Source organism: Epinephelus fuscoguttatus, linkage group LG5 (genome assembly GCF_011397635.1).
Source record: "Epinephelus fuscoguttatus linkage group LG5, E.fuscoguttatus.final_Chr_v1".
NCBI lineage: Eukaryota > Metazoa > Chordata > Actinopteri > Perciformes > Serranidae > Epinephelus > Epinephelus fuscoguttatus.
In genome coordinates this window covers 37,678,093-37,750,181 of record NC_064756.1, presented here as the reverse complement: position 1 = coordinate 37,750,181, position 72,089 = coordinate 37,678,093, and the positions used below count along the sequence as shown (strand labels likewise).

Sequence of the window (72,089 nt, the reverse complement as noted above, 5' to 3'; positions counted from 1 at the left end):
CCTTAGAGCAGCTCCTTCACAAGCTTACGCCGGGAGGAGGGTCCCAGAGCAGACCCACCAAACCCCCGGGCTGCTGGCAGCGGATCAGTCACAGGGGAAAAAAGGACTAGAATGGACAGTTTGCAGCGAAAGGAATTCCTCAACACTCAGGATATCATACCTGTTTTCCAGTTGGAGTTCACAAGGCGGGGAAGACATCGGGCTGGACCTCTCTCGCCTTTTTCCATATACTGTGGACCATGACTCTTGGTTGAGAGAGGAGCTGTTTGCTCTGAGCCTCAGATTTGGACTGAAGGTGAATGTAGCCTTTGCACTCCTATTCACCCATTTTGGCCTGGCCCCCAGCAACAGCCACGAGTCCTCAGCAGGGAGATGTGGAGCTGGAGCTGTGGAGGCCAGCCTGGATGTACAGTAGCTGTGGCGGCTGCATCATCAGTTCAGAGCTGAGGAGCCGAGACTGTCCACTCAGCTGGGGCCAATCCGGCGGGGTTAGGATCCGCTGTAACCATGGACCTGACACCAAGCTCTGGGATGGTGGAGTCCAGATCCCCAGGGTTGCCAGGAGGACTGGCGCCTATGGCAACCACGGAGTCAAGGAGAGATTCTTCATTTCTGATCCAGTAGAAGTTGGAAATGCACCGCTCCAGCTCCGCCATCTTATGGGACTTGTGGAGGCAGCTGTCACAGTCATGTGGAGAGGTGAGTGGACCCATGGGGAGCAGATGGGGTAGCCTAGGAAACAAAAAACAAACTATGGCACCAACAGTGTAATGTGTAATGACGTAGTGTTTATATTTGCCAGGAAGCTACTTTCTCTAGCTTTTTAGCAATTGGTATGAGCTACAATAGGAAACTTACCCGCTGGGACTCCAAAAGCCGTCCGCGGTGTTGTGTTGTCACAGATCAGGGTGGGTTTGGATCCAGCAGTATCCGAGTGGTTGATCCGGTTGTAAAGCAGAGAAAAACTAGTTTGTTGCTAAAAGTTAGCAAAGCGCTAATGTAGTTTGGGGTGCGGCTGTGTCAGAGAAACCAGTGAAAGCTAAAGAGGTCTCTTTCTCTCCAAAACAAACAGACCAGGTGATTTAAACAAGTAAAATGATAAGAAATCAGTGTTTTTACAACACTCTTATTGCGGAAGGGCTGCTAACTGCGGTGGCCGATGTGAAAACATGAATGTTGCACCACCATGTTTGCTCAGCTAACCAGGTGTGTAGCTGACGCAGAACACTGAACCTTCTTTCACAGGTGCAACTACTCACAGGGATTGTTAGCGCAGCTTGAAAATCTGGCCTCAAACTTGGAAACATGTCAGGATTAAGAATTGCTTCGCCACAGTTGCTGGTCACCGTCTACTGGCTTACCTGCGGAGCCTCCTACAGGGTGACTGCAGACATCTTTGCAATGCCATTAGCCACAGTGTGCAGGATTGTCCTCAATGTCGTGGAGGAAATGATCACCATTCTCCACAGAGTTATTAATTTCCCTAAACCGGAGGAGATGGAGGAGATGGAGGAGGTGAGAGCTGGCTTTGTTCACGTTGCTGGCCATGAGGTATTCCACTGTGCTGCTGGTGCCATCGATGGGTGCCACTTAAGGATTCTTCCTCCTGCAGAACCACAGAAAAAATGTTACTTTAACAGAAAACTTTTCCCCTCTGTAATACTGCAGGGCATCTGTGATGCCAGGGCACATTTACAGATGCGTACACTGGGAATCGGGGATCTTGCTACGATTGCTACAGTGGCGGAGAAAGGTCACAACACAGGCAAACTCCACAACACCCGCAAACCCACACAACACACGAACAAGTCAGAAAACACATTCATTGATTTCGCAACACATATGCTGCAAATCCTCACAACACAAGCAAATCAGATAACGCAATGCAAATGCTCACAACACAAGCAAGAAGCTGAACGCTCCGCAAAAACGAAAACACATGCCAAATTGAAGACGACAACGGAAATGTTTCCAGGGGGACCGAAATCACTCATGGACCTGCTTTTGGCAGCCAAAAACAACTTAGATGCTCGGAGCAGAATCGATGATGTGCTTCAACAGGTAAGTGTTTATTAATGCTAACATTATAGAGGATCAAGTTATTTGCACGTACTTGTCTTCCACCTAAAACAAATGTTAAACGTCCGACCAGCGTCTTGAAGAAAGTCTGGAAATGTCAACAAGCAGTAAGTTCGTCACTGATTACAGTCTCCCTGGAAACATTTCCATTGTCGTCTTCATTTTGGTGTTTTTGCGGAGCATTCGGCTTTGGTGCTGTAGCATTGTTCCAACCTCTCATTGTTCCGACGTCCCGTTGTTCCGATATGTGATTATACCAGGCTATACTGTATTTGTGTACCATAGAGGATCAGCAACACAACAAAAGTAGGCTACTGGTCGAGATACAAGTGTCATAGAGAGGAGAGAATGAAACACCATAACCTCCTGTTATTAACTCTGGGGTCGGGGTTGTATGGGGAGCTCTCCACGGTGCTGAACGGCTCCTGGCGGGCGTATTTCTGCCTTGATGGTGCGCCGCGACCGGCTCTGGGTCAACTGGGAAAGGTTTGAGGTGAAGCAGGCTCACGGCTTATGTGTTTGCCACTTTCTTTTTCACTTTAACCCACACCATGATCTTTTCCTGACCCTAACCAAGTGGTTTTTGTGCCTAAACCTAACCAGACCTTAACCACAGGGCATCATGATGATTTCGGAACAACGGGACTTCGGAACAATGGGTTTAATATGGTCGGAACAATGGGATGTCGGACCAATGGGCTGTCGGACCAATGGGCAGACCCCTCAGCTTCTTGCCTGTGTTGTGAGCATTTGCATTGCGTTATCTCATTCGCTTGTGTTGTGAGGATTTGCAGCGTTTTCTTAATGCGCGGGTGTTGTGTAGATTTGCAGGTGTTGTGGAGTTGGCGTGTGTTGTGAACTCTTTTGGCCACCGTAGATTACTGCCTGCTGCATCCTCCACAACATTTGTAAGGAGGAAGTCTCAGGCCCAGGCAACTGCAGTGATGATTCAGGCAACACAGAAGCCAATGAGAGGGAGCTGTTGGGCAACAGAGTCTGGGGCTTGCTGCCCAGCTTTCTGCTCCTGCAGAACTGCCTGCATGTTTGGGTGAACATGACTAATTTAAATTCAACTGCATGATATGTATATATATATATATATATATATATATATATATATATGTATATATATATATATATGTGTGTGTGTGTATATAATGTGTGTGTCTGTGTGTGTCTGTGTGTGTGTAATATTACAAAAATATAGGTATTTTTTTTGTTTTGTTGTGAATATGCATTATACACCGTCGCTTTCAAGAATGAGTTGCCTGGGTTGAATTTCACACAATATTAATTTAGAATTTATTTTCTAGTTTCTCAAACAATGATATGTATCTTTCTGCTCTTTCTGTTGTTGCCCTTTCCCTCTCCTCTTCTCTCCTTATTGCCTCTCTCTCTCTTTCCTCTTCCCTCTCCTGTTCCTTCATGAATTCAAGAAGAGCCTGGCTCTCCCTGGGCCTCTTCCTGTGCTGACCCTGGCTGACCCTGGTTTCTTTTGCGGAAGGGGCAGAGGCCGGTGTGCTGACGGTTCCACCTGTAGTGGCACTCAGGTTTGCTGCAACAACCAGGGGCGGACTAATTGAGTGCTGCCCCTGGAGTGCAGCATCCATAAGACTGCACCACTGCCAGATGGCAGCAGTCACACTACCAGCCTCTACCCCTTTACCACCTGTGGGTGGGTCCCTAAGCTCCTGAAAATTAATTAGTACACCGTGAACCTGAATGTTAAAATGTATTCACAATCCCAAAGTACACTTTATTTCAAGGGCCATCACATCTTTGTTGTTAGCTTGTATTTGTCTTTAAAATTGGTCCACTTCTTTTTGGCCTGTTTGGCAATTATTGCCAGGCCAGAAGTGGTAACAAAGTCCCTGGGAAAAACAAAAACATAAACAAAGAGTGACACACTGCCACTTCAATAAGATATAAATCATTATGGATGGACACTGGACATACAGGAAATGATACAAGCACTCAAAATCAATACTCACTCCCATCCAGACTTTAGCCGTTTATCAATATGCGTTCTTGTGCGGACTTGTGACACGTCATCAGTCACAGCCCAAGTACTGTTCCAATTCAAAGTTCACATCTAGCCAAGTTCAGTCCAAATGCCCGGATGTGGTCTCGCCACGCCCCTTTTACCGGGAATGCATCGGAGCAGACTTGTGTGGACTTCAGACAGCCAGGTATCCCAGCATGCATTTCGCAACAATCATCGGATATAGCAAGTGAGGGAAAGGCGCACAATTGTTAGTCGTATCACCAATGTGTTATTGTTGTTCTGTCACAGAACGTGGTGTTTTCATGCGTAGTTTAAACCGTCCCCACTAAATGACAGCGGGGTCCGTGCTCATACGTAGATAATAAACATATGTGTGTGAGCGATCTGGCTGCTCCACCGAGAGCAGCCTCTCTCGGGTAGTCCTTTTAAAATTCATCGCTGATATCTCTGTAGTGGTTAAATATGAAATGTAATTCGTTTGGGGAATGTCTAATGGGCAATATTCAGTCTCAGTATATAAGATATATTATTATATTATTAAATGTTGTAACATTGTTAATGTAATTGCTCTTTGTATGTATCATTTTGCTTATGTATGTGTTTTTACCATTCAATAATGATTTTAAGAATTTATTGTAATTTATTTATTGTATTTAAAGATTAATTGTATTTATTGTAGTATTTATTCAACAGCATTTTAAATATTGATTATCTGATATGAATTGTATATCTGATGTCTGAAGTGTGGCTGAATGAAATTTTCCTCTTAACATCTGACTTGTTTGATCCCATTTATATTGGTGAGGACAGACTAAATGACAAACTGCCGTCAGTATAATCCAGTACAGTTCAACAGCACCACAATCACAACATTAAACAGCTTTTGTTTTTTTCTAGGTGTACCATGTAAACTGTCAAGTCTACATAAAAATGTAGACAGAAAGCATAATGATGAGACAAATGTAGTGATGGACAATAACTAAGTATATTTCAAGTAGTTACTGTACTTAAGTACAAATTTGATGTATTTTGGGTATTTCCATTTTGTGCTACTTTATACTTAGAGGGAAATACCGTACATTCTACTCAAGCTACATTTATTTGATAGCTATAGTTACTTTTTAGATAGTTTATTTTATATGTGTTGTAAGTTTCATATTTACAAGTTGATGTGCATTGTTATAGATTAGACTAGTACACCAGTGACAACATTTAAATGCTGCTTGCATATAGCCTACGTGTAAATTGATCAATTAATACTCAATATGTATTCATGTATATGGTGATTACAACACTTGAAATTGGGTCACTGTGCATAATGAGTACTTTTAACTTTTCATTTCAAGTAGACCTACATTTTGCTGACAATACCCATATACTTTTACTCAAGACAGATTTGGTATGCAATATTTTTACTTGTGACTGAGTTTTTGTTCTTTGTTGTGATATTACTTTGTCCACAACTGGACAAACATATCAAACAATAGAGACATGCAAGCATAGCACGTCTCATCCTCATCCTCCGCCTCATTCTCTGCTGTCTTTCTGGGATCTGCCTCCTCAGCTGGGCAGCCTCCTCCAGCCTGCAGGTACAGCATTCCTGCTGCAATAACTGCACCAAGACGCCTTCTCCGATCCGTTATTGATTTTTGATTTCCAACTCACCAATGCTCACGACCACAATAACCACCAACTCTCCACTTTTCCCCCTGCACCTGGCTTTTGTGTTGATTACACATAATCAGAAGCCAGGTGCGGGAATTGGATAGGCCTATAGATTAAATACAGTGGTGTAAAAAAGTTTTCGGACACCCCATGCATTTGTGAAATATTGCATTAAGAATCACTCTTAGGTCTTCAAGTGCAATTTCTTTTAGTACAGTCACAGCCAAAATACTAAATAAATGCTAAAAAAGCCATTAAAAACTTAAAATTGATTGGTTCCATAAAAATACATAAGAAATTTTGAGTATTGGGTCATTTTGGTACCAGTGATGAAGGTCGTTCTTTTTACTGAAAGACACAATTTTTGTTGCCAAGCTTCGTGTCTACATAAAGCCAGCACATTTGAAAGTTCTTCAGACACAAAAATGGCTAAAACAAGGAACCTAACGCAGGAAACACGCCTGAAGATAAAGATTCTCAGCCAGGAAGGGCACAGCTGCCGCCAGATAGCCAGGAAGTGTCGATGCAGTCCTTCAGCAGTTGGATACACTCTGCAGAAATACAGACGAACCAACAGCTTGGAAGACAAACCAAGATCTGGGCGTCCAAGGGTTTCTTCAGCAGGAAATGACCGCATCCTGATCCGCATGTGCAGGCAAAACCGCCGAATAACATCACAGGAGCTTCAGCAGCAGTGGTCAAACCAAACTGGTGTCCAGTGTTCCACCCGCACTGTACGTGGCCGACTTTTAGATCATGGCTTAAGGTCCTACAAGGCTATCAAGAAGCCCCTGATCAATGAGAGACAGAGGTTAGCCCAGCGTCGTTGGGCCCAGGCACACAAGAACTGGACAGCCAGGAACTGGAAGAAGATTTTGTGGTCAGATGAGTCCAGTTTCCAGCTTTATCTTCCTCCTACAGTACGCAGAAGGCCAGGCGAGCATTATCGCCAGCATGTACAGTACCCACTGTCAAGCATGGTGGAGGCAGTATCATGGTTTGGGGATGCATGAGTGCTGCTGGTGTTGGTCATCTCACTGTCTGTGATGGCACATTGAACTCTACCAAGTATTGTACCATTCTCAAACCCACATGCTCCCTTCTGCGTGCACTGTTTAGTCGAGGTAAAAACTGGATGTTTCAACAAGATAATGCCCCTTGCCACACATCCAAGGCGGAGTGCTGCAGGCTTAGATGACCTGGCCAGCTCAATCCCGGACATGAGCCCCACTGAAAATCTGTGGTAGATTATCAAAAGGTCTGTTTCAAAGCATAAACCAAAGAATTTAGAAGAATTAAAAGCAGTAATTCAAGAAGAATGGGACAAGATTACCCCTCAACAGTGTGAAAGGCTCGTGGGGAACATGCCAGCCAGGATTAGAGCTCTACTACGTGCCAATGGCAGGACTACTAAATATTAATTTGATGATGTGATGGTTTATTTATTTTTTGTTCAGTTTTGAACGCATTCTCTGTTATTTGTTGACTTTGATACCGACAATGTTGAGAACTGACATATTGAAACTGTCAAGAATTTAGTTTTGTTAGTTTTTCTTGTAAACAATAAACAAAAAAATATAATTTGTATTTGTTTGTATCTGTCTAATGCAGCCACACCTTTTGAAACACAAAAAAGATTTTTCCACAAATATTTCATGATAATATTTGAGATTGTGTAAAATTTTAAGGGTGTCCGAAAACTTTTTTCCACCACTGTATGTTCAAAAGCCAGCTGTGGGGAAAAGGTTTTACAAGACATTTTATGAAAATATTTTGGCTATTTATATGTTTCTGTGTGTCATTTATATATGTTGAAACGTTAAAAACATATATATATATATATATATATATTAATTTCTTACAATGACAATGAAAAGACGCAGGGCTGGGCTGTGTTTATATTGTTTTATTCTAAATGCATGTATACAAGATAGTACAACAGCCAAGGCGAGCGGAGGTGGTGACATCATTAAGTTCGCTGCTGTTCCAAAAGCAGAAATGACTGTACTCCCGTCTTCCCGTCCTCCCGTTCTTGGGAAGTCCGGACTCTCGCGTGGACTTACCAAGTCCGAACTTGCCAAGCCCACAAGTCCGAACTGCTGAACTTAAGTAAACACCTTTTGAAGAATTCCGCCAGCCAGTGAAAAGCCTCTCATTGGCTGCCCTTCACTCAATGAGGGCCCGGGTTTCCTCAATTGTCCCTTGATTACAATATTATTTATATGTTAGTCTTGGGCACACAGTGCTGCAGTCCATTGCTTCACATAAAAAAAACATAAGAGAAATTTGACTGTACATTTGACATTAGGATCAAGGCAGCTTAAAAAGAAACTACGAGTTTAAGTGCTAAAGTGCTTGTGTATAGTACAATGTTAAAGTTAAATAAATATATACGTTGAAGTTATAAACCTTAACTTTGACTGCCCTCAACCAAACCGATTTGTTGTGGAAAAAAACAACAGATTCAGACTGAGACCAAAGATTCCCCATTAAATATACCCAAAACGAGTTATATACCATATTTAACTACTACATGGACATCAGAGCCAGCGGCAAATTTCAAAATGACTTGCCGAGATAAGGCTGTTCTCGGCGGGGTACAATGAGCTCTGACCGCCCGGTCATATTGACAGCTGACACGGCGTGCTGGCTAACTTACAGCTAGCTTACATCCCTCACATATCCGAAAATGTCAGGGCTAATTTTCAAGTCGGGTCTATCTTGATAAATCGACCACAAATTTTAAGTTTAAACAAAAACCTCTCACCTAAAAATTAGGGTTGGGAACGATTAACCGATACGACTGGATATCCGGTTTGACAAGCGAGAGATACGGCTGCATCGGTAGCAGCCTCCTCAATCGATACGAATCAGCTATGAATCCTTAGATGAATTCGATTGTAGAGTCATGGATCGGGTATCATGAGACTAGCAGTCGGTTGACTGGCTTTAACAGTTTGCATCTCTAAAACAACACGAGAGCTGGTGGCATGCTCCGTAGCAGGCATTACTGACAACGATAATGGATGTAAACATCAGTGCCAGCTTGACCGGTGGATAAACCAGGGAGCAGCCAAGTCGCAGCAGAAACGAAAGGCGAATCCCGCCGGTTGTGGGTTGAACGGGGGGTCACAGACACAGACAGAAATACATATTCCTGTCAAATATGGCGGCCATAGTGCTGTGCGGCGGCAACCGAGAAGCCCGGCCCCAGGTCCAAGAAGTCTTCGTCAGTGTCACGACTGCCCAGAAATACCTGGCAGCACACAGGTATGTGACGTGTCAGAGGAGAAACGAGCCGTTCACATTTCCACAAACCTCAGCGCACTTAAGGGACTGTTCTTTACTTGTCAGAAGAGGAGGGTGGCTGGTTGATTTTTATTTTATTCATTTTATTTTGATCCCCCCCTATGTTAATCACTTATTCATGCTGTTTTTGAAGTATGAATAAGTTAATAAGTAATTTATTCCATTGAAATATCACTGATGTATTATAGAAAAGTGATTTATCTTTTTATAAATGACAGAGTGTAGCAAACACAGAGAAACAGTCTGACATGCTGTCAGTGATAAGCTGCTAGTCATCACAATCCATGATATCAACTAATAACAGGAGATGTCAGATTCTGCCCCTACATTGCATGTTATTATTTTATTCTGCTTTATGTTTATATTGTACATTGTTATAATAAACTTTATTCCAGACTCAAGTCCATATAAGATACATACAAAAACACAGACAATACCATAAAAACAACACAAGTAGGTTTAAAACACTTAAATTTTACTTAACGTTCACTTCACTTAAAGTTTAAAACTTCTTCTCATTTTTATATTGATCCCATCCAACAAAATGATGTTCATTCAGCAAGACTTTTTTGGTCCATGTCCATGTCCATACAGTTGACATGTGATTTTGTTGTTGTTTGTCTTTTTATTTTATTTTTGCCAGTGCCATACAACAACAGTGCTTGGGGATATGGTCTTTTACAAATTTGAAAATACTGTAAGAATATCACTTTTATAGAATTGGCTTCTTTATTTTATAATGTATGATTAATGTCTACATCAACAAATGTTAACTGTAGAATCGTATCGAATCGTATCGTAACCCATGTATCTAGATACGTATCGAATCGTCTATCACAGAGAGATTCCCAACCCTACTAAAAATGTTAAAACTACATTTTGAGACACAACATTAATATTTCGAAAATTCTAACTTACAGTTGCGCGTTTTGGTTTCCTCCGCCATTGCTGCCATTGACACTGGTCTGTGAGAAATGCATTCTGGGATACCTGGCTGTCAAAAGTCCACACAAGTCACCTCCCGATGCATCCCCGATGGAACAGGCGGAGTAAGTTCACATTCGGGCATTTGGACTGTACTTGGCTGGATGCGGACTTTGAATTGGAACAGTACTTGCGACTGATGACGTTTCACAAGTGCGCAAGAACACAAGTACAGGCAAGAACACAGATTGAGAAATGCTGATTGTAATTATTGCTGCATTCATGTACTCCTGGCAAGGTCCCATTTTCCAAGTTGGGAATTATTCTTCTGACACATCATGGATGCCACAAAGAGGATGTGTTGTATTTAATTGCTCAGAGCATTTAAACATGTTGAAGCTTCATATTACAAGATTTGTCCCAGACATGTTGCTGCAATAGAACATCCCCTAAAACTACTACAATTCTGTTTGACTAATGGTAATAAATAACCTTTCCAAATAATCTAGCTGACTGTGTGTGTTACAGCCTGATAACATACAGTATTAAAAAAAATGTAAAATGCAACATATGAATTAATGAAAAGTTTATTGCCATCAGCCAAACATTTACTTTTGTCTGCTATGTTTCCTCATATATTATGCCAACTTGGCAACTCATGTAGCTACAAGTTTTCAAAGACTTCCCAAGTTGTTCTGACTTGAGGGGGCGTTCAGGACTTTCCCAGTCGGAAATGAATTTTTTCAGATTATTCTGACACTGCATGAATGCAGGGTCCCGCTGACATTTTTCTGTCTTGTTCCAGTCACAGGATGAAGAGTGAAAATCACTCCCATCCAGCAGGATTCCCACAGCCAGCCTCAGTAGCTAATAATATAATAATATAATAACTCAGATAGCTCAGTTATTATTTCATTATATAAAATGTGGCCTTTTATGTGTAGTTTGATTTATTTCTTTTGTCCCTGAGACAGATTTTGGACATTCAGCCCTGCATAAATTAGAATTTTATACATTTATATAACATTGACTTTAAATGCAAATGACACATTTTAATGAAATGTATCATTTGTAGTAAAATCTGATCAGTTTTTGTACCTTGTCCACTTTTTCTGTTGGGATGGGCTGTAGACTGACTTGGCAGAGTTGGCTGCCAACATGTTTTTAGTGGTCTTGCCACTTTAAGTGTTTACGAACTCGGACAACAGGTCTTTGTTAAACAGTCAAAGTATAAGGTGTAAGAAAACCCAAAATGTAATGTCCTCATATGAGGACACAGGGACACAGGAGATTTAATATTGTAAACATGAAGGTCATTTGCAAATAGATTTCACTGGTTTTGCATTGTTGATTACTGAGAGGGCATCAGGAATAAGTGTCATTTCATCTACACAATAATCACCATCTACCAGCTGTCCTGAGTGTTCCCACCCCTCTCTGTGTCCTGATTCTTCACCTGTGTGCACACCTTCCCCTCATCAGCCCTTTAACTTCCTCAGTATATCCTGTGTACCTGCCCAGTATCTCTCCTTTGCCATGTTTTCTGCTGTAGCTCCTGGCTTTGTTTCTTGCCTGTTTTTGATCTGCTTGTGTGATCCCCTTTGGTTTTGTTTGCCTCTGCTGACTCTGCACCTTGAATCAGAGTATCTGTTTATACTGACTACTGATCAGGCACCAGTGGTCTGTTCTTCCCAAATCTGACTTTGTATTTACAAGGGATCGCTGTGGCAATAGAGCTTAAAACAGTAGAATGTAACTGATAAAGGAAAAAGGAAAATGTGTTTAATGTTGTCACATTTTGCCTAAAACCTGATCTATGTAAAAAGGTCTGTATCAGTGCCATAAGTGTTTTGGTGTTTAAGATCAGTGTGTACTACTGACAAATGAAAGCCTGCCTTTGTCCTACTTGAGCTGTCTTCCCAGCCTCAGTTTTGAATTGTAACACTGACTAGGTGCCACTAGGTGGCAGTATTGTCTAAACATTTGATAGCAGTGTTCAAGGATACAGGAGGGAAGTGGACATGTTGGATAGACTACAGATAATCCATGCAATGCCATGTATTTTGTAATTCATGTCAAAGGTATTTGAAAACTGAATATAGCTGAAATGTGCTTCTAGACTCTCTTAAGTGCAATGTCACATTGGTGTCCAGCCACTGTTATGTGTGCATATCATATCACTGGGTCAAAATGGACACAGTCTGGGTCACTACAGCACCAATGAGCCACTGTTAAAAATTGATTGTTGTACAAAACAATGTGTACATGTTCAAAACAGCAAAGGAAACAGATTATATAAGCTAACAATAACTGACATGTAAATTAATTAGATTATAACCATTTGCAACTGGAGCTGCAATGATAAGTCGATTGTAGTTATAGTTGTTGTTTTCAATTATTACATTAATTAACTAATTTGATAATCAATTAATTGGTTTAAGAGATTTTCAAGAAAAAAAGCTGAAATTCTCTGATTCCAGCTTCCTAAATGTGATCATTTTCTGTTTTTTTTTCTCCTCTATGACACTAAACAGAATATATTTGCATTGTGATGCATCATCTTGGGCTTTGGTAAACACAAATCATCACATTTCATTTTTCACCACATTTTATAGATCCATCAACTAATCGATTACTTGAGAATCAACAGATAAATTAAATATAATTGTTAACTGCAGTCCTATCTGTAAACATGCCATATTTTAGTTTGGGCACATAGTCCAACAGTGATAAAAAAAAAACAATAACAATAACACTGAATTAAAACAACCCATTGTCTTGTGCTTTCTATATATGAGTACTGAGTAAAGTTAACCCACTGGTGCTATATTGACAAGATTGGGTTGGATTTGACCCAGTGGTTTTCAGTTTCCACATGTCAGGAAAATACATTTCTTCTCACATTCTGCTACATATTCCAGGTATTTTTCAATCTATTTGTCTTCTTTTTTACATCCATTTGCATCCCTGGTATCCAACTGATGGATCTGACCTTTGTAGTGTAAAAGTTTGTGCTTAGTAAATCAAGTAATAAAGTTAAGATATCTAAGTGATTGGGAAACAAAAAAGAGCCATATATGTACAAGGCATTATAAAAGCTTTGAATCTGTATTAGATACTGTCGAGGTCATTTACTCCTTTGATCATTCACTCCTTTGAATCTGTTGTCAAGGTCATTTACTGAAAGAACACACCATGTCCTGTTTAATGATGAAACACATACTCAGGTGCTGTAACTAGCACACACTTGCTCACATATTGTACTCCAAGGTTTTATTTGCATGAAACTAGAAACACTGTGGGCCGTGTAGAAGTCCCTGGAATTCACATCTTGCATGAAACTAGACGCATTGTGGACTGTATAGAGAGTCCCCAGAATGCACATATTTTTAAAAAATAGAGCGAGAATGGTACCGAACCTAAGGGAAGGAATTTTGGGAAATTCCAGGCTACATCACACCATTAAAAACGGGCCCAATCAGAATTGGACACAAAGAAGTTCTCCACCAATAGAATTGGGTTCGAGTAGGAAGTATTAGCAAAAAAGGTGGAGACTCATCTGGATCTCCACCAGCATATAAGCTAGGGTTCTGAACGCAGTTCTTTAGTCACACTCCGGAGTCTGACTCACTAAGTTGTATGTGTTAAAGCCTGTTGACACATTAAACTTGATTGCATCGGACCTTGCCTGTTTCCAGTGTTTCTTTAAGTATTTGCCAGCTGAACCTAAGAGATCAAATCGACATTTGAAGACGACTAACAAGGACAAGAAGTTCAAGGTCGGGAGCCTACAGGCCCACTTCCAGGCACCGATTCTTTGACACTTCACCTTTCAGTGTTGGTGGGGCAGAAGTTATTACATGGCTATACCCTATTGGGTAGTGTATTACATACAGTACAGTAGATGTCAGCACACCCCCAATTTGAAGAAGCAGGCTGGAGACTGACACAGAAGCTCAGCAATGTACTGCTGTGGAGGGGTCAGCAACAAAATATATTTTTGCCCACTAAGAAAAAATCAGCATCAGTTTTAAGTGTTTGCTATATTAAGAGTATTTTCACCTCTTTGCCTCTCTGTTCTGATGGGAAACCTGTTAACAGTTTCAGTTCCCCATCTGTTTTTTTCAAAGCCTGACTCCACTGTTTTTTTTCAGTGCAGGCTTTGAACTGAGCACTATAATGGCTTCATTTTTCATTTGAAAATCACTGTCTGACAGCATGATGAAGCTGTACAAATATTTTAAATATGGGGTACACCTCAATTGACATAGATTTTTTTTTTTAGGAGGCTTAAATATGTTTTGTTGCTGACCCCTCCACAGCAGTACATTGCTGAGCTTCCATGTCAGACTCCAGCCTGCTTCTCCAAACTGGGGGCATGATGACTGACATCTACTGTATGTGATATACTGACCATGAGTAAGTACCCCATAAAACCCCACCTCAAAAAATCTGAACTATCCCTTTCTTCTACACCACCCTCAACAGTGTCCCAGAATTAAAGAGCAACAGCCATAATGACAAAACAGCCATCAGCAACAAAGTCAGACCAACGAGAGAGTGAGAAAGAGAAATGAAAGAAACAATAAGAGGCAAGAGCTGGAGAGAGTATTTCAAGGTAATACAGAGAAAAATGGATGTGGGAGAAGAGAGAAGATTTAAGGAAAATTGGAAGAGAAAATGGAGAGAGGGAAATGAGGGTGATGAATAGAAAGGGGCAAGAGAGAGAAGGAAAAGCAGAGGTTAGACAAGAGGTGGAGGTAAAGGTGAGGATGAAAGAGAGACAGAGAGGTAGGGAGAGGTGGAGGGATGGATGTAAAAAAATATATATATATATCAAAATGAGTGAATGAGAGTTCCAGATGTAACTGGGGCTGTCAACCAGGCTCAGTTTGTCAGTTTGTTGCTGTGGCAGCAGCAATGAAGCTGAAAAGCACTGCAAGACTGACATCTAGTGGAAAGGAAACTAACAGCAGCTTATCTGTATTTATGGGCTGGGTGGTACCACTTTGGTCAGTCTTGTACCATGAAATCTGCTTTCTCAGGCATGAAAATAAATGAAACTTTGCACATAGTCCACTGCCAAACTTCCTCAACTAAAAATTTGCTTATAGTCCTGATAGTGGCACTACTGCAACTAAAGTCTCAAGTTTAAAACTGAAAAAATTCAGAACAAATCAGTCAGACGTGCTACGACTTTGCAACTTTCACTAAAATGTAGTCCAAATACAGCCAAAATTTTACACGCCTGGATCTGGCAGGAATGATGAAGCTTAACAGCCTGTTTTTGCAGAAACTGTAAACAAATTACATCCATCTCATCTAATATTTTTTGTTCTGTCAACACCAAATTCACAACCCAAAATCTTCAGACTGTCCTCTACAAACGATCCAGCCAGGTATTTGCAGTATCACAGATTGAGCCCACATTACATCATAATGTTTTAGTACAAACAACAACATAAAGAGTGACAACAAATTCTCATTACATGAATCTCCAGTGTTCATTGAAAAACAGGACAAAATTTTGACATCATGGTAGGACTACTTTGGTCAATTTCAAAATTATATCTCAAAAGCTGAATTTTTGACAATATTTTGACTTTTATCCTCGTGTAAACTATCAACATCAACAGGAATAAGTGCATCTTTACACATCAGTTTGTGTATTATGAAGCAATCAGTCTTTGTAAAAATCTCAGAATGTCATCTTGTTAACTGATTTTTATTTATTTGTTTTTTTAACAGTAGTTTAAACTCTGTCTTTATATGCAACCCTTGTGTCATTGTGAAGCCAATATGTAGTTTCTCACCTGGCAGGAAGCTCAAAAAGATCTTGATGTGCCCTTGGGGTCTAAGGTTATAAGTTTGAGTCCTGATGCCTACTGAAGCATTGTCCTGTGTTGGTGAGAGATAAGTAATTTCTAAGATATTTTTAATTCAATAAGTTTAAGTTATGGTCAGGATTGGTGTATCTCTGTGATCTACTTGTTTACTGCCCAGCTACAATGTATGACAATAAAAATGAAGTAACTGAAGCAACAAATTTTATCTTCAGATCAGACATTTTATTCCATACAAGTGCAATTTATTGTAGAAATTTAAACAAAATTAATTCCATGATCAGATAAAGTAATTGTAGTGAACCAAGTAGATTAAGACAGTGTCAGTACATTAAATCAGCCGTCTCATGTTGCGTAACTATGACACCTGCTCCACAGGTCGCATCTGAATGTTGCCAATCTACAAGTAAAGACATGTAAAGGTTATCTCAGTATGTGTCGATTAATGATATGTCAACAGTGAAATAGCAAAGGTTGAACACATGTGATAAGTCACAATAAAAAGCACATGAACTGACATACCTGCACATGGGGAGGGGCACTCAGGACATATGTTACAGCATTCACAACATCTATTGCTTCCAAAGGCTGTAAGAGAAGTGAAAAGTGAAATAAAAATATGTACTGCTTAAACGGTTCAGATACTTTCTCTATTCTGGTGAGAATGTAGGAATAATACTTTACCCTAAATTTGGTGTATACAGCAGCAGCTTTGTCAGTATTGTCACTGTAGAGACGATGAGCAAATTCTGTCTCCACCACACCAGGAGAAATACACTGCAAAAAGAGTGGATCATATCAGACATGAGCAAACTTTATGAAATACCATGCTCTTATAACAGCCAATACTGGTGTTAATGGTGCTGTAGTAGATTTTAGATTTATCTTTAGACATGTTAATTGTTTGATAAAGCATAACGCAGAGCTGCAGGTGTGTAAATGTGTAGGGTAAAAAGTATTTTTTAGGATTTCTTACTGAGGCTCTGATGTGGGTGTTTGCTTCACGCAGCTCCTGTCTCAGACCCTCTGTCAGGGCCGTCACAGCGAATTTGGTGGAGCTGTAGAAATGTACATCAGTACTGGGGACAACACGATGTCCGCTCATGCTGCAACAGAAGAAGATACATGAGATGCAGGAAAAATTAACCAGCACCAGCATTTATTGATATGATCTTAGTCTCTAGTAGTTGTAAATGTAAAAAAAAAAAAAATCCTAAAAATGTAAATTTGACTGATTTGTTCTCGAGATTTATCATTTAAAGTGACAGTTAACCCCAAATCAAAAATACATACAGTCCCATGCAAAACTATTGGAACGCAGGGACATTTCCTCTGTTTTTTGTTGTACACTGAAGACACTTGGGTTTCTGATCAAATGATTAATGTGAGACAAGAGTTCAGAAATTCAGCTTTTATTTCCTGGTATTCGAATCTAGATGTGTGCAGAATGAATTCAGAAGCCACTTTACAGAGAAATGCATCCAAACTAATCGGGAGGAAATTCCTAATGCAGCAAGACAATAATCGAGAACACAGTGCCAACACAACAAAAGTTAAAGGAAAGGTGTAGACTGGCTAAGTCAATCACCAGACCTTAACCCTGTGAACCCTGAGCAAATTAGCTTGAATTTCTTTTAAAAACATGGGATGAAAACAATGAGCAACGGAAGAAGAAATGACCCACAAATTAGCAAAAAAAAAAAAAAAATCAGTAAAAAGAAAAAATTATAACAAGAAAAATAGTTTTAAAAAAAGGAAGAAAATAAAAACCAAACAAACAAGGAAATGACATAGAAAGAGTGCTAAAAAATTATAGTAATTCTACAACATAATTTTAAAATGTAAAAATATTAATTATTATAAATATTTTTTTCCAATTTTTTATTTTCAAAAAATAATTTTCTGAATCTATTTTTTTCTATTTCTATATATATATATATATATATATATACATTTTTTTTTTTTAAACAATTTGTGGCACATATCTTACTAAGTTACTCATTGCCTTTTTTCCCATGGTTTCAAAAGGAAACCAATTTGCTCAGGGTTCAAAGGTTTAAATACTTGTGAAAGGCGCCTGAAAGCAGCACAGGATAAGTGATGTTGCTCCAGGTTTCAAAGGGTTAACCCAATACAGCATGCTCTTCACTTCCTGGAGAGGAGACTAGGTTCAAACAAAAGGTACTATGTCCTCCTGAGTTGTTGAACACATCTAGATGTAAATACCAGGAAATATATATAATATTCTGAACTCTCGTCTCATATTCACCCTTTGATCTGAAACTCAAATGTGTTCTGTGTACATGAACAGCTCTACTTTGGTCCATACATGGGTGATCCTTTATTATACTTATCAGAATAAGATGATAAAATACACAGCTCTATTGAGTAATGTTGCCTTAGTGGAAATTTGAATAGAGATGATAATAATATTTGAAATTTTAGTCTAAAGGAAACAGATTGCGGGACAGGCCCTGAAATATTAATTAAACTTACTGTATTTCACAAAAACTGTACCTGTTTAAGTTTATGATGTGACCATCGTCAACATTTCTTTCTTTCATTGACTGATACGCTTCACGGGTGCATATACACAATGCAAGAACATTCACCTGCAAGACACAGAGAAGGAAAGCAACAAGTTAAGACATCAATACCTTCCAGTAAATGGCCTCTAGTCTGATGGTGGAGAACAACTGGCAACAGAAATTTCAATCATACACAGAGAGGTAACTCAACCATTCATTAACATACACAAGAAAACTGCTTTTTTAGCCACTTTGAAAACTATAAATGAGTCAGCCTAAAGGTGTCGGTGACAGTTCCCTGTTTTCAGTTGATACTGAACTCAGTGGAAACCTGTTCTGCCTGGGATAGGCTCAGGTTACGGAAATGAATGAAAGAACTCAATGTTTCCTTTTAGATTTGCTGAATGTTTTCTTTGTGTGCAATTTGTTTTGCTTAGAGGTCACTGTATCTGAAAATGTGAAGCTTTACTGATCTATAATCTTGTCATGTTTCCCTATTTTTGACTTGTCATGGTGGAAAGAAACCAAAGATGTAACTAACATCATTAACAATGTCTCTGTTCAGTTTCATGCAAATGTCCCAGTGAGTCATGACAGAGACAGTATGACCAATACCGGAATCCTAAAACTGAGACAGCTAAATTTGTACTGTATTTTACAAACATATATTTTTTTTTTATCATATTTGATTTCTAAAATAAAAACACTTGTGATCTTACATCCAGCATGTTCTTCCAGCCACTGGTTTTGCCATTCAACAGTGACTCTGGATGAGCCAGCCCAGCGTTGTTGATGCACACATCCACCCCCTTGTGCTGCGACTTGATGGCAGCGAACATGGACAGAATCTCTTCCTCGTTGTTCAAGTCACACTTGTAAGGCACCAAAACACCACTGTGGCCTGCACTTTTACACTCGGCTGCCAGTTTCTGAAATCAAACACAAATAAAGTTGTCAAACAATCAGCTTTACAGTCACCTCAGCTGATTACACAATCCACCTCATGTGTCGATCAAAGGTTTATTTTGACATGAACACGATTACTGTAGATCTGTAGATTTAGGGAAAACCTGGCTTTACATCTAATGCAACTGCAAGAAAAGTATTTAGGTGAATACATAATCACCTTTTGGGATTTTAGGGGCTCCAGAGACTTAAATACATAGGCTAAAGTTTATCACAGAGCCTTTTCAGTGTGTGTGTGTGTGTGTCTTTTGTAGCCAACAAAGATACATTTTACAAGTTTTAATTAGTTAAGCTACTTTGAGTACTGAAACAACAGATGCATTTATCAACAGTCACTTCCGCTTTGGACGTCTAGCTAGACAAGTTAAACTTAACTTGGACGGACTGTCTCACCTCAGGGTGCAGAAAAGTATGCACTATGAAGTTCAGAACAAACCTGTATTTTTTCGACGTCCCTGGCACAGCCCACCACCTTCATACCGTACCGGACCAGCTCCTTCGCTATGGCTGCCCCGATCCCGACCGAAGCTCCGGTCACCAGAGCCACTCTGCCCCTCCAGCGGTCCATCACAGTCCACACACCGGTTACCTGCTGTGAATACAGCCTCGCGTTAAATGAGGAGAGGGACACCGAGTTTGGCAGCAGAGACAGAGGCTATCCTAAACTCCTACAGTGGGGGGGGGCTCCTGAAGGCAGCAAAGCGGAAGTGGTTCAGTTCCGCTCATGCTCATTACGTCATTGTGCTGCATTCAGGGAAAATGCGCGCTGTAGGATTGCATGTGTCGTCTCATATATTCATTCATTCTGCATGTACAGCAGCCTACATACTTTTTGTACTTCTATATTGTTTTACTTCATCTGTATATTTCATTTCAGCATGAATTAAAATATAGTACATATGCCTACATAGTTGACTACTCTCTGTCTTGTGCAGTTGTGGCACACGAATAACCTAAACTTTTGTCCATCTCCCAAGACAGAACTAATTCAATTCAAATCAACAAACTATGATATGTAAAGGACAACAAGCTTCATCATTTTAATATCCAGCCCTTGTGACAGATGCTTAGAAATGCAAATCATTCATTACACACACACACACACACACACACACACACACACACACACACACACACATACTAATTATATATATAGTTTTTTAATGTTGAAACTGCATCCACTTTATATCAGATACCAATTACTGTCTTCACTTAACATAAAGATTTAAGTGGGAAAGGCAATTTTTTTCTTAAAATAATCTGATAGTGAGTTCCTCAGCTGGTTAGGCTCTGTACATAGATATTAAAGGGACTAATTTAAGCATGCAGATCTTATGAAACAGGTCATTACACTGAGGAATATGATGTATATATATGTGTCATATTAGTGAAAATGTTCTACTGTATGCCGTCATATAAGTGCTAATATTTGTGCTACACTAAAATAATATCATTAATGATATAGAAATACAGACAGAACACATTGCAAGTTAAATGGCTATATAAAATTTAGCACAAATAGATATCAAAAAGTAAAAATAGCAATACCAAAAACAGCAGTGCATGTGGCCTGACAGTATTACTTGTACAAGGAGTAGCAATAACAAGTAATTTAAGATGAATCACCATCTGTCATTTACTGATAACTTTAACTGCTAGAAAACATCAAAGAAATAGTTTACCCACAAAATGACGTTTTGCAGATCTATAAGTCATGCAGTGTTACCTTGATTTCATAAGGAAAACTATTTTTCTCACATGGCTCCAAGGAAAACATATTGATTTAATGATTGACTGGGGACTGTGTTTAACAAAAGCAAAACTATATCAAAACATCCACCTATAAAATCTCTGACAACTCGTGCAGTACAATCCAAGTCTCATTTATCCAGTCGTACACTCAGTACTTCCCAATCACATGCATTTTGTTTTGGGTGAAGTATTCCTTTAAGTAAAGAAAATCCATGTTGCACCTAAATAAGTTCACCATACTGTATCTGATCAGGTGGAGATTTTTCTGTCAACTTCATCATTCAAGCTGTGAGTTTTCAGGCCAAACCCCTGTGAATAAGGGTCCATTCACTATCGTATGGATATCCGTCTTCTTCAGTGTTTGCTGTGTATCAGCGGTCATAGAGAGATCAGGAGTCATAAAAACTAAAGCATGCCATGTGGGCGGGATTGATCGGTGGGTCTATCTGTCTTATAAGAGGCTGGTTGAACTCTGTCCTGGCATCATCCTTCACAACCCTCAATTTTATTCAGGCACACTCTGACAGCTACAGTACAGTCACAATGTTGCTTGCACCTGTTTTATTTTTGTTTGCATCTTCCATGACGATTGTCTCAGGGGCAGGTATGTTGTCTAAGAAAGAAAAACAAATGAATTAATTCAGTATTTTAAAAATGTATTCACTGTGCAGAGGCTTTTTTGGTAGCATTTTGTTTGTTAATAAGTTACATGATATGAGATACTGATGTTTGGGCTTTTTATTTACAAATGAGAAATTTCAAATACATATTTTCGCTTAGTTTGCTCTACAGAGTATTCTGCAGCTGCAGGTTTGGATTTGTTCTTGCCGTTTTTATTTTCAATTATGACTTATTTCAAACCTGTTCTTGTAGATTGGTGTTACCAGTCCCTAGTTACATGCAGTCACGCCTGCACAGGTACACCTCAAGATAAGCTGCTGACCATAATATTTTTAAACAAAAGAAGAAAACATACAGTAGTAAAGTTACCTTTTTCACCCTCCTGCAGGTCTAGCGGTATGGGAAGTGGTTTCATAGCAATGCAGTGGCAGACGTCAGTCTCTAGTTAACATTGTTACAAGGAGAATGAAACCAGATGAATCTCTCACTCCTTTTGAGTTCATTGGCTATCAAGAAGCTTTTCATGGACGCCTCCTAAACACCGGCCACACTGGTACAACTTTGTAATAAATGTAGTTTCATTTACAGAAGAAGATTTGGTAAAAGGACAATAAGTCAACTAATCAGCTGTAAAACTGTCATAAGACAGTTACCTCAGCCATAAACCACTGAGATAATAATCTTTCCGTTTCCTGTCTTTTCAAAATGGCTGCCATCAGCACAAGAAAGAAAGAAAGGTAAGCATAAAATTTTTATTTATAGCAACACTTTCTTTGTTTAGGTTAAAATGCTATGAATAAGCTGATGGCACACTAAAATGTAAGTGAATTCCAAAATTATACCATTCTCATATGGTTCCAAGAAAACTCCGACCGCAATGATGCAATGATTGGCCGAGCGTCCTGTCTGTCTTCCCCACGTGGAGGCCTCCAACTTAACATAACCGTTCCCGTAACATCTCTCCTCACCTCCAATGTAACATATGCTATAATGTTATATGAAAACACAGCATCCAGTTGCTAATGGCTAACGTTAGCCTACTGTAGCGTAGCCTCTGAAACATTAACGTTATCTTCCTTGTGCGTTTCCACTTACTAGTAACGTTAACACTACTATCTATGGGTCCATGTCATTGGTCCGACAGCCCATTGGTCCGACATCCCATTACTCCGACGGTCCACGGTGCTGAACGGCTCCCGGTGGGCGTATTTCTACCTTGATAGTGTGCCGCGACTGGCTCTGGGTCAGCTGGGAAAGGCTCGAGGCGAAGCAGGCTCACAGCTTATGTGTTTGTCACTTTCTTTTTAATTTTAACCCACACCATGATCTTTTCCTAACCTTAACCAAGTGGTTTTTGTGCCTAAACCTAACCAGACCTTAACCACAGGGCATCATGATGATTTCGGAACGGACTTCGGAACAATGGGTTTAATATGGTCGGAACAATGGGATGTCGGACCAATGGGCAGTTCCCCTATCTATATCGTTAGCACTGTAGCCTTATTCTAAAACTCATAAGTCATCACTGACTCCCGTTTGAACTCCAGGGTTGCGTTTGACTGTCTTGGTTGTAACGTTACACTCGCTCTCCTCGTTGGTGTGTCTAACGTTACCTTGCCAACACCTACGTTTAAAAGTGTGTATTGTTAAGGCCCTGTCTATACGTAGGCATATATTTTTTTAATTGATATTTTTCCGCTCCATTTTAAAATAATAATTTTGTCCACACGACTTTCGTTACAAAATATCTGTGTACACTAGAATGCAAAAAAAAAGAAGAAGAAAAAAAAAATCCAAATGCTGGCATAGCAGTGTCCATACAGACAGCATTCTGCTGCAACGCCACATCAGACCTGCCTGCTGCTCTGACTACCACAAAAAGGTTGTCAGGGAGCTGTGATGCTCTTGTTATGCAAAAGTTTTCCTTCTATTCCTCACTGACAGCAATCCCACTCTGGAAAGTATGCCACCATCTGCTGGTTTGACTGGAGGCCTGTACTACAAAGCAGGTTTTGCCGTTAGTGAGGTAACTTTAGGGTTAAAGGAGCTATATGTAAGAAATCTACAGCAAATAGTCGAAAAATCCTCCTAATATGTCACAGAGACTAAGGAATAATGTTTATATAACATACTGATCTCACAGAAAACAATAGTACAGCCAGAATATTCGCATTTAAAAAACATTTTTACAGTCCGCAAATCATGTTTATGTTTTGAATTTGTGTTTTGGCCTGTTGCGCCACCCACCACCATCTACCAGTCACGCAGTCAGAAGAGTCTCAGCATCAGTTACAGTTACGACTGAGCTACAGCAGCACGGCAAGCAGCATTAGCAGTGTCCCAGTACATGGCATTAGCAGCCGGCTCCTCCTCAGCTGTATCCTGGCAGCAGCGTTAGCAGCGTCCTGGTACATAGCATTAGCAGCCGGCTCCTCCTCAGCTGTATCCCGGCAGCAGCATTAGCAGTGTCCTGGTACATAGCATTAGCAGCCGGCTCCTCCTCAGCTATATCCCGGCAGCAGCGTTAGCAGCAGAGAAGCCGGACTTGCTTGAACAGTCTGCTGGAAAACCGAAGTTCAAGGATGCGGTGACGCGGCCCTGCCACGCCAGCCACACATGGGCAAACAAATCAGTCTCCAGCGTGCCACTGTCCAGCAACCTCGAATCTGTAGTGTGGGGTGGGGTGGGGGTGGGGGGGGGTGACACGACTTGCAGCAGTATTTTGAATTTGAGTGCAGTAACCGTTTTGGACACATTCTTACATACAGCGCCTTTAACTCTGGGTTGTCAGCACTTAAGCTGGTTCAGTTTTTACACGAATAAATCACGTGGTAACTTGTACTGAACAGCTAACCTGCTCCACAGCAGGTTCTGGAGAGAGAAAAGGCGCCCAGCAAGATCCTGAAGCTAGGGAAAAAAATCCATTGGCAGAACCTTGGCTTGGCCAAAATGAAGAGGGGGCCCTTGGGTAGTAAAGATATTCTTGTACACACACACACACACACACACACACACACACACACACACAAACACACACACACATACACACAGTTATATTTAATTTACTCTCTGTTTCACACTCTTGTAGAAATGACTATGGGTGCAACTTCCGGTGAGATAGTGCAAGTTGCAGTAAAACAGTTAGTCCCATTTACTGTCTGTGTTTAGTTCTATTTCGTATAGGCTTCGCCCTCTAAGAGCTGTCGCTATTGGATTTATCCCCGCGCGCATGCGCAGTCATGAAGATTTTCTTTCGCACTACTGTTCCCTGCACAGTTGCCTCTCTCAGGTCCGCATACAGGGTATATAATACCTGCGTGACCAGAGATCTGCTCAACATTTTTCTTCAGCGTCTGCATGCAGTACGGAAGAACCATGTCTTCAAGCAAGACTTTGCGCCCCGCCGGAGCGGTCCGTCTGTGCCCCAGTTGCCAGGTAGGTTGCATCATGCTTACTGACCTCCATCCCCGCTGCGAGACGTGTCTCGGTCCCGAGCATGCAGGGATAGCTCTCACCGCCCGGGCCACGTGTGCCTTCTGTGCTCGCCTGCCCATGGAAGAGCTACAGAGACGAGCGGATGCCTTCGCAGCGCTGATGCCAGATGGTGACGGAGACGACAGCTGGGCTGACCGTGCTAGCTTCACGGTTGAAGAAGCTGTGCATTTTTTTGACCGCTCCGGCCCGGGAGGGGTCCACGGTGCTGGGCACGGGTCCGATGATGCAGCTCCCTCCATCGCTGGCTCCCCCCCCCGGCTCTCTCCTCTCCCCGCTGGGAGACCTGGAAATAGACGACGATGTGGATGAGAGGGGAGCCCCGCTTGCGCAGCCATCTCCCACCTCTCCGCAGCCTGCCGGCCATCTTCCCACCAAGGCGTTCCTACAGGATCTTCCAGGCATTATCAGGTGGGCAGCTGATCTAAAGAGTGTTCCTATGCCAGTCGATCCACCTGCGCCTGTTCACAGCATTCGCTATGACCCCTTGACATCTATACGCCCGGAGCATTTCCCCGCCTCCCCCACAGCCGGAGCTCCTGGCCACCATTGCGCCGCGCTGCCTTTTCCAAGCCTGAAAACTCAGCACAGTGGCCTTCTGGCCTTGAGGTTACCGCCCACCTCACCGACCATGCACACCAGTGTGCTGCACAGTCGGCGGCGGCGGTGAATAACATCGCTCTGCTCTCCTCTGCTGTCTCCGCTGTAGCTACACAGCCCGGCACACTCCCTCCCGAGATGGCGACAGAGATCGGGAAGGCCATGTCTGCCATTTTGACCCTCTCCACAGCAACGACGGTGGCACAGGCTCGTATCATGGCGTGGCAGATGATGCTGCAGCGAAACATGTGGCTTCACATGTCCCAGCTCCCGGCACAGATCAGAGGGGAGCTGCTGGGCGGCCCCATCAGCTCTGATGGGCTGTTTAGGCCGCTCCTCCAGAGCGCCACCACCCACCTGCAGAATGCGTCTGAGGAAGCGGACAGAGTGTGGAGACACACCTCGTGGAGCAGAGCAGCGCCGCGCCCTCAGCGATCTCAAGGCTCCGGGCGTGATCGCTGGGATACACGTCCCAGACAGAGGCGCCCCACAGCCAGTGCTGTGGCTGCGTCTCGGTCCGCTCCCGCTCCTCCACCACCTCCTCCTCCTCGGGACCCTCCTCCAGCCACACGCTGCCTGCACCTGGTCCAACCCACTGGCTGAACCTCCTCACAAGCAGCCGCGGTACTGATGGGACGCAGGGGAAGTGTGTTTCTCTCCGGGAACTGCCGGACACAACGGCTCTTCTAAGAGCCACTCACCTGTCACTGAAGAGCAGTTTCTTTTTTCTTTTTTTTTCACAACTTGTCTGCATTGGTCTTCATAGCTTAGCGCCACTAAAGGGTGTAAGCTTCTTGTGAAGACTGATGCACTGTTAATCTTGCAGTCAAGTATTTTATACCCATAATGCGTGGTTGTGACCGTCACCCACCCTCCCTGGAGACTAGCCTAACAGCCTTTATTGGAAAAACTTCCTAATATGAGTCAGAGAGGGCCGTGATACACCAAAGTGTGTCAAGGGGGAAGTAAGGAAACAAACAAGGTGGAGGGGGCAGGTGCTTAAGTCCTGAGTTGTATAGTGACAGTGCATGCGGAGAAGAAGGAGGAAAAACAAACAAACAAATAAACAAACAAACAAAAAAAAACAGAGGAGAAACATATACATGTCTACTATACTGTACTGAAAAACAAAAACAAAGAGAAGTCTATACTGAACACCAAAAATGTGAGAGTCTTGGTGGAGGGGGAAAGCCTGATTGTAGAGAAGAGCTGCCAGCGCGGTGTGGTAGGTTTGAGACGCAAGTGGGCCCCTTTGGAGTGATCCCATTGGTTCTTTGCGATGCGTCACGGAGCTGAAGTATCAAACATGCATGTGTGTATTTGAACCCTCCCAATGTATTTATGAAAACCATCACCAGGGTCCAGGGCCAGCCCTGCGGGGGAAAGGGGGCGGTATGGCACCCCAAGACCGCAGGAGCGCCCAGACCCCAAGACCAGGGAGCCGCAGAGGCCGCAGGACACCACGCAGGCCCAGGGACCCGGGGCGGCAATGGCCGGCACCCCCAGAGAGCCAGAGACACGCCCCAGACAGGCGGGGCAGGAGGGCCCACCCACCCACCACCCGACGCGGACCGCCCGGATGGGAGGGGCTAGAAGGTGGCGCCAACCAGACCCCGGCGCTGCGAGGCCCCCAGCGCCCATGGACAGTGGGCAAGGCGGGCCCCAAGGAAACCCAATGGGCCCCCACCCAACCCCGCCCCACAAGCAACTGCAGCGTCAGGCCCCCGCAATGGTCCCGACCTGGGCCACACCACCCGCAGCAAATCGACCCCCAGCAGAAGGACGAGGCGCGCCACCAGGGTGCACGGACGACGGGTCCCACCCAGCCCCCCCGAACCCCGACGCGCAGGAGCACAGGCCAACCCTCAACCCCGCCAGTACCCCCCCAGACCGCCACAGACCCAAAGCCGGACCCCCAGCCCATCCGACCCGCCCCCCACCGCCGGCCGCACACAAACGGGCAGGCCCACACTGCGCAGCACCAGAACACCCCCCGCGGGCAGCCCCCAGCCCCCACACCAGGCCCCCCAGCCCGGGGGAGGACCCAGGCTCGCCCGAGGCCGAGCAGGGAGGGACAGGGAGAGGGGGGAGGGAGGAGGGAGGGGGAAGGGCGGGAGCGGAGCGAAGGGGGAAACAGTCCCCCAGGGGAGCCGGCCACGCCGCCCCAGGCCCAGGGAGCACGAGGAGACCCCACCCCCCCCCAGGCACACAGGGTGAGCAGTCCAGACGCACCCGCCCTCAGGGGAAACCGCCCGGTCCCGCGATCCCCCACAGAGCCAGGGAGCAGGCCCGGATTCAAAGGGAAGAAGGTGCACCTAACACATGCTTAAGACCTTGAGTTCTGATGAACCGCTGTGGTACATTGGGGTGAGAGAGATAGAGGGATTAGGGGTTACATCATTAACAGAAACCCGTTACATATTACACAACAGTCTTTCTTGAGTTGTAATATTTATATGTACAGATGGCATATGCTCACAGGCTGAGTGGCACTATACAGACACGTTTAGTGAGTGAATAAATGGTGACCATTTTTCTGTAAAGTATGTTAATTGGTTTCTGTGGCCAGCAGATATTTTCTCCAGCAAAATATGTTCTACAAGGAGATACAGCCAGTGGTTGATGTTGAGGGTCTGTTTATCTTTCCAATTGACTAGGATTGTTTTCTTGGCGATGGCGAGAGCTACAAGAAGAGAGTTGCAGTGGCTGTTCGGGAGGTCAATTGTCATCAGGTCACCAATTAAGCACAGGTTGGGAGATAATGGGATCCTGCAGTTCAAAATGGAGGAGAGTTTTTGAGTGACTGTTGACCAAAAGTGCTGGATGGGTGAACATAACCAGAGTGCATGAAAGTAGGTGTCAGCAGTGTTCTGAGTACACTGAGTGCATGTGTCAGATTGACTAAAGCCCATTCTATTCATCTTTTGTTGGGTGATGTGTGTTCTGTGGAGTACTTTAAATTGGATAAGTTGTATATTAGTGTGTCTTGTCATCTTAAATGTATTTTTGCATATCTGAGTCCAGAAGTCAGGGTCCGGTGATACACCCAGCTCTTTTTCCCATTTTAAAATTGGTAAATGTATAGAACTGGTCTTTGACAGTAGTTTATAAATCTTAGAAAGGTTCTTCTTATTACTCGGAGAAAGCTTTGTAATATGTTTGACAAATTCTGGTGGCTGCAAAGTGTCCTGAGGCGCTGGAATTCTCCTCTTGATTGTTTTTATCAATTGTAAATATTGTAGAAAATTTCCATTTCTTATTTCAAAAGTTTGAAATAATTTTGTGTATTTAATAAGAATATTGTCTTGGAAAAGGTGATGGAGATGAATTACTCCCTTCATCTCCCATGTGCTAAAATGGAGAGGTCTTTTGTTAATTTCAAAATCCGGGTTGTGCCAAATTGGAGAGAGCAAGCAAGGTTCTATCAGAGAGTTTGTGATTTCTAGTGTTTTCCACCAGGCTGATAAGGTGGAAGCAATCATTGGGTTCTTAAAACAGTTATGACGTCTGAGTGTAGTGGTGATAAACCGGAGGTCAGAGAGTTTTATATTGTTGCAGTCCGCCTGTTCTAGTTCGAGCCAGGAGTTGTAGTCTTCGTTAGGATATAGCCATTTCAATAGGTATTGTAGCTGGTTCGCTAAATAGTAAAGTTTAAAGTTAGGAGCGTCCAGTCCCCCTTCCAATTTGTTTTTCTGAAGGGTGCTTAGGCTAATTTTTGCTGTTTTGTTCTTTGAGTAGAATTTTATAATTGCAGAATCTAATGACAGGAACCATTTCGATGTGGGTGTGAAGGGAATCATGGAAAAAAAATAGTTAATTTGGGGTAGAATTTTCATTTTAACTGGCTATTCGTCCCAGGAGGGAGATGGGAAGATTATTCCAGCGCTTCAGGTCACCACAGATCTTATCTAGCAGAGGGCTAAAGTTCAGGTGGACCAGGTCTGATAGTTTGGGTGAAATATTTATGCCAAGATATCTTATGTTGCCCACAGGGAGAGAACATTTTTGGTCTGCAGGATTCCAAGAGTTCTCCGTTATTGGCAGTATTGTCGATTTGGACCAGTTGATGTAGTAGTCCGAAAGTTTAGAAAAATTTGTTATGAGATTAAATACTTCATGTAAAGACAATTTCGGTTCTTGTAGATAAAGTAAAATGTCTGCATATAAATTAATTTTATGCTCTGAATTGGCGGAATGGATACCTGTGATCTTGCTGTTCTGACGGACTGCCATGGCCAATGGTTCGATGAATATTGCAAACAGTAGAGGTGAGAGTGGGCACCCTTGTCTGGTTCCTCTCTGCAAAATGAAGCTTTTAGATGTGATCCCGTTGGTGGTGACTGTGGCCTTAGGGGAATTATATAAGGCTGATACCCACTGGATAAATGACTCTCCAAAGCCAAATCCACTCAGGGTGGCAAATAGGAAGGACCAGTTGACCTTGTCGAAGGCTTTTTCTGCATCAAGTGACAGAATAATTGCTTTTGTATTAATGTGTTGTACTTTACTTATCAGATTAAGAACTCTTCTGACATTATTACTTGAGTGTCTGCCATTAATGAAGCCCGTTTGATCATTATGAATTATTGATGCGATTATTTTCTCCAGTCTAGAAGCAAGTGCCTTTGAGATAATTTTGATATCACTGTTGATTAGTGATAGAGGACGGTAGCTAGAAGGAAGTGTGGGGTCTTTGTCTGGCTTTAGTAATAATTTGATTGCTGCTGTATTCATGTGAGGTCTTATACCTCCGTTCTTTTTGATCTCTGTCACTGTCCTGATGAAAAGTGGTGCTAATATTGTCCAGAAATGTTTTATAAATTCGGCAGGAAAGCCGTCTGGACCTGGAGCCTTACCTGTTGGCATTTTGTCTAATGCACTCTGCAGGTCATTAATAGTCAGGGGGGCGTCCAACATATTTCTGTGTTCCGTGGATAACTGAGGTAAATTTAGGTTATCGAGAAAAGCCTGAATATCTTCTGGGTTTGGATTGTTTACTGTTGAATATAAGTTATGGTAGAAAGAATAGAAAATCTGATTGATCTCCTGAGGAGATTGTGTGTAATTTCCGGACAGCCCCTGGATTGTTGGTATCAGAGATTTTTCTTTATTGCGTTGGAGCTGATTAGCCAAAAATTTTCCTGATTTGTTACTGTGTTCAAAATCATTATATCTTAGTTGCTGTATGATAAATTCAGTTTTCTTTGATAGAATATTGTCCAGTTGCGATTTTGTACACTGTAATTGGGTCCATACTTGATCACTTGGATTGTTTGCATATTCCTGTGTTAGTTGTTTAATTTTTTCCTCAATGTTTTTTTCTGCTTGCAATTCCTGTTTCTCCTTGTAGGAGGAGTATGATATAATTTTTCCTCTGATTACTGCCTTCCCAGTTTCCCATATTAAAGATGGAGATAAATTTGGAGAGTCATTGTCTTCAAGGAAGTTTGCCCACTCCCGTCTCACCATTTTGTCAAAGTCTGGGTCTTTAAGTAAAGAGATATTAAAGCGCCATGTTGGGGGCCGTTTATGGGTGGTTTCTATTTGCAGCTTGAGTGATATTGGTGCATGGTCGCTGAAAATGATCGGGTGTATTTTTGTGGTAATTTTTTGTGAAATGGAGTTATTTAAGAGAAAAAAGTCAATTCTTAAAAATGAGCGATGCACAGGAGAGAAGAAAGTATATTCCCTCTTCGATGGGTATTTGAGTCTCCAGCCATCGCCAAGCCCAAAATCATCCATATATTCCTGTATTACCTTAGCCGATTGTGATTGCTTTGTGTGTACTGAGTTACTAGATCAGTCTAATGAACCATTTAGGACTGTGTTAAAGTCTCCTCCAATTATAGTTGTCGAGCTGTCTGACAGGTTAGATAGTAGAGAGAAGATTGTGTGAAAGAAGGCTGGATCATCATTATTAGGGGCATACAGATTAACGATTGTATATAATTTGTTAAAGATTGTTGCCTGAATAATGATGTAGCGGCCTTCTGGGTCTGTTACCGTGCTGTTTAAAGTAAATGGTAGTCTCTTGTGAACCATGATAGAGACACCTCTTTGTCTGTTGTTATAGCAGGATGAAAAAAATTGATTAAAATTTGGATCTTTAAGAGATTTTTCTTCTGACTTTAGCAAGTGGGTTTCTTGTAGGAGAAAAATATCTGTTTTCAATTTTGTGACAAAGTCCATCACTTTAATTTTCTTCGCCTGTGAGCGGATGCCATGTACGTTCCAGGAAACCAAGTTTAGGTGTGACATTGACAAAGTGGGGGTTTTTATCATACTGTGTGTGGGTATGGAGAATGATCTGTGTGTGCATGAAGGAGGGAAAAAAATAGAGAAGGAAAGGGAGAATGCTGGGTGGAGTATGTGAAGTGTATATTCACACCCTGTGAGATTTTTTTTTTCCTTTTTTTTCCTTTTCACTAAGTCAGTGTTGTGTTCATTATATATACATATATATCCACATGTACCTACATATACATCTGCATATAGACATACATACATATATACCAGGGCCGCATGATTAATTGCATTGCAATCGCAGGAATGCTTAATTATCTGTTGCAGGAGAAATGTGTCAGAGTATCATTTTGAATGAAATATACATACATATATTTATTTATTTATTTATTTCAAGAATAGTGCAGCCCCAATATATATATATATATATATATATATACAGGGAAATCAACGAGAGGCGGAAAGTCTTATATCCCATACAGTACAGGCCAAAAGTTTGGACACACCTTCTCATTCAATGCGTTTTCTTTATTTTCATGACTATTTACATTGTAGATTCTCACTGAAGGCATCAAAACTATGAATGAACACATGTGGAGTTATGTGCTTAACAAAAAAAGGTGAAATAACTGAAAACATGTTTTATATTCTAGTTTCTTCAAAATAGCCACCCTTTGCTCTGATTACTGCTTTGCACACTCTTGGCATTCTCTCCATGAGCTTCAAGAGGTAGTCACCTGAAATGGTTTCCACTTCACAGGTGTGCCTTATCAGGGTTAATTAGTGGAATTTCTTGCTTTATCAATGGGGTTGGGACCATCACTTGTGTTGTGCAGAAGTCAGGTTAATACACAGCCGACAGCCCTATTGGACAACTGTTAAAATTCACATTATGGCAAGAACCAATCTGCTAACTAAAGAAAAATGAGTGGCCATCATTACTTTAAGAAATGAAGGTCAGTCAGTCTGGAAAATTGCAAAAACTTTAAATGTGTCCCCAAGTGGAGTCGCAAAAACCATCAAGCGCTACAACGAAACTGGCACACATGAGGAGCGACCCAGGAAAGGAAGACCAAGAGTCACCTCTGCTTCTGAGGATAAGTTCATCCGAGTCACCAGCCTCAGAAATGGCAAGTTAACAGCAGCTCAGATCAGAGACCAGATGAATGCCACACAGAGTTCTAGCAGCAGACCCATCTCTAGAACAACTGTTAAGAGGAGACTGCGCGAATCAGGCCTTCATGGTCAAATAGCTGCTAGGAAACCACTGCTAAGGAGAGGCAACAAGCAGAAGAGATTTGTTTGGGCCAAGAAACACAAGGAATGGACATTAGACCAGTGGAAATCTGTGCTTTGGTCTGATGAGTCCAAATTTGAGATCTTTGGTTCCAACCACGTGTCTTTGTGAGGCATGAAAAGGTGAACAGATGGATTCCACATGCCTGGTTCCCACTGTGAAGCATGGAGGAGGAGGTGTGATGGTGTGGGGGTGTTTTGCTGGTGACACTGTTGGGGATTTATTCAAAATTGAAGGCACACTGAACCAGCATGGCTACCACAGCATCCTGCAGCGACATGCCATCCCATCCGGTTTGCGTTTAGTTGGACGATCATTTATTTTTCAACAGGACAATGACCCCAAACACACCTCCAGGCTGTGTAAGGGCTATTTGACCAAGAAGGAGAGTGATGGAGTGCTGCGGCAGATGACCTGGCCTCCACAGTCACCGGACCTGAACCCAATGGAGATGGTTTGGGGTGAGCTGGACCGCAGAGTGAAGGCAAAGGGGCCAACAAGTGCTAAACACCTCTGGGAACTCCTTCAAGACTGTTGGAAAACCATTTCAGGTGACTACCTCTTGAAGCTCATGGAGAGAATGCCAAGAGTGTGCAAAGCAGTAATCAGAGCAAAGGGTGGCTATTTTGAAGAAACTAGAATATAAAACATGTTTTCAGTTATTTCACCTTTTTTGTTAAGTACACAACTCCACATGTGTTCATTCATAGTTTTGATGCCTTCAGTGAGAATCTACAATGTAAATAGTCATGAAAATAAAGAAAACACATTGAATGAGAAGGTGTGTCCAAACGAAGTGCCTTTTAGCTCTCGTCCTTTACTCTTAACAAGCATTTTCTGCTGATAATGTTCGAATTTGGCGATAATCGGATGAGGACGCTGACCTCCTCGGGGTCCGAGCCTGTGGACGCGGTGAAAGGTGATGTTGTTGACAGTCTCCGTCGGGATCTTGAGGGCCGTCACCATGAACTTTTTTACTTGGACTTCTGGGTTGTCTGGTACGCTCTCCGGGATGCCAGAAATGATTAAATTGTCTCTCATGCTTCTGGACTGCACGTCGAGGACAGTTTCCTTCAGGAGTTTATTTTCCTTTTTGAGGAGATCTACATCTGAAGTGACCGCCGCTAAGGTGGAGCGGAGTTCAGCGTTGTTTTGCTGCAGGTCACTAATCTGCTGGTAAGTGAACTCCAAGCTTACCTTCAGGTCTTTTATCTCCTGGTGAAGCATACCGAGCACTTCTAGCTTCTTGTTGATGGATTCCAAGACGCTAAATTCGGAGGATAATAAGTCTTGTGTATCGGTGGCTGAGTCGGTCTTCTTCCTCTTATTGGGGTTGTCGACAGGATGCACTCGAAGTAGTAGTGATCGATAAACTCTTCTAGGTCCTCCACTCTGGCTGATGGTGCAGGCTGGAGTTGTCACCCGTTAGGTAATTATATTTGTTTGGCTAGTTTGTTGATATCTAATCTAGCAGCTAGGCGCCGTCATGTTGAATCTCAAAATCTCACAGTGGTCTCGCGGTCTCACGCTGCCATCCCGTCTCTCTCCACACCCAGAAACCAGAGCAGTTTCTTTTTGAACAGTCCGCTTTTGTCTCCACTGAGCATTCAGCGTCTGTTTATACTGAGACACACGTGCCCCACACGTTATCTCCGCTGCGCACACACACAGTGCATCAGTCACTGAGGCAGTCCTGTCCCTCTCTCACATTTTTATGAGCGAGTGTCATTCCTCTTCCCAAGTGTGCACAACAGCCTACACACACTCTCCACCTCTCTGCGGCTTCCCTACCTCACACCCATCGGTGCGAGTTAGTGGAGGTTTTTCGCCATGGCATGAAACAGACTCAGAGTCTGAGTGTGTGGATGTCGACTGAAGTGGCAATAATCGGTGCCTGGAATTGGGCCTGATGGCTCCCGACCTTCCCGACCTTGCCCTCCTTGTTCTTTCTAAAATGTCTTCTGTTTTCAATTCAGTATCTTAGGTTCGGCTGGCAGATACTCAGGAAAACACTGGAGATAGGCTGGATCTGGTGCAATCGAGTTTATTGTGTTCACAGGCAACAACACAGTCAAACTCATGAGTCAGCCTCCGGAGGACGACTGAAAACCTGCTTTCAGCGCTCTGGCTTATATGCTGGTGGAGGTCGAAGAGATCTCCACCCATTTCTGTAGTCCTTCCCATCTCGATCCGTTTTTACTGGTGGCAGACTTTGCCTCTGTTTCTGGCTCAAACTGGAATCTGCCACCAGTATTTCCGGAATCGCTCCCACTCTATTTTTTAAAAACATGTGATCTCTGGGGACTCACATGCTACAGTCCCTCGTGCTCCCGTGTGACATGAACCATTACGTGCACATTAAGCAATACAGTCATTTGAGTGTGTGTGTGACTTCTCCCGTGTAATATAAACTCTTAAATGCATTAGGCAGTACAATCAAGTGAGTGTGCTATCTTCTTCACACAGCACGTGGTAACTTGTATGAGTGTCACCGTAAGTTCACAACATCATGTGAGTGTAGGTTACTGCATTATATCATTACACAGTGTATGGTGGAGTATAGGAAGTTCTCTGTAAGTTCATAATATCATGTGAGTGCATGTCATATGAGTGCATGTGTTTATCATTACACAGAGCGTGATAGGTTATATATGTCAATAAGAGTTCACAACTGAGATGTCACTAAGAGTTCACACCGTTATATTGCATATAAATGCAGTATTAGTTTTTGTAAAAGTCTACGCACAAACATAGTTACATAGCTATTTGTATCTTATCCAACCTATATAGTCTAACACTTGATGAGGGTTTGACTTTTACACTACACGACCCACACACTGTCACACATCCCCCCTCGCAGCCCTTTCATCCCTGCTCTCCCATGGGCTGTGTCGAGTGGTCACTCGTTTCACACAGCGGCGGTGAGGGCGTTATGGTGGCTGTCATTAATGTCCAGAGGCTCCACAGACATTTGCACGCCCGCTTTCAGAGTGCTGCTCAGTGTGGCGAAATCTGCTTTCCATGAACAAGTGGATGGAAAGATTAATTACGAGGGGTTACACTCTCCAGTTCGCCCCCCCCCCCCCTTTCAACGGAGTGTTGGAGACTGTCATGTCATCCCGGACAGAGATAGCTGCTCTGATGACAGAGCTGTCGGAGCTCCTGGGCTATTTCCCGGGTTCCCTCAGGCGAGGAGAACGAGGGTTATTACTCTCGTTACTTCCTAGTGCCGAAGAAAACAGGCGGAATGAGACCGATTCTCGACCTGTCTCTCTTCAACAAATCCATAATGAAGAGACCATTTCACATGTTAACCTTAAAACATGTGCTGGAGTGTGTGCGTCCCGGTGATTGGTTCACATCCATCGACCTAAAAGACGCTTATTTTCATGTGCCCGTCATCCCCAGGCACAGGAAATTCCTGCGTTTCTCCTTCAGAGGAGTTCAGTATCAGTACAACCGGCTGCCTTTCGGTTATTCTCTGGCTCCTCGCACTTTCTCCAAATGCGTGGAAACAGCCCTGGAGCCATTACGCAGGAGAGGCATCAGGGTTTTATTTTACCTGGACGACCCGATGGTGATGTCGTCATCCAGGGAGAGCGCAGCGCTCCACACAGCGGAGCTCGTCAAACATCTGTGTTTGCTGGGTTTTGCCATAAACTGGCAGAAGTGCTCTCCCCTCCCCTCCCAGTCGATAATTTACCTGGGAGTGCATCTGGATTCCTCCATCATGAGATCGAAACTGTCTCCAGCCAGGTTAAAAACACTCAGCTCTCTCCTGTCACGCATTGCACCTCACAAGGTGGTAACGGCTCTGTCTGTGATGCGCCTGCTGGGCATGATGTCAGCCAGTCATGTGGTGGTTCCTCTGGGTCTTCTTCACGAGAAAAATTCAGAGGTGGTTCGGCCGTCTCCGCCTCAATCCGATACGTCACAAAAGACGCATGATAACTGTTCCTCCCTTCCTGCAGTCGGACCTGTCATACTGGAAACCCCCTCGCGTTCTGTCAGCAGGGGTTCCCCTTGGGAGAGCTACGTCACACATCTCAGTGTTCACGGATGCATCTCTCTTTGGGTGGGGAGGAATGTGTCAGTCTCATGTGATAGGGGGGAAATGGCCAGAGCCACCATCCCTCCACATAGACTGCCTGGAGCTGTCCACGGTGTTGAAAGTGCTGAAACACTTTGCTCCACTATTGAAAGACAAACATGTAGTGGTGAGAACAGACAACATGACAACAGCGGCGTATATAAATCGCCAGGGCGGCGTTCGCTCAGCTCAGCTGCTGGAAATAGCCAGACGCCTCCTGCTGTGGTGTCACACGAACCTGCATTCCGTCAGAGCAGTTTACATTCCAGGCAAACAGAACCGAGCCGCGGATCTGGTGTCATGCGGAGGTCCCTCCCAAAACGAATGGAAGTTGAATCCCACACTCACTCTGATGCTGTGGAACAGGTTCGGGAGAGCAGAGGTGGATCTGTTTGCCTCACGAGAAGACACACAGTGCGCACTATGGTTCTCCATGAGCGCACGAGACGATCCTCCGCTGGGAGTGGATGCCTTCTCTCACCAACCGTGGCCCAAAGCTCTACTTAACGCTTTCCCCCCGGTCTCCCTGATTCCTCGCCTTTTAGCGCGCATTCAGGAGGAGAGCTTTACAGCCATTCTGGTGGCCCTGGAACGCATGAGCGCATCATGGTTTCCGACCATGATACAGCTGCTATCAGGGAAGCCATGGCGACTCCCGTGGCGCAGAGACACGCTCTCGCAGCTGGACGGCGCAATCCTGCAGTTCCCGGTAATAGGTCAGCGGTTATGGGCCTGGAGAGACTAGGTTTACCCCCTGCAGTGGTACGCAGTATCCAGGGGGCAAGGGCTCCTTCTACTTCGGCCTGTTATGCAGAGAAATGGTCCGCTTTTCAACGCTGGTGTGTGGGGAGGGGTTTTGATCCCACATCGTGTCCTCTGCCACAGGTGTTAACTTTTCTCCAGTTGCTAGCAGATAGAAATTTGGCTCTATCTACAGTTAAAACATATGCTGCCGCTATTTCATCCTGTCATGAAGGCTATGGAGAGAGATCCGTTTTTGTGCACCCGCTGGTTAAGCGCTTTTTGAAGGGAGTCAGACGTCAGAGACCTGTCACGCACCCTTTGGCACCACAGTGGGATTTACCTCTGGTGCTACGCACTTTGGGAGAACCTCCCTTCGAGCCTCTGTCACAAATCTCTCTCAGACTACTGTCATTGAAGACAGCGCTTCTCTTAGCCCTGACTTCGGCTAAGAGAGTGAGTGATTTATGTGCGCTCTCAGTCTCCCCGTCTTTTCTCGTTATCAGAGATGACGGGAGCTCAGCTACTCTGAGACCGAATCCCTCATTCATGCCTAAAATAACCAGCTCTTTTAGATCGAGAGTTATTTCACTGGAAGGTTTCTTCCCTCCTCCCCACAGGAGTGAGAGAGAATAAACATCACACCGACTCTGCCCGGTGCGTGCTCTGTCTCATTACGTGACGCGCACAGCGAGCCTCAGACAGACACAGCAGCTGTTTGTACATTACAGAGAGCATTCACAAGGAAAAGCCCTCACGAAACAGCACTTAGCCCTCTGGCTATGTGACGCTACCACACAGGCAAATGCTGCAGCGGGAGTGGATCCCCCGCCAGGTATTCAAGCGCACTCTACGAGGGCTTTGTCCTCCTCCACAGCTCTCCTCAGAGGGATGGCAGTGGCAGATATTTGTGCGGCAGCATCATAGGCTTCTCCGTGTCCTTTTATTCGGTTCTACTTACATGACATGTCTGAGTCCTCCCTGTCTCATTCAGTGTTGAACGTGCTCAACAATCAGTGACACACTGTCAGCTCTGAGCGCGTTACGCACACACAGTCATCTGGTAGAGAGCCGTTATATGTGCTACAAGCTGGCATATATGTTCAATTTCTCTTTGAACTTATTTGTACGAGCCTCTGGGACTGCCACAATGTGTAACAGTCGTCCCTGCCTGCTCTCCCAACATAAGTTCGCTGTGTGTTAAATGCGCATGTATGCGCTCTTCGTGCGCAACTGCGCGCGCCATGTGTACCCTCCTCCACTCAGGTCATCATGGATTAGTGAGCCGTTTCGCCCTCTCATCACCTGCTCTGCTCACGTGCGGGACCTTTTACAGTGCGTAATTATCGTCCCCACTCTCCACAGCAGCAAGTGTGCCACGTGAATGAGTGTGATGCTTTTCACTTGTCCATTCACTCAGGGCGAGAACAGAAGGGAAACACAGCATGGTTTTATGTCCTCATATTTTTATTGTGCTCTGCACTAATGGGTTGTGAACTGGTGTGTGTTTAAGTGCTTGTGGACTGTGGTGGCACAGTGGGGCATTGACCACATCAGCTTTGCCCTTAACCCAATAGCGACAGCTCTTAGAGGGCGAAGCCTATACGAAATAGAATGTTGGTTACGTACTGTAACCCCAGATTCTATGAGTATAGGCGCAGCCCTCTAAGACCCAGGCCCCACTGCCCCATTGCCCCACCAACGTCAGCTGAAGAAAAACGGGCTTATTAAGGAGCAGATCTCTGGTCACGCAGGTATTATATACGCTGTATGCGGACCTGAGAGAGGCAACTGTGCAGGGCACAGTGGCGCGAAAGAAAATCTTCACGACTGCGCATGCGTGCGGGGATAAACCCAATAGCGACAGCTCTTACAGGGCGAAGCCTATACTCATAGAATCTAGGGTTACAGTACATAACCAACCTTCCTGTGACTAATCTTGGTTGCTTACCACCAACAGCAGTTCTTTTCTAAAGAAATTTGCCTTTAATTTAGCAAACATCCCTGCAGAGCTCTGGTACCTGTTGCACTGTCTACGTGTATAGCGTTACTGACAATCAGACTAAGCTAAATCTGTGGCTTCTACAACAGTGTTACACATGCACCCAGAACAACCTGATCTCACAGAAATACATGAAATGACCACGACCTCTTAACACCGCATTCCGTGGTGGCAGCACGTAATGGGTTGAAATTACGTGCTGCCACCACGAAAATAATGCCAATGTAAAGTCAATTAGGGTCCTCTCCCGTGGTGGACACACGGATTCCCTGATTCAATCACGTCACGTCAACCTCGTTTTCCTCAATGATATCTTTAACATTCCTGTATACATACAAAAACGCGGAAGTGTCCTTGATATTAAAACGGCAAATGCATTCCTCTGTTATAATTTCCCACCAATAATAATAATAATGGTAATAACGTGATAGTTCAGCTGTTCTAGATATTTGTTATAGCCTATTCAAATATTCAATCACAAAAACGCTGTTTCTAGAGAACTTGCTAAAATATCTGAAATGAACCATCATTCTTACTTTTTCTTAACATATTTCATCTAGGTGCAGTGTCATTACTTGTTCAGCTTTACTAGACATTTGATATATTCAGTAGATGTATCTTTTTACGACCCTGTTTTACAACAAGCCGCAAAAAACCTACCGTCCCAAAAACGCCGTTTTTAGAGTACTATCTAAAATAACTACGATTAGCCAACATCCTTGCTTTTTTTCTTAACATGGTTCATCTAGGTGCAGTGTAATAACTACTTCGGCTTTACTAGATATTAGATTTATTCAGTAGATCTATCTTTTACAACCCTATTTTACAAGCATAAGCAGAACCTACCGTCCCAAAAACGCCGTTTCTAGTGTATTAGCTAAAATATCGAAAATTAGCCGACATCTTTACTTTTTCTTACCATAGTTCATCTAGGTGGAGTGCAATAACTAGTTCGGCTTGATATTAGATATATTCAGTAGATATATCTTTTTACAACCCTATTTAGAGCCCTACTTTGCAAATCAGAAGAACTACAACTATGTTGCTGATATGTATCAAACTGCATGGCGCGGTCCCAGGGAATTGTAGTTTTTTAAAAATCCAAGTGTTTTTCCCATTTTTGGAAGTTGTAAATACTGAATTGAGAGTACAGTGTGGACTTTAAGGGGATGGTAAACACACTTGTCTAATCAGATTTTAAATATCTAATTTCTAAATGGGTGAAAATTAATTTTATCCATATTTTATCCATATCTGACAGCACGCTCAGTTGTTGACTACACTCACATGATAGCTGAGGTCAAGAGCTCTCTATAACAGTTGGTCCCATGTCTGTACCCCCTTTAGTTGCTGAGTTATAAGCCCTCAAACATGCACTGAGGTCAAGGTTCAAAGGTCAATGGCTGAAAGCAGGAGCCATGCAGAATCTTCATACTGACATATGTTACTCTCCAGGTTGAGACCTTTCCAATGATGTATTTGGTTTAGCTCTACGACAAAGTTTAGATTTTTTCATTTTTTGGACACAAGCCATGCCAGGTGTAGTTTCAGAGAGCACTTCGAAGGCCCCGTGTATAAAATGAGTTTTGTTTGTTTCTTTGCTTGTTTTTTCTTTTTTTACTGTAGATAGTTATTAACATGAGTCATCCTCAGACAATACAATACTACTAAAAAGTAAAACCAATAACAATAATGAAATAAGCAAAAAAATAAAAAATTACAGACTATAGGAGACAACCTCTTCAATGTCTCACGTCAATTAATTAACACTATTTGTCGGCTTTTTATAATACCTTTTTTTTTTTTTTTTGCTGCTGTCTCCAGTTGAGAGTGATGATTTGCTAAATACATTCTACAATAATAATTAGATTAACATTTGGTCTATAATATTGTTGGCTATATTACGCATTTTAATTAAAAAAACGGAAGAATAAAAGAAATAAACACCGAAATAATTACTTTTTTTTATTGATCACACACACACACACACACACACACACACACACACACACACACACACACATTGAACACGCGATTGAATGAATGAATGAATGAATGAATGAATGAATGAACACTGGAAGTGGTTCAGCCGCAGTCCCGCCGGCTGGCGCGGTCACATTGAGATTCCATTTGTTTTTTATTACTAACAAAATGTTTTATATTGACCGTATGAATGGTTTCGTTTTCAAGTAAATATTTGGAAACGAAAATATGCTTTTTGCAATATGTATATAGCCTACCTGTATCAAAATGTAGGCTGTAATTTTCAGCAGCAGTTTGTGTGTCAGCTGCCACGGTCGGAGGTATAACCAGGGGACAGCCGCTGGTTCTGTGGCGCTGGCTTGGGGTCCGCTCTCCCCTGGTGGAGTGGAGGGTGGCCGGGTTGCCAGGGGCAGATGGCTCCATGTGATGGTGTTTCCTCTCTGGTTCTTCCGTGCTCAGCCTTATTTTTATCTTCTTATTTATTTATTTATTTATTTATTTATTTATTTATTTATTTATTAGTGGCGTTCGGATTCAGTTATGGCAGACGGACGGCAATCTGAAATGGCATTAAGCCCACAGACGGCGGACAGCAGCTACAAAACAGTAGTGGAACGCCATCTGCCCACAGCACAATGCTCTTAAAGCTCTACGCTATCAAAAGCTGGCAAAATACATTTATTTTATTTTATGGCCTTGACATTAACCTGTCTATTGTTGAGTTATCAAGGACACTTCCGCGTTTTTGTGTGTGTACAGGAATGTTAAAGATATCATTGAGGAAAACGAGGTTGACGTGACGTGATTGAATCAGGGAATCCGTGTGTCCACGATGGGAAAGGATCCTAATTGACTTTACATTGGCATTGTTTCCGTGGTGGCAGCACGTAATTTCAACCCATTACGTGCTGCCACCACGGAATGCGGTGTTAAGAGGTCGTGGTCATTTCACGTATTTCTGTGAGATCAGGTTGACCCAGAACAAAAAGGGATTGTTCCTGTAACCAATGGTATAGGTTCAATCGCCCGCACTATACTGGATTGTCCCGTTTTGAGAGGTAAGATGCACTGTCCTTTATTCAGTCAATACAGGAAGTGATCTGTCCCGAATTTTCTTGTACACCCTACTCTTAACATATACACTGTTTTCACATGCTTGGAATGACATAAGAAATAACACAGCAAAAAGTGTTTTGAGAGCAATTGATATTCCTCTTTCCCTGTCTAACTGCTTTTTAGACCTACATTAGAAAATTGCCCATTATAAAATTAACTCATCAGCTTACACTGAATTATATATTTAACATGAATCATCTTGGTTGGGAATGTGTTACTGGTTTATTGTACCTCTCTTTCCTGTCATATAAAACAAATGCCTTAAATTATTTTACTACTACTTTATTAATATTACTTATATTCCTTTTCTAAATTTGACCTAATGTTTCATTCAGTACAATTCAGATTTATTAATTATGATCCCATCACGGTTATTCATTTTACATGGAGCTAAAGTTAATACTGAATTATGTTAAATGTTTGCCAAATGTGTAAGTGTTATGAGTAGTGACAAATCATAAATCATCTTTTTAGAAGGAGTAGGTCTTACCTTAAGCTAGCCTGGGCTGTGTTAAATTTAACATGTTAACATAGGAAGGCAAGCTAATCGCTAACATGTTTTGTTAAAAAGGAAAACAACCAATACTTTGGTTTGCTGTCAGAGATGACAGAGGTTCAATCACATTGTCCCATCTGAGGTGTAACGTGGTGGGACAACTGCTGAAAATCTATACTCGAGTAAAAGTGAAATTACTCCCCTAAAAATGACTTAAATAAAAGTGAAAAATACCATTTGAGACTCAAGTAAAAGTAAGAAAAAGTACTCATTAAAAAATATTCAAAGTACAAGTTACTTTCCATTCTAATATTTTTTAGGGTCTGTGGGCCAGTGCAAAATTAAAAAAACAGCACTTGTTGATAAAACCTTCTTAATTAACTAATAATCCTTACCATTTTTGATGAGAACTAATTAATTCAAAAGGCCAACAGACCACTAGCTACAAGATAATGTCATTATCGTAACAACAAAGATTAATGTTACACATGAAAAATTAACATACTGGTAAGTAATGTTAGCTAGATAATTACATTTCACCTACATATGCAACTTCAATGTCCTTTCAAAGGTTAGAGGACTTTTTAAAAGTGAAGATCTAACTGTTTTCCATGAGGCACAGCAAGCACTTTGTCATGTAACTGCTGTATTTTAGATTTTGGTATAAAAAGCCTCTAGTAAAGTTGTTAGTCCCAGTGGCCCCCAAAAAACAACATTTTTCATAGGGCTAGTTAGAAACAGCCCTACTAGCTGATGGGTGATTATACAAAAACGTGCCATTTTGTGTCTCTCGAACAAAACTGTGCTCTAAATGTCAATAAACAATAAATACACTATAATCATTTTAGAATTTATTTTCCATGATATCTCTTGTAACATTAAAACAATGTAAAATTTTATTTATTTTGTTTTCAAGGAGTTTTAAACACCTTTTTGTATGAAGCATCATTCAAAAGCTGTAAAAATGGCCTGTCGCTCAATATGATTGTCCTACTTTTACTAGTTATTAAGGCCCAAAAATTCAAACTATCATAAAAACATAAACTTTTATATAAAGCCTCAAGTGTCCTTTCATTAGTCATGAATGGGTTTTATTCTTAATATATGTAAAATGTTGTAAAAAACATCAATTTAGCTGAGTCGCCAGGTAGTCGTCAACCCTGTTACTTTTAATGAAAACACCACTGTTGCCAACCCCTCAGTAAGAAAAGTAGCTATTGGCTGTCCTCAAAGTCACTAGAAGTCGCTAAATGGCGTCATTGCCTAATTTGCATAATTGTCCATATGCATTTAATTGTAATGGATGCTGTAGGAGAGAGGAATAACGTCGTGAGAGAGACAAAAACTGAGTAAAAGAACACCCTGAATATGTTTAGAACTACAAATGAACCTTCTTAAAGTGATTTATATTAGACAAAAAAAATTTTACATTTACATCCCGCCCTGACTGTAAGCCAGGTCGGGATCATCAGCCAGCGGCGTGAATCACTTGCAGTCTGGATGTGGAGGGGTTAACATTTCCTGCTCTGACTGCTGCTGGGAGGGAGGACTGGGCCACCTTTGAGTGCTTTGGGGCAAGGGAGGAGCCCACAGCAGTATCTGCTGCTCGCTGAAAAGAATAGAAACGATATGTGCTCTCATGACAGAGTCTCCAGAAACAACAGAAAAAGTCGCTAGATTTGTTGCTAGTCGCTTTTTTGAAAAAGAGTCGCTAGAGGGGTCTGAAAAGTCGCTAAATGTAGTGACAAAGTCGCTAAGTTGGCAACACTGGAAAACACCCCTTCTGAGATAATGGACTGCTCCGAAAGTTGCATCATTTCCTTGAAGTGAAATCAGCTTCCTTTTGTGACCATGCTGGTGAGAAGACAATTAAGTGTCCTCTTATTTTCATGATTTTTCTAATAGTTATATAATGTTTGACAGAAGGAGACAAGCTTATTGTGTCAGCCCTGTTTCCACAAAAGGACACGTTAAAAAGATATTTGTTAGAAATTTTTAATGTACATAAATAACAGGATATAAGCCACGAATGAATGCACACCATGTGGTCTCATGACCTTCACCACATGGCTAGTAATGGCTGCCAAGAACATTTTTCGTCAACCCTGTTACCATTCTAGCATAAAAGGGTTGATGGTAACAGGCTTGACAAAAGTAGTATTTACAAGATATACATGGTTTTACAAGTTTCATCGCTAGCTGAGAGGGAAATCGAAAAAATTGTGCACTTGGTGACAAGTTTTTGAAATTTGGCATGGTGTTAAATTTGGTGGAGAGGTATAACATGGTCCAACATGGAACCCATTACAATTTGGAGCAGATCCAAATCTCCGGTGAGGGCCATATTGAAATTTGTGGCTATCCCAGCTTGGTTTTTGAAAACCTTATACCCATACCTTACACCATGCCAAATTTCAAAAACTTGTCACCAAGTGCACAATTATTTCAATTTCCCTCTCAGCTAGCGATGAAACTTGTAAAACCATGTATATATTGTCTACTATTGGTAAGGAAAGTATATTTTCATGTACTCGCAAAACCATACCTTTGTTAACCCTGTTACGTCAACCCTGTTACGCTAGAATGGTAACAGGGTTGACGAAAAATGTTCTTGGCAGCCATTACTAGCCATGTGGCTTTTTTTCTCTTATTTTTTCCGCACCTCCTTTCAGTTTCTTCTCAATTTTGTCAATCTCCTCTCTCTGTATGATTGACTAACTGGCAGCCGAGGCCCAAGTGGGAGGGGGCATCGGCCCTCATATCATGACATGACTAAAAAAAAAAAAAAAAAAAAGGCCCGGCCCAAAATTACCATCGGCCCCGGTATGCCTGATGGCCAGTCCAGCACTGCCTGCAAGGTTAATGGCCTTCTACAGCCCTGAATGTGCCATCCCTGAGGACCACCTGAATAGGCTGTAGGTGCCACCTCATGCTACCAGTAGTGACAATGACCCAGCATAACACACAACTAGAGAAGAATCAGTCAGGAAGTATAAGGAGAGAGCAAATGAAACTGATGCACAAACACTAGTTCTTCCTAAATGGACAGATTGGTATCCATGAAGTTTAACTGACTTGGTGTTATACTGTGATCATTAAGTTTTCCCTTATTTATCTTCTTTAGCAGTGTATGTTGCAAAGCTACGCATTATATTGTATAGCACAGAGGTGGGACCAAGTCATTGTTTTGCAAGTCACAAGTAAGTCTCAAGTCTTTTCCCTCAAGTCCCGAGTCAAGACTGACAAGTCTCAATTCAAGTCCCAAGTCCTGCAGTTTGAGTTTTGAATCCTTTCAAGTCCTTTTAACCACAGAGTAATGTATGCTTTTAAAATCTGTATTTATTTATTAAAATAAGTGCAATTGAAATTGCAGAAAAAATAGTGCTGACATTGCACTTCCTAATTGCACTATTAACCAGTCATTTTTAACATTTGAAAAAAATGTGCAACTGTAATTATTTGTACAAAAGTGCTAACATTGTGTTTCCATGGCATATTGCATTTTAACTAGTTCCACAGCAGTTTCTGTCCTGTCCTGTACTTATCTCATCTCATATTGTGTGTGTGTGTGTGTGTGTGTGTGTGTGTGCGTGTGTGTGTACATGTGAGAAACATAACAAATACATGAACATAACAATGAACAGGGTTGTGCTTTATATCTGTCAGGGCCCTATGCTGGAGAGTGAGAACAATGAGCAGTATAACTTTGTTTTCCTGTTGGAAAAGTCCGTCTGACAGCAAGCTAAAACGGTGCACATATTCTTAATATAGTGTACATTTAAACTGACCTTGATTTTATTAGGTTTGTCTTTTTGTAGGTGGATAAAATACGCGTTGCTGCTGACCACCGTCTACTATGTGTGATACATTGACTAACGTTATGTATAAGTACCTTATACAACCCTGCTTACCGTGTTTGCAATGTAAAGTTAACAGTGAGTTTACAGCCTCATTGATTTAGCTAGCTACACAGCAAAGAAAAGTTACTTAGCCAATAAACGTTAGCTTTCATTCAGAACTTAACATTCTTTGTGCAACTTAAAATGTCGAACGAAGTTGGAAGTTGATCCTTCTCCATCTGTAATCTTCGACCCGCATGTTTTGCATACTGCAATTCGTTTTTCGTTGACCACCTCGTAGTTTTTATACCCAAACGAAACTATCTTTGGTATCATTTTTTCTAACTGGCGCGTTGTTTGAGACAGTTCCTCTTCATTGGTTGTCCTGTAATTTGATTGGATGGATGCTGTCGGATCAAAACAATGTGGATCTAATTTGATTGGATGTTGTGCCGACAGCACATACATGCACAGACGCACACATATACACAATGAAAGATACAGAGCGTTCCTTAATAACATACTTCTTAATCTTTGGGTTTTGGGTAAAGTGGCAAGTCTTGTCAAGTCAAAAGGCTCAAGTCCAAGTGAAGTCACGAGTCATTGATGTTAAAGTCCAAGTTGAGTTGCAAGTCTCTTTACATTTTGTCAGGTCGAGTCTAAAGTCATCAAATTCATGACTCGAGTCTGACTTGAGTCCAAGTCATGTGACTCGAGTACACACCTCTGGTATAGCATTATGGCTATGATATGGTACCTCAATTTGCTTACATTTGCATTCAGGTTTTATTATTGTGAAGGGTTTACTAATGTGACTGGCTGGTGACCATGGTCTCAATGTTACTTTGGCATCAGTGGAAGCTATGGCAGGGAAACCTCTTTCAGCTGGTCCATTCTAACAATCTAGTTTTCTTCATTTTTTTGAAATGGAGATGGTTTATATTTCCATATGGTTTTGTCAGGAACAAAATGAATGTCCACCGAACCATTACTACATCATTTCTTTGAGGCAACATATTGTCAACTTTGCTGGAAAGAAATATAAAGTTATCTTTAACATCTCTAGCTAACGTTAGCTCCTAGCTGCATTGTTCATCATGTCACCTTGTTTGCTGGGAGTTCATTAGCCTATTTTGTTCTAGTTTTTGTACTTTGGTGATCGTACATCATTGTCTAAAGGGCTCTAGTTAAGCTAACGTTAACTTCTGGAGCTTACCTTCATTAATTTATCTGTAATAATCGCAGAGATAACACAGGTTGGTAAACGTTATGCTGAATGATTCAGTGTATATACTGTAGCACCAAACTAACGTAGAGACACTCTTGGTAAAGATGGTAAAAGGCTGTTATCCTTTTCTCATATTCTAAGCCAAAACCTCAACTTCAGTGGAACTTTATCTTGTTGTCTTTGATGGCGACGGCAACGAAATGCGGTTCACAAGCGTACACTGTGACCTGTAAATCTTAGCTTGTAACTTAAGCTTTTCATCGACCTTCTCAACAATAAAATGATGAATATATCCCTCCAGTGCGTAGTTTAGGCCCTGTTGGTTACTTCTCAATGACATCTGATCGTTATGTCCCCAAAAATCATCAATTGCCTCCTGCGAAATGCCGTGTACTGTGAGATCTGCCATAGCGCCGGTCACTGAATGTTTTTTTTTTTTTTTTTTTTCTTAAAAGATATTTTTTTGGCCATTTTGCCTTTATTGGACAGGACAGGTAAGTGCGAAGGGGGAGAGAGAGAGGGGGGATGACATGCAGCAAAGGGCCAAAGAGCGTGGCTTAGCCATAGGTCAATTACTCCTATTCATCCCCTATGGAGCATAAGGGGCCATATACATGCCACGTCTTTCACCACCTGGAAAACATGAAGTCAGGCGCTGGGTGCTACTTTTGTGCCCTTTTTGAGCTAGCTTTAAAGAGCGCAGTGGCAGGTTGCATCTGAGGTTGCTGAGCAACTTTAACATGAACCGTATCGAAGCCTATTTACCTGAAATCCGAGTGCAGAACTGATATTATTCCAGGCTCTGTTTATAAGTGTGTGGTGTATCATCCATGGGACAGATGACAGATGTAAAGCTCTGGCAGCCCTGCACTAATATGATCAAGTTTTCCATATCACAGACTGATATTCATGGATGAAAGGAAAGATATCTGTCAGCTGTGATTGGTTGGTCCTCATCACATTACATGCGGTGCCCACTGCTGTGTTCCAAAAGTTGAACTCGCTCGATCTCAGAGTTCAGCCATTATGCCCTGAAAAATGAGCCATGACAACATTGCTCTGGTGTTGGAGCATGCCTGCTGTGTGTCTACGTTGAAAACAATGAACTTGAGAGCACAAACAAAAAAAAGTATTTTGCCCCTGGCAACATGCTGCTCCTCTCCCCATGACAGCTGCATCTTTTCCAGTAGATGCATCAGGGTCATTATATGAAAACGTGCCATTTCCCATTCTTAATGTTTGATTTTCAAAGTACTGTTTTAAAACTATGACCCTTTTTGGATTAAATAGATCCTTACCTATTGGTGCTGTGCCATCTCAGGCTATCTTATTTTTTATTTTTTTTCCACATTTAATCAACATGCATATGTCTATTTTGTCAACCTTGTTACGATACACCAATTAATGTTTGAAAATGTCTTAAATGCATAATTACAACAAATCTGATATACTATGAAGGATAAATCTCCCATTGTTACACTGAGTGTGTATGTACAGTGGAAATATTGAGGTGTTTACGTTTTATCCATGGATGAATATACTCATTTGCAATTTACACTTTCACAGCAACTTTCTTTTTAAGAACAGAATATGGAAACAAAACAATAATACCCACATTTCATTCTGTAGATTACTGGTTTCTTTTACTTAGCATATAAAGTGAGTTGATTTGACATTTGTCTTTTCATTTTTTGAATTACACTAGAATATTATACAAGTAACAGGGCTGACACCTCAGTAACAGGGTTGACAACAGTTACCATACTGATAGTTTAAGTTGCAGCTTTAGGTCTCATGAAGATAACGGGACATTCGTAAACCTTTAATTCAACATGACTAATCAAAGAATATTTTGGAGACATATTTATTGAGAGGTTTTAGCATTTTTCAAAACATGAAGGATACTGAAAGGACAGTCACAATGAATTTGATCCATTGAACATGTTTGGCCTGATGACTGCAGTTCATCACTTCTTACCTGAAGTTCAAATTCCCCTCCAGTCACACCGACTGTGCTGTCGTCATATAATGCGGCGGCCACAGGTCTCCTCCTCCTGCCTCCCCTTCACCTCATCCACCTGCTGACAGCCACTTCCGCCATCATTACCTGCTGCGGCTGCTTTGGATGCCAGTGCGGGTGCGGTCACTGATGCTGCCGCTGAAGAAGCTCCACCATAGCCAGCAAACATCTGTTATTTTAACACATTTGGCAGCATCTTTCTAAAGGGCTTGTCTCTGTTTCTCTCTTATTTTTTCCGCACCTCCTTTGAGTTTCTTCTCAATTTTGTCGGTATGCCTGATGGCCAGTCCAGCACTGCCTGAGCAGATCTACAATCTTTCAAATGCTATCTTATCTGTTGTCTTAGATTATGATGTGCCTTTTTGAGTAGATTTTATTCACTTTTAATTTTGCAGTCATTTGAGGTTTTGATGGCTCGATTATACCATCACAGATTCAGGGTTTTACAATTATCACACTATGGATGGAAAAGTTTCATTGTGCCTATCTACATTTGTTAACACAATTATCTAGTTTTCCTTACTTCAAAATTTGTTAAAATATTAATTTTTATAGATTTAATTGTGAAAACCTTCAGTCAAAATTTGTAAAAAAAAAAAATAAAAAAAATTAAATCTTTAAACAAGGGAAGGAACAAGCATAACAGGTTGATATATATATTTATTATTTATATATATATTTTTGTATAATATAATACTATATGTTTCGGTAGTGACAAATTTTGGGAGAGGAAAAACATTCCAAAACAGTCTGAAAATACAATATAAAAATTTACAGTCATTTTACTAGATATGTGACCTTTACATATGGTACAATATATAGAGGGACAAAGTTTTGGAAATAAAACATACAAAATTTCAAAAATATTTCCAACCTAACTTTGCACACATTTGGTAGAATGCCCCATATACATGTAATACAATCACATGCTACATATATGCATATACAGTACATACCTACATACACATACATACAGAGCTGTGGGAACATAGGGCTGTGGGAACATAGGCACGCTCCCACTGGAATGAAGCCTGTGTATTAACCCTTTTCCACTCAAAAGGGCTATTGTAAACCCACAAAAGGGTGCAGATACTGCAACAACTGGTCACACAAAACTTTCAACTTGAGCAGAGAAGACTTTGTTTGCCTGGCAACAAACTGAATGATAAATCAGGTCAATTTAGTTTGTATAGCCATTTCATTCAGAGCTTAGCTAAATGTGCATCACAGTAAAGACAAAAAACAATTACATGGAAAACATGACATATAATACTCTACATAAATAAAACAACCTTTCAGACACCCATACAGCACACACGCACATAGGCTACATAAAAATATTGCACTTTATATCCCTGCCCTGTCCCATTCCTACAGTAGCACTCATACATGGATTACAGCTGAGGGACACAAACACAAAAAGGCACACATACATACACACACACACACACACACACACACACACACAGAAACACTTCAGATTCACACACCAGATCAATTTTTCTTGTGAGACTCACGGCTTTCAAACTTATAAATTTCAATTTGAAATAGGCTAGTCAGTTAGGACTCGGGAGCACAGAAGCTATATATTTTTTTCTAATTTGTTATTCCTTTTTTTAAACTATTACAGCTACATTGCGAAACATTTAATCACAAGATTTTATCCTTGCTTTTATTTCTTTAATTTATTCAGTCAGATAAATTGTAATTAAAAACACACTATAGATTTTGAAGTTGAAGTTTTGAAAGACATCAACACAATATTGTACAACTTTGTATCATTTTACAGGGCCTTTTTTGTTTGGTCTCCTGGGGTCCGTTTCACAAAGCAGGTTTAGTGAAAACTCAGAGTCTGTTAACCTTGAAATGAGGGAAACTGAGTTTTCTGTTTCAAAAAGGGAGGTAACTCAAACCAGAGAAAGAGGGGTAACTCTAGCCTGTTTCAGAGAGAGAGGTAACTTAAGCTCTCGGTCAGTTACCATAGTGACAGACTCTATGAACCTAACCTGGTCGGGACCAGGTTTTTCTCAATGAACCTTGAGTTTCTCTCTGTCTCCGCCCTCTTTCAGAGCCACACACTCCATTTGATTTCCTCATTCATTCAGTCAGCAGGCGAGTTTTGGCGTAGCCTACTTCTGCCGTCTGTCATTTTAAAAAATCATTTAAAAAAATCACACTCTTAAAACTGCTGGGTTAAAAAACAACCCAACCTTAACCTCTGCCCTGGGTCACTATTGGACAGAACACGTGCTGGGTTGGTTTGACCCAGGCACTGAGTTATGCCATTTAACCCAGAATGCTGGGTTGTTCATTTGACCCAACCAAGAGAGTAGAATGAACTCTATTGTTGGTTTAAATATTACCCATATACTGGGTTATTTTATTTTACCCAACCTAGTGAGTAAAATTAACTCTACTGCTGGGTTAAATATGACCTATACATTGGGTTATTAATTAACTTTAATCTAGTAAGTGAAATGAACTCTATTGGTCGGTTAAATGTTACCAATACACTTACTTCCTGTCTAATTTCCCATAAACACACACTACACAACAAAGGTAACTGTAAATGAGATTTCATTTTCGTTTTTTAAAATTACATCAACGCATACAAATTTACCACACACACACTTCCCCTCTCCCAGACTTACACACACTGCCACAAGCACCACATACAGCATTGCACCTTTCTGCAAACAACGAATACGTTACATTTGCATGTCTCATATGTATCATGTCAATGTTTCTAAAGCTGACTTTGCCAAGCTGCCACAGACCACTGCAGATGTTTGAGACCAACAAAAAACAAAACTGGTTGCAATTTAGCGAGTCTTTTCTTTGTTTCCAGCATTTTTTCAGCATTCGCAACATGACAGTGCAGAAACTTTTAATGCCAACATATTTCTTGGTTGACACATATTTTTGTGCAATAAAACTTTTTTCAGTCACACACACACACACACACACACACATCTATTTGCACACATACCATTGTCAATTTAAAAAAAAAATACCATTGGATTCTCATTTTCATAAAATGCATATGGTGGAGCTTCTGGAGTTTCAGCTTGAGAAAGCCCAAAATCACAATACGTACAGAATACAAAATGCAAACAGTGGTTTTTGGGTCTGCCGACACAAAACAAAATACTGCAGAAAAAACAAACAGGAAATCTGACATCAGAGCGCAGATGACAACATGACTCTGGGCGCTCCAACTCTGACCAATCAGTACCATTAACAACTTTTGGCAATGGAAACACTGTGTCTAACTAATGAAATGTGTAACATGTACATGTGTAACTAAAATCAACTGAACCAGACTGTTTGGTCGAACAGTTCAACAGCATATCATTATAGAAAAAATTACAAATCTAAACAGTGCTTCCACAAACAGAATACATTTTAACGAACTCTAAGTGTGCCCAGCAAAGATACTTGTCCTAAGAAACTTGACAGAGGGGGACTCATGTCCATCAATGTGATAAATCGCATGTTGCAGAAACTCCCAGGTAGAGAGGCACTGCTTAGTGTAGTTAAGGTCAAAAACAAAAAAAGCCTTGAAACACAAATCGACAGCGCCCAGCAGCGAGTCCGTTTCGATTGCATGCCCTGACAAAATGGTGAAGGCCTGGGATGTTATCCTCTCCTGTCTCTGCATTTTGCAGGTAGTCCACCATGTTGGTCCCCACCTGTTAATCACACAATTACAACAAATTGGCATACAGTATATTGTTAATAGATGCACAATATGAACAGGGATGTGATTTACAATTTCACCTCAACTTTAATTTTCTCATTCATCTGTTTAGTTTTACATTCACAGCTTGTAATTTTTTGCTTCTAAATTACCTAAATTAGTATCATAGTTGTCAAGCATATCAAGCAGTATAAACATCCACCTTTACTGAAGTATAAAAACCAGGGTTTCCGCTACATGTAATTGATCGTGACGCACCGTCACAGCAAAATAAAAGCCGCCACACCTTAAAAACAAGTTGTTGTTGTTGTTGTTTTTAATGTGAAAACAATGTTAAGTAGTATATTGTATGAATGGATATATAGGTTATATAGATACATATATAGCCTATTATTTACGCACATATTGACCATAATTAGTTTGAAATTAAATTTCAAATATCATTAAAATGTTTCACTACGCTTTGAAAAACATGCACCGGAATCGCCTGTCTGCATAAGTGCTGCAGCTGCTCACACAGGACCCCGTAGTATTTTAAATTATTTTCAAAAGAAGAGGAAAGTTCCCGAGGAGGAGAGTCAGGTAACAATAGATAAGGAGGCTCAGGCTTGCTGATAAGCAGTGTTTAACTTTTGATTTAACACTAACAATTTAAACCCTCGGCGTGCACTGCAGCGCAAGCAGACAGATGCGCGACTCAGAGCAGCATGTGTCACTGACACCAGACTCAGAGCGCAGCGGACCGGTGAAAAATGTCACCATCAGCATATTATTTTACATCAATAAAATCTATTTTATCATTATTTTGAGTCACATTGTTGAAAGAATTTAGTCGTCTGTGTTCAAGCAGGATAATAGGTCTCCATTCATTGCACATTGGGCTTTCTATTTCCTTGTCGGAGATGCGGGGTTAGTGTTGCATTCAAGGTCCCCCCTAAAAAAATGGGAGAAAAAAAGGCAGAATATTCAAAAAAAAAATTAACAATCGAATCCCGTGCCATCGAACGAAGCTTCGAATTTTTTGGGTCAGCCCTAGTGAAGACAGACCTGAGGAACAGGCTGCAGGGGGATCATCTGGCAGCATGCCTCCTACTCGGAATCAATGGGCCACCTCTGGCTGAGTTCCCATACAACAGCACATTAGAACTCTTTTTCAAAAAAGCAAGAAAAATAATACTCTCAGCCAGGCTGCAAACTATGCCATTAGATTTACAGCTGTACAGTTGTGAAATTTTGTTTTTTTCCAGTGTTCATGTTCTGCTGGTTGTGGACTCAGTTGAAAAACAAATAAATAATTTATTCATAAACATTCTAAGTTGCCATAATCATACATTTTTTTGCTGCTGCAGCGGCAGCAGTCCCCCTCCCCTACAGCCCACCACCACAGCTTCAAAAAATCCGAGGGGAAACCCTGAAAACTAAAGCAAAACTTACTGGTTGCATCTTAATAAAGGATCTCCGGGACTCCTCAGTGGTGGGTCTGACGACTTTTCCTCCATCCTTGTAGATGGACTGGGGGAGCAGAGTTGGCAGGACCGTCAAAGCTCTCTCACTGTTAGCAACTAAACAATTTGAGCATAAAACATAGTGTTATATTAATATTTAAATAGTATGGTCAAGCAGTAGCTCATGTTGTTGGCTGAAAACTCCCTTAGCTATGATATAATCACAACATATCATGGCCTGAAGTGAGCTATGGCTTTTCTAAAACTGTTACCAAGTATGGCAATATATTAGTTGGAGACACATTTCAATTTAAACCACTTAATAAACATGTTCGTACTACTACTTCTTGTTTTACTGCTGTGGATGTATAAGGCTTGGGTTAGGGTTAGGGCATTTTACTCGCATTTGCGACTAAAAATAGTTTTGTGTGAGCAAAAGAAATCATTCTGGAGCATGCTGTGGAAGTACAGATTTCAACCAGCAGCAGAAACGAAAGGCTAATCCTGCCGGCTGTGGGTTGAACAGGGGTCACAGACAGGAATACGGCGAAATACGGTGGCCTGGTGCTCCACGGCGCAAGATAACGGCTTACCGGTGATGGAGAAGTCCGGCTCCAGGTCCAATAATTTCCTCTTCGTTGGTGTCATGACTCATGACTGCCCAAAAATACCTGAACAGCCGAGCTGAGGCGACACACAGGTATGTGACGTGTCAGAGAAGAAACGAGCCGTTCGCATTTCTCTTCTCTGGCAGGTAAAGGTCCACAAACCTCACCGCACTTAAGGGACTGTTCTTTACTTGTCAGGGGAGGAGGGTGGCTGGTTGATTTTTATTTTATTTATTTATTTTATTTTGATCCCCCCATGTTAATCACTTATTGATGCTGTTTTTGAAGTATGAATAAGTCAATAAGTAATTTATTCCATTTAAATATCATTGATGTATTATAGAAAAGTGATTTATCTTTTTATAAATGACAAAAGGCACATCTGCCTCATTTTTGCTGTGGTATCCTGATACTACTCAGAACCGTGATACTTTCACTGGTATCATACCGTGGGTCCCAATTTTAGTACCGTGACAACACAAATTTAATGTCTCAAATGCATTCTATGCAACTGCATTCCAGTTTTTCAGTATTTCAATACTAAGGCAAACAGCAAAGTAGCATTTACCAATTGATAACGGGTTGGAAGTCTGAAATACAGTCTAATTTCAAAAATATCGAAACTGTTTCTTGTTGTTTTTTTTTAAAATAGATTATGACATTACTACAGGAAATAGCTTACCGGGTGTCATGTCATCCAGCACCAAGTGCAGTTTTCCCTCTCGCTGGGCATATGCAAGGATTCTGTCACTGACAGCAGCCCATTTTTCAAAAAGTTTCGGTGCTGCTTCTGGATAAAGCTGCTCGAAGTCTTGTGATATCTGATAAATTTTGAAAACATGGAGAACAAATGTAACTACAACAACAGTGTTTGTAGAAAGGATATGGGCAAGCTTGAGGCACCTGATAGGATGATGAAGAGATGTAAATTTGATAGATCGATCAGTATATTTTTTGTGGTTTGTTTAAAAAAAATTGAAAAAGGGAATATACCTCTAAAGCACATACATACTCTATCATTTGTATATTTTCAATAAATATATCTATACAAAAAAAAACTTGCTCTGCAGGGAAACACATGCAGAGAGACATTTTCTGGTATTAACGCCCCTTTTGTAAATTGTGACGCGATCTATCCTGTTTAATTTAGGTGTACTTATGCTGTAGTTTTTCTAAAAACTTGTTAGACATGTCATTCAGTACCAAGTTGGTTTCATTATGCTACCTCATTAACAGTAAGTCTCCACACACGGGTCACCTGCTGTTGAGAAAACAGAATTGTGGATGAAAAAATTCAAAAACACGATGCTGACAAAAAGAAAGTTAACAGAGCTGACAGGGAGAGAGAAACAGAGAGAGGGTGGGACAAGCTGGTGTGTGCAGTAAGAGAGAGGTATAGGTGTATATGCGTGGGGAAGAGATGAATTAAGCAGATTAAAGCAGTTTGTGGGTAAACACTAAAAGGTGGAGAATTAAGTAGAAATAAAATGGTGAAATAAGAAATAACCTTATTAGAAATAGGGTAATGTAGTCTTTGAGATACATTATTTCATGAGCTTGCTCTGACGGCCAATTTCCACCAGATGCATGTTGGTTGCGTCTGCGCTCCGGCACGGCAGCGGAGCCGATAGGATTCCATTCTAGTCAATGTGTGTGTTTCCACCAGCTGTGGCTGTGCTGCGTTCCAGCTCCGTCACAGCTCTGGCACCCCGCAGCCCTCCGCAACAGATACGCAGGACTTCTATTTTTGCTGGACGCCGGAGCACAACGCAGCAATTCCGCACAGAGCAGATCATGCGGGGCAGGAAGTCGTGCATAGAAACACAATAAAACATCAGGTTAATTTTCAAAATAAAATACACAGTGTTCACAGCGGATCATATTTCCCTGCACTACACCATGAAAACTACATAATGGGCAGAGGCAGGCCTGAAGTCAACAGGTCAGAGGTTTTCAGACATCATTTCACCCCGTTGACACCATGGACGAGGAGATATTAATCATGGAGGTGCACCCAGATGTCTTCCGGCGGAGCTGCACCGCACCGCACAGCAAACGCAGCCGGTGGGTATTGACGGACGGCGGAGCACGCAGCGGATAACCAGCGCTGCCGTTCCGCAACAGACACGCATCCAGTGGAAATCTGGCGCAATACTATTTTCTGAAACCCATCAGCAATCTTTTATCAAGGTCAATAAATAAAACAAACAAAACCACAAAAGCAAAATGATTTACCATGCCAGGGTTGTCGACAAGCCTGGGGAACGCCTTCAAGATTTCCGGGATGCTTTTGGACCCATTGCTGCGAATCCACTTGCCTCTGTATATAGCTGTTTCCCTCATATAAGCTTCTACTTCAGAGACTGGAAACTTGTGGACCTTCAACCAGTCAACCTTCTCTTGGAGTTTTTCAGGAGGCAAAACAGATTCTGTTGAACAAGGATGATAAAGTACAAACATGAAGCTAGTATTGTTTCCAGTAAAAATGTTGTCAAGCGTGCCAAGTGCATCACATGTAGAAACTCAAACTAAAGACAAAGTGTGTTTTTAGTTCCAAATGAGTGACAGTCTGTGACAGACAGACTAACTGATGGTGCCTTTTATCTTGTGTTTACTAGTTGACTAATGGCTTCAACTTTTTTCATCTAAAAAGTTGGGTGCGGGTTATAGACCGGTGCGACCTATAGACCAAGGTAAATGCTGACATAGGTAATTTGACCCACAAGATGGCACTACGTTAGGCTGACCAAACGTCCTCTTTTGTCCAGACATGTCCACTTTTCACGTCCCGTCCGGGGCGTCCGGGGGTCTTTTATAAACTGATGATAATGTCCGGTTTTCTGTGTGTTTGTGTGTGTGTGTGTGTGTGTGTGTGTGTGTGTGTGTGTGTGTTAGAGTGTGGCACGGGCAGCATATTTCTGTCCGAACCTGAACCGAGCCCGATATTATTTAATGACCAAAGCACTGAGTTTGTGTCACACAGTGGTTACAGGGTATTTAACAGGCCGGGCATGCGCCGTGGGTGCTCAGCTGCGGAGAGGGAGACCTCCGTGTTTTGAGACGGGAGCGGGAGGTGGGAGGTCCGACACTTCTAACGAGAGGAGAGGGAGAAATAAAACAAAATAAGATAAAATAGGAAAAACCTGTCTCCCTCTTTTATTTTATTTTCAGCGTTTAATCAAGGCGGAGGCGGGCGGCTGGAGGTCCAAGGCTTCCAGCGAGGAGAGAGGTAGAAACAAACAGCCAATGAGTGTGTGTCTGTGTGTGTTCTGTTCAGGTGTTGTCATGTAAATAACAGTGCCCAAGCAATAAACAGGACAGACAATAGGATTTTATTTATTTTTACACTACATTTTCACTGAAAGCTGACCGATGTTGTTATACCGTAATTTTATTTCCTGAAGAGGTTGTTTGGAAAATTGCAATCTGAAAAGTAACCAAAGCTGCTTAAGAGGTTATTGTGTTTTGAATGTGTTTCAAATTAAAAATAAAGGGAAACAGTGTAGGAATAACTTGTATAACGTTTTTATTAACAAATAGTAATATAAAACCTTGTTTTCCCTGTTTGAGACCTTAAAAAATAGACTGCGACTTATATGCCAGTGCGACTTATATTCTGAGTTTACGGTATTAGTCGACGAGGAAAATCTTAAAGTCTGCGTAAAGTAAATTCTGCTATTTTCTTCGAAACACATTAAATAGGTCATAAAAGTACTTCTCAAAATGTGTAAAAAAGCCTTTCAACCATTTACAATGGAATTGTGGAGCTGGGCTCCACAAACTGTGTTTCTAGGTTTCAATTTTCTGGATTTAATGGGCGGGCCTTAAATCATAGCCGCGTTACGTAACAGAGCTATCCCTGCTACAAACACGCCCCCTGAGGCTGTAGCAGTATAAATTGTACCTTGTACAGTAGGTGGCGGTATGCACCTGGAAGTTGTTTGCAATCTGCCAATAAATTGAGAGAAGAAGAAGAAGAGGCAGTAGTATCGAAAACCAGCAGTTTCACTATATACATATATCACATTTTTCACGTCACTATATCACCGTTTAAACTAATCTGATTTTTGTAAAGTGTATAAACACAATGATTGAACAAACATTACTATTTCTGTGTGCACGTTTTATAATTAACATGGTTATTATAGATTAGCTGGGCTAACCGTTAGCTGTTAGCCGTTAGCAATTAGCCGTTAGCAGTGTCTGTAATAACTCAATAAACGGTCCGTGAAAAAAATATTTTTTCCAGCGGATGTCTTAGTTACAACATGATTGAGCAAGCAAAGCAGTTTTGTGTTGCTATGTGTGGTATTTATTCAGTTTTGGGAAATCACAATGTCTACAAAGCATCAGTGGCTGCAGCTGACAGGGACAGCTAACAGCAGCAGAGCTAACATCAGGACGTCATCTGTTAAAAGCCTCCCGTTGTCGGGTACGACATGAAACTACTCCAGTTAGCTCAACCATGTTGTAACTAAGACATCCGCTGGAAAAAATATTTTCAGTCAGTGGAGCCGAACCGACACTCTCCCTCCCTGGATTACAACCCCCGTTCCGCCGGCTGCCGGTGTGGGGTTACGTCTTTGTACAGTACATGGAGGCAGCTTCCCTCCCGCGAGTGGGCGTGGACTGAATGGCTGCTGCCTGGAGTCATGAGACAAGAGAGGCTGCAGACATACACCTCCGGACACGCCCCCAGCGTTTCACAGCAGAGAGAAGTGCTTGTTTTTCCATGATTTTGAGAGCTAATTTTATATACTTAGCAATTTTTTTAATCTTTCAAATTTGGCTCAGTGATTAATGACACATATTTCTGTGATGTGACAAACTTATAACAGACATTTTTTGCTTCTTTACACGGACTTTAAGTCGTGGCCAGCCCTTGTAGAAAGAGACCTGCAATGATGACTCAAACATTGCAAGAGGTCATTTTAATGCAAAACATTTGCATAATATCGCATAATGTAATTTTAGCTCCTGGAACAACTAAACCCCTACCAGAAAATTAGGATAATGGAAACTGTAAATTGAATGGAAATCATGATCCAGTACCTGGTATACAGACAGTATGGTTCTCCTGCAGTTCCTGGTGACGTGGTCGGTTCAGTTTTCTCAAGCGCTTTCTGACATTCCTCAAGCGCTCCTCGAGGAACCCTGTGGCAGGTCGCTGTTTTCGGCCAGGGGTGTACCAAGCTCCCTGTAACATTATATTCAATTCAGCCAGGTTGGGTGAGGTGTATACCACAAAGAGATGACAGCAAGAGATTTTAAGGAGCAATCAACAATTTTCTTTGAAAATTATGTTCTTCTAAATATTGTTTGTGTTTGAAAATAACCAATTTTACAATTCATGGAACTCAATACTAACAACCCTCCCCGACCTCTTGCATTTTTAAGGGGCTGCCCTTGTACACAGTAAGACCCATAATGTGTACTGCTAAACCTACAAAACAACTACATATTTGAAAAACATATTTTAGTACATAAATATTCCTCTTTATGCATATGGGAGGGGCTAGAAATGACTGATTACTCCTTTTACGTGTAGTTGAATCAACTTACATAACCATTGCCGGTATCATCTTTGAGACATGGAAATTCATACACCAATGACATGGCAAGTGCTTTCTTGGTGTCTGAGGATGGCCTGTTTAGACAAAAGCAGTTTGTCAAAGAAGCAAGCAATATGATAGTCTACTGCAGAAGGCTTCGGTGAAAGCAGACACACCCTGACACACCAAGCCGATGGTCAGCCGTCAGTCAATGCCAGGCTGTCGATAAGTGTTAGTGCCCATCGTCTTGGCAGTGTGTCTTGCACGTCGGCACAAGACAACCGTTTGTCGGCAGCTTTTCGGACGATTCAACATGCCATAATGCCCCCTTCTACCGCATGGACACTTTGGCATGCCCTGTTTTGGCAGTTACGGATTTCCTCATTTAAAACTACATGCGAAGCAGCAAATAAACAAACTCATGTTTCCCAGTGTCTCTTTCATCATGTCGGACATCATCAGTAACTCCAGACTTCTCCCACTCTCGCATATAACGTCCTCTATCGTCTCATATTCATACATATTCCATGTATGTACTGGGAATAATCCCCCTGCTTATTGTCTCATTCCCACAGTCTTCTCCCACTAAAAGCGCAATTTACCAAGAGAGGCAGGTAGATAAATAAAGTTTGGAAGGACATACAGTTAATCTTTATGGGTTATAGTGATGCCGAATTGACAAAAAGACTGCTGACATACGGTGCCTTTTATCTTGTGTTTCAAGAGTTATGGGTTTTCACATGTTTTTGGCATAAAGCAACTGAAGTGGTGTGGAAATGGTAGGCTATGGGCTAACGCCAGTTCACCATAGCAACAGGTTTGTTCGCTTCCGGTTTCCCTTTTTTTGCATGACGAATACAGACGACCGCTACCTGTGTCGCCTGTGCAACTTTTTGGCAGAAACAAAGGCGACGTGAGGCGACAAAAGCCGCTAGTTCTTTGGCATTGACTTGGTGTGTCTGGGCCTTTATATGTTGAAAAGTGTTCGTGAAATCAGCTGGTTTAATGTGTGGATGAAATGTGCGTCATAAACACTTGGTAACACAGGCCAATTAATATGCAGCTCACTCACGTTTCACCATTGTTTTCCAGCAGACCGTGGGATACAAGGAGTCTTACGAGTAGCCTTCTGTGCTTGCTGGTAATAGATTGCTGTTCATCCAAACTCTTTACTATTGCTTTCCCCTCCAGAGTGCCATTCAAAATTTGACGAATTGCCTATAGAAAAACAGAATGAATCACAATTAAATTGTGACATGACCTCTCTGCAAGGACTACATTTTCAAGTATTTTCAAGTAACTTCAGAAGCAATTGTGAATACAAATAAATGTTACATTAAAGCTGCAAGCAGCGATGAACAAGCACTCGCACCCCAGTGTTCACATGTTGCACAACGGCCACAACCTTATTGCCAGATGACAACTGGTTGACAGTGCTCTGAATTTTCATGTGTTCTGGACACTGCATGAAGGAGTTAAATGTCGCTTTGTATGTCCACTACATAATACCTTGAAAATTTCACGTAAATCAAATGATGACTGTCAAAAGCCCTACTTCCTGTTGCCAATAGGTGGCGATGTCCTCAGGGCATCTTATCAAACGTGAAATTTGGGGAAGAGTGGACAATGTATATTTGAGTTACAACAACTTCCTGTTTCATGGCAATTTGAAATTGCTCTGATTAATTCTTTAGGAAGAGTTGTGAATGAGAGAAGTGCAATGCCTGTAAATGGCAAAGAATGCACTAGAAATTGCAAACCAAATTCAAAATGGCTGACTTCCTGTTGGATTCTGAATATGGAAAATATGAAAACTCAAGAAAATCAGCACAGATGTCAGAAGTGGTGAAAATGGCAAAGTTCTGCAGTGATTGGGCTTGGGCATGGTCAGTAGGCTCTATAGCGCCCCACGTGCACCCCCATTGGGATAAAGTTGCTTTGATTTTCACAAAAATTAGTGGTATCATCACTCTCATCATAAAGAACATATTTCAAAAAAATGTTTGAGATTTTTTCTGGCAGGAAGTCGGCAATCTTTCAAGCTTTAATTTTAAATGTTCGAACACGTTTGAGGCCTTTAGGATGCTCCAAAACTCATGAAACCTTGCACCAATGTTTGAACTGATAAATATTTTGATTTGATGTCTTATTTGGGCTTGGATATGGTTGGCTCTATAGCACCCCCTGATGACTTTAATAATTTTTGGAGATACTCAAAAACCCATGAAAACTGGCAGATGTGTTATACATATTAAAAATTGTGAATCTCAGGATTGGTTGTGACCATTCATCGCTGCTTGCGGCGTTAGTTAGCACTGTATTTTCATGTAGGTTTTCTTCATAGAGATACTTACAAATGTCGGATAAAGTTGCACAGTCACGCTGAGAGAATCTGTCGGTATGGATTCCACCGTCCCCATCTGCAGTGATTCTACTAAACTATGACTCTCTTCAGAACTTCGAGGGTTGCTGGAAATGGTAACCTAGAGTCATAATTTAGAAAGTATTCAAAAATCTTCTTGTATTTAAAACATACAGATAATATGATAAAGTACAAAGTTATTCACATATTTGGCAAAATATATTGAAGTGCACTGGACATGAAACCTACATGTGCCATATACAGTTGACTACTTACCAAGCAACTTCAAACTCGTTTACAGGGCCGGGATCAAGCAAAGTCATTATAAATCTCCATAAATCCAACTCAAAATGGCTTGGCTACCAAACTTCAACAATCAGCACGAGAGCCAATGTGTGCAGTTCATAGAAGTTATTAAGTAAGCATAATTTTCCCTCAGGGTTTCGAGTCAAACTAGCCAAGGCGGTGCACAAGCCGACCCAGTGACTAACCCCACTGGCACCGTTAATGCATGCTCAATGGCACCAGTTCCATACAGGACTCCTTGGTGGCACATGCCAAGTGGAAATCTCAAACTAGCCAAGGAGGTGCACAAGCCGACCCAGTGACTAATCCCACTGGCACCGTTAATGCATGCTCAGTGGCACCGGTTCCATACAAGACTCCTTGGTGTCTATTGTTTATCCCTAGAGTCACTGTCCTGCTCAAAGACTGCACTGCATTGGTTGCCTACATGTTGGCTTGGGCAAGGGAATGCTGTAGGACAAAACAGGTGTGAGCCCAATGCTGCAGGTGTTCTTAACTTGTCATGGCTGGCTTTTTGAGTGCAGTTTTGCTTGCCAAAATACTGCAAGAACACCAATATGAATACTTACCTTACCATAACAACCTTTTAAAAAATGCCTATACTCAACTGTTGTACAAACCACAAAACCACAAGAACTAACTGTGATGGAAGCAATGAAGAGTAATAGGAATGGAGGGCTGTGTGACGGCGGACAATATGAAGCAAGGCAGCATGATTTCAGTCTGTTGGCTGCTCCAATGCTCTGTGATGTCGGCAAAACCACTTTTGAATCAGACAGTGGTACAACATCCGTCCACTGTGATTGACTCCTCAGCTGATAGCGCCGTCAGCAGCCCAGCAGGAGAACTATAAACAGGACATGATCTATGAAAGATCTTGCGATCATATGGAGTTCCTCCAAAGACTGTCATACTCATGGTGACGTTCTATCGCCAGTTTGAGTGCAGTGTTATAGTCGACAGAAACCTGTCAGAATGGTTCCACGTGGAGTCTGGTGAACGACAGGATTTATCATTTCTCCAATCCTCTTTCCGGTTTCATCGACTGGATCATGCAGAAGGCAACAGCTGACAAATCCAAGGCATTCAGGGGACTCTCTTTTCCCAACTTGAAGACCTGGACTTTGCCGATGACCTAGCTGCTCTCTTCTCAAAAGCACAACTGCAGGAGAAACATGACAGGCTGAACACATTCACCAAGCAAACAGGTCTAAACATCAGCACCTCCAAAACTTAAGTGATGTGCCAACCCAGATGCACCCATCACAGTGAACAGTGACCCACTTGACTATGTTGAAGTTTTCACCTACCTTGGCAGCCCTATCAGCAAAGACAATGCAGCAAAAAAAGGACATCAGAGCAAGGCTTAGGAAGGTACATGGAGCAATTTGCAAGACTTTAGCCCATCTGGAAGTTAAAGCAGTACAGCCTGAGAACAAAGGTCAGACTCTACAAAAGTAATGTCAAACCTATTCTCCTGTGTGGCTTGGAATGCTGGTGTGTAGTAAAAGGTGACACAATGGATGCCTCAGAAAAATAGGCCACGTCTTCGGGCCAAAAAGGATCTCAAATGAAGAACTCTACACAAAGACAAACAGCCAGAGTGTGGTGCTAGAGGTCAAACGCCAGCACATACGATGGCGTGGGCATGTTCTCAGAATGGACCAGAAGTGCATACCAAAGACCGCTCTAAGATGGACACCACCTGGAAAATCCAAACAAGGTCGGCCCAAAACAACATGACGGAGAACTGTGACCCCAAACTGAAAGAGATGGATCTGGCATGTGGAGAGCCCCAACATGTAGCCCAAGACAGGCCCAGATGGAAGCAGATCATCAATGCCTTAACAGGATGCACACTTCAAATCACAGATGACGAAGAAAGGCTTTAGAATGTGAGTCTTGCAAGTAAAACATTAGACTAATGTAGGCTGATTTAGTGGCAGATAGTAGTTTAGTTTAGCTGATAGTAGTTGAATCTTTGTATTGAACAGTCAAATCCGATTTGACTAGGCTAGAGCCCTGATGACCAGAACACAGAATCTTAAAAGACTCTGCATCTAAGTGAAACATACAAAGAGCTGTCATTATCTCTGTAGGACTTCACTGAATGGAGAGTGTGATGGTCCAGGAGAGAACTCTGATCAACAGCAAACACATTACTGGTTGCGGTTACACTGTAGGCAAAAAAGTGCCTCTCAAAACCTTCTGTATCCCACTTTTGGACAACAAGCTTGACTGAGTGATCAAAGACCAGAATAGTTTTCACGAGACCGAACTGGGGCTCACCATCAATGTCGTAAGACAGAAATACTGTCATGCCAGGCTTGTATTGTGTACCATTAACCTTTACCCAAGCTGGTACAAAGGTTTCTGTAAAAGGTGGGATACCTTCAAGACCAGTCTGTACATCACCAAAACCATCCATTACAGCAAGCAAAGTGCTGTGACCTGGGCCAATTTCTGTTTCATTTTTGAACAGAGAACCAGAGAGGAAGGAGTAGCATAGCATCATCTGATGCCGAAATGCCATGGTTTTGCAAATGTTCTTGAAGTTACAGGTGATGTGGCTGATGCGTTTAAAAAAGCCATGTTTGGCCTCAAATCACATACACCAGAACTGGATCAGGGGTCCCAACTTAAGAACTGCGTTGGGATAGTGCACCATGAGGTGATGTTTTGGACGCAGATGCAAACTGGGGTACAGCTCAAAGAACAGAGAGTGATGCTCATCAATGATGGCAGCCAAGTACCTTGTAGCCTCTGGTGTAAGAGATGGAGAGAAAATCATCTCCATGCATTCCAGAAGGAGGAGCAAAAGCTCCCAGTGCTTGTTTTCCTCAGGTATGAGGTCCCCAATCATACACGGCATCAACCTGAGGAGACACCACATTTGGGCTGCAGACTGATGCATTGCTTCTTCAGGATTTTTAAGCTCATGCTTCCCGATCACAGATGGCTTGTTCTTCAGATCAGGAAAGCCATAATCAAAACTTGTGATTCGGAAGTTGAGTTTTTCAAGGGAGAGGTGTTTGTCCTCAATCAGTGAACTGAGTATCAACTTCAGTTCATATGGGCCCACCCCTTCCAACAAGTCATGCATGATGTCTGCAACTTTGTTGTGTGTCACATTGAAGTAGGACAGACTATTCAGAATACTGTCTCTCTTAACACCAGTCTCTGACAGGTTAGCACGATGAACATCTTCAGCATAGTTGGTTTCATTTCTCATCAGTGTAACATCTTCTTTTGTCTGTGTCCTTGTAGTTGTCTTGTGTGCCTTGCACATGCGACAGAAGTAGTTACTGGAGAAGCTCTCAGTGAAACCAAGGAGGGCATTTAAGCCAAGATTGTCCCCACACAACTGGGCAACTGAAAACCGCATTGTACCCTTGAAGTGAGGTGTGTCGAGCAAGATACCATTGACCTCAAGATCCTTAAGTTCCTCGACGATTGGTTGCAGAATACTATCAATGCCATATGTCTTGGCATCATCTGATTTATAAACTGCAGCCAGAAAGTGTGACGACAGTTTTGACAGAAACTCTGGGGGCAGACTCTTGATTGTGAAGTAAAGGAACCCCAACTTGTGCACCACAACCTTTGAACCAAGTGGGTTGACTGTTTCACAGTCATCATTGTACAAGAGAAGTGGAACAGACACTTTGCTGGAGAAGAGAGGATGCTGTTTGCAATACTCACCATCATAGAAGTCTAAAAGGACTCCATTTTCTCTTTGCTGCCAGGCAAAGATGGCATCCAAAGTGCCAGGGATCTCGAGCAATTTAGTCAAGAGTGGTTTCAGCGGAACACGATAAAACACATCTTGAACTGCAACCTGTCGAACTATCCCAGTAGCAGAGTCCCTTCTCTGCACAAAGGAGACTCCAGGCAAAGCCTCCTCTACAGGGTGAATGAAGTTCCCTGACTTTGTAAAATACTGTACCTGTTTAAAGTCTGATTCCAATCCTTTGAAGGGACATACTGCTTCTTCAAAATCATGGACAAGTTCTTGGACCCTTGAATCATCCTCATGACCTAATTGTCCAAACAGAGACAATGTCTTCCTCTGCAGTGAATCAACAATATCTGAAATCAAGCTTGATGTCTGCTGGACAACAAAGCTGACTGTACTGTAGGTCTGTGCTGATTTGGACTTAAGGGTTGCCAAAAACAGAGCAATTCGCTCTGTGATGGTTTCTGGTTCCAACTCATCCCAGTAATCGTTGTCCTCATTACCTTGTGTTGGAATCTCTAAAGGATCTGAAATTTCTTCAGTCTGCATTTCAGCATTTGAGGGAACTGAGAGTCCCTGCAAAGATGCTCTTGTGGCACCCCTGGAATGCTGCTCTGGGCCGTAATGCTGTTCTGGGACAGAATGCTGAAGTAGATGTCTTCTGAAAGATCGAATGTATCCAAAAGTCCGCCGGCAACCATTTTCACAGCATTGAAAGAACGTTGCAGCACTATTTATGCCATGCACTGCCCTCAAGTGGGCAAACAAACCCTTCACATGACCGGGGATTACTTGCCTGCAGCGGAAGCATGTATATGCCATAACTGAACATTCATAGCATCAAAGTTCAGTGGCATAAAGCTAAGTAAAAAAAAGTCAAGGTCTGGAAGTGTCTGATGATCAAACAGAAACTTACCTACTTTATATAAAACCTATAACTGAATTTTACTCACAAGCTCCTTGTGGTGTCGCTGGAATTTGACCCGTTGTCCAACCTTTGGGATGAGGGAGGCGATGGCACTGTCATCCAAAAGCATGAAACTTTCCTCATCCGCTTCCTGGTCTGAAATTCAAAAAGGCAAGACAGAAAACACTAAGAGATAGGGGTGCTCGATTAATCGAATTTTAATCTAGATTACGATTTGGGCTTTCAACGATTATGAAAACAAAATAATCGACATAAAACGATTATGCGCTTCTTGTCAGTTTACTCTCGTTGTCTTGTGTTGCAAATCAAACGCACCTGGAAGCCGCGCATGCACAATACTGCCCCCTCTCCTCCTCTCTTCTATTCACTCAACAAGCAAGTCAAGTAGGTGAACTACGAATAATGCGAGGGGCAGGTGATCGCAGAAGATTTCAAAAACAGCATGCAAAAAATGGCAGAGGGAGAGCGAGAGAGTTTGGTCTATGTGTGTGAGTGCGCGCGCCCCTGTGTGTGTGTGGGCCGAACTCCGCCATGCGCGATACAGAGAGCAGGGGAGAATTGTAAACGCACAACCATGTAGAGACAGAAATGACATGCCGTCGTGTAAACAATATAAGTCATCAAGTGTGCCGCATAATCGTTTGCATAATCATGATTTCGATTTTGACCAAAATAAAGAGAGCGATGCAGATAATTTAGGGTGGTGGTTGTCAAGCTTTTTCACTTTAAGGATCCCTAAATTGACACACATTTTTAACCATTTTATAAGATTTTGTCCCAGGTTCCCCCATCCATTATTACAGAAAGTGTAAGAAATCCAAAATGAATGTACTACTGTACTTTCAATAAAGCAATCGTACTATCAAATTCACAAAAACTCTGTCTGAATACATTGCTCTTCTTAATGGGTTCAGTTGACTATTTTTATCTGCAATTTCCTATGACCTGTATCCCAAACACACACCATGTGAAACTGTACATGGGCAACAGTGCACTCAATGGGTATGGACTAGTTACTTTAGATTGACGATGTGTTGAAGTAAATGCTTAATCATATTGGAGCTGCTTCCTCCCTTGCACAAAATCCCTGCTGACGGTGTTGCATTTTTTGCAAGTTGTGAGCGTTTGCAGTCAGCCATTGTTAAGCATTCCGCATGTTTTGTTGCGTAACAAATAACACCACATTAGGTCCCTGTAGCAGGTCCTGGCAGATGAGAAATACTCACTGCAGTTCACCCAGAAGCGCAACTGAAAAGTTAGGAACCGAAATGCCCTAACAAATACCTGGTTCTTGGAAATTTAGAACCAGTTGCAACTTGGAACCCAGTGGAACACAATAAGTTGCACAATAAACTTAAATATTAGGATCTGACATCAACCTTACCCTGTGGCCACCAAATATCAACTGTAGTTGGCCACCAAGTTTTATTTGATCTCTCTTGAGAAGGAGGCTGCATGTCTCAGTGAAATACTTGTCTAAATAAAGACTAAATTTATAAACAATCCCAATACTGTGAACCTTTGCCAGCACAATGTTACAGTGTTTCTCATTAATTACCTAGACCAGAGGTCAACAACCTTAGGCAAATGTGCCAAAATTGGCATGCAGCAGCTTAGTTTGATCGTTGGTCTCTATAAAGGCTGTGGCTGTAGCTAAATATAGTCCATTTTAAAAACATTACAAATCAATAAAAATGAACTTACCTTCAAAGGTGTCTATCAGGCTGTCAAGCTGCCATTCCCGTAGCTTCTCTCTCACAAAACAGTCCATCAGCATCAGATGAAAACTCAGTCACACACCTTGGATAAAAGTTCAGATTGACTAAGTTAGATTATTTTATTTTTTTTATTTATTTATTTTTTTACAATGACTCAATATGTTTTATTTATTTTTTACATAGTAACCTGTAATTTCTGGCGCTCTTAGTTCAGCAACATTAATGGATATTTCCCTGCTTCCCTTCACTGGTTCCTGTACAGCAGGGTCGGCCTTTTTTTCACTGTCATAATCATTACAAAGCAAAAGCAGCATGTGTATACATTCAGTAGGCTATATCTTCAGTAGCTAGCTAGCTAACCCTACACTTTTCAGGGCTTGATTTTGGTTTTGGAACAGGGAAGAAAGGTATATCTTTTTCCAACCTCTCCAGGTAACAAGTGTCATTAATACATGACGTGCCCCAGGCATAACATTTAGCTCCAAATCCACAAAACCAGCCTGAAAATTAAGGAAATCTCAAACGACTGCATCGGGATTCTGTACCTGATATTAAGTGATCACTACGTTACACAAGTGGAATCCGTTGCCTGTGGGCTCCCACCGCTCAGTTTTCTTCTGCTCGTTTCGTGCACGTTTTATGGCAGTAACGTTAATCCACCTCCGCCGTCTTTCGGGATGTTTCGGGATTCGATAAAACGCTCTCCCCTTCACGTATCGACTGTTCTGATACCCAAGGGCACAACAGTTGTCCGCCATGTTCACTTTTATATGAATACGGCCCGAAGAAGAGAAGAGTTAGCTGTTAGCTGTCAGTTAAGCAGTCAGTTGAACAGCGCACGTTCCTGCCAAAATGGCTGTGTTTAGATTTTGACTGTTGCATGCCGGGATTGCGT

General features: G+C 41.9%; 3 protein-coding genes across 3 annotated transcripts; 1 reads left to right on the top strand and 2 right to left on the bottom strand.

Moving 5' to 3' along the window:
• Window positions 1-16,028: 16,028 nt before the first annotated feature.
• Window positions 16,029-20,008, bottom strand: LOC125888937 (dehydrogenase/reductase SDR family member 11-like). The gene is made up of 7 exons (XM_049576595.1): window positions 19,756-20,008; window positions 19,073-19,282; window positions 18,343-18,437; window positions 16,802-16,931; window positions 16,510-16,602; window positions 16,348-16,413; window positions 16,029-16,225 (listed from the first exon to the last, which is right to left on the bottom strand). Exons 1-7 carry the CDS (start codon window positions 19,885-19,887, stop codon window positions 16,184-16,186), a joined length of 768 nt encoding a protein of 255 aa, XP_049432552.1. The 5' UTR covers window positions 19,888-20,008; the 3' UTR covers window positions 16,029-16,183.
• Window positions 20,009-25,922: 5,914 nt separating this feature from the next.
• LOC125889048 (basic salivary proline-rich protein 3-like) lies at window positions 25,923-28,114 on the top strand. Its single transcript, XM_049576697.1, has 2 exons — window positions 25,923-26,299; window positions 27,325-28,114. The coding sequence occupies exons 1-2, from the start codon at window positions 25,923-25,925 to the stop codon at window positions 28,112-28,114; spliced, it is 1,167 nt and encodes a 388-aa protein (XP_049432654.1).
• A 23,444-nt stretch (window positions 28,115-51,558) lies between these two features.
• Window positions 51,559-71,802, bottom strand: LOC125888934 (uncharacterized). The gene is made up of 11 exons (XM_049576592.1): window positions 71,740-71,802; window positions 71,181-71,276; window positions 69,502-69,611; window positions 64,499-64,627; window positions 63,217-63,362; window positions 62,155-62,239; window positions 61,645-61,789; window positions 58,828-59,021; window positions 57,275-57,413; window positions 55,974-56,101; window positions 51,559-54,531 (listed from the first exon to the last, which is right to left on the bottom strand). Exons 2-11 carry the CDS (start codon window positions 71,251-71,253, stop codon window positions 54,382-54,384), a joined length of 1,299 nt encoding a protein of 432 aa, XP_049432549.1. The 5' UTR covers window positions 71,254-71,276; window positions 71,740-71,802; the 3' UTR covers window positions 51,559-54,381.
• Between the last annotated feature and the right edge of the window lie 287 nt (window positions 71,803-72,089).

What these genes read in the sequence shown, in the direction of transcription:
- LOC125888937 (XM_049576595.1), bottom strand. Translation starts at nt 19,887, where the DNA reads ATGGACCGCTGGAGGGGCAGAGTGGCTCTGGTGACCGGAGCTTCGGTC. An exon ending in GGGACGTCGAAAAAATACAG is followed by an intron (nt 19,283 to 19,755) that starts GTTTGTTCTGAA and finishes GTTTGATTTCAG; the next exon opens with AAACTGGCAGCCGAGTGTAA. An exon ending in CTGTATACACCAAATTTAGG is followed by an intron (nt 16,414 to 16,509) that starts GTAAAGTATTAT and finishes CTTCTCTTACAG; the next exon opens with CCTTTGGAAGCAATAGATGT.
- LOC125889048 (XM_049576697.1), top strand. Translation starts at nt 25,923, where the DNA reads ATGGCGACAGAGATCGGGAAGGCCATGTCTGCCATTTTGACCCTCTCC. An exon ending in AGTGCTGTGGCTGCGTCTCG is followed by an intron (nt 26,300 to 27,324) that starts GTCCGCTCCCGC and finishes CAGGCGGGGCAG; the next exon opens with GAGGGCCCACCCACCCACCA.
- LOC125888934 (XM_049576592.1), bottom strand. Translation starts at nt 71,253, where the DNA reads ATGCTGATGGACTGTTTTGTGAGAGAGAAGCTACGGGAATGGCAGCTT. An exon ending in CTGGAAAACAATGGTGAAAC is followed by an intron (nt 62,240 to 63,216) that starts GTGAGTGAGCTG and finishes TTGTCTAAACAG; the next exon opens with GCCATCCTCAGACACCAAGA. An exon ending in CCATACTGTCTGTATACCAG is followed by an intron (nt 59,022 to 61,644) that starts GTACTGGATCAT and finishes CTTGTTCAACAG; the next exon opens with AATCTGTTTTGCCTCCTGAA.